This window comes from Sinohyriopsis cumingii, chromosome 6 (genome assembly GCF_028554795.1).
Source record: "Sinohyriopsis cumingii isolate HCF-2022 chromosome 6, ASM2855479v2, whole genome shotgun sequence".
NCBI classification, from domain to species: domain Eukaryota; kingdom Metazoa; phylum Mollusca; class Bivalvia; order Unionida; family Unionidae; genus Sinohyriopsis; species Sinohyriopsis cumingii.
The window spans coordinates 147,415,127-147,476,074 of NC_142966.1; the positions used below are offsets into that span (position 1 = coordinate 147,415,127).

Below are 60,948 nucleotides of genomic sequence, written 5' to 3' on the forward strand. Positions count from 1 at the left end.
CCAATCTTTCAGATAATGAAGATATGATGAGACATTACCGATTTTTGGCCACTCGAACAAACATGCTTATAAGAAAAGTTAAGAATTGTTCATTGAATATCAAAATTAGATTATTCAAATCTTATTGCTGCTCTATGTATTGTGCTCCTATGTGGACAAACTTTAGTGAATGTATGAAAAGAAAATTTGTTATTGGTTATAATTATAGTCTTCGTTTTCTATTAGGTCTTCCTAGATGGAACAGCGCTTCCAACGTGTTTGTAAATTATAATGTATTCAGTTTTGATGAAGTAAGGAGAAAGTATGTATTCTCAATGATGACAAGAATATCTATTAGTCAGAACTGTATATTGAAATCTCTTTGGAACAATGACATTCCTTTAAATTCTCAAATTATTAGCAGATGGAACAAATTACTCTTTAAATGTGCCACCTAATTTCATTCTTAACAATGCAGGGTGCTGTTAATTGTGTAGATGTGTCTGTATACTTCTACGTATGATATATATGTTCTTTTATGTTTACAACGTTTTTACTTTATATCTATATTTTAATTTAGATGTATGGACTATAGAGTCTGAAATAAAGAATTCTTTACTTATTTTCTTATCTTATATTCCAAATTCCGGCAAGACAACTACATTTTGTCTTGTGGAAAGGGATAAAAATAAATTTACTCAAAGATAAGGCGCACCCAGCGGTGGCGTTATGGCGGCTCCCGCGTCCTCTTTTTTGGCCTTGTTTGGCCGGGCATGAAAACTAATCAGAATGCGGTGAGCGCATTAAAGCGCTCGAGGGTGAGGCTCCGTTTCCCTCTTCTGCGATAAACTAAAGATGGAAGGAAGTCTGTCTCCCAAAGTTGACTCGCCAACCAGTAACATGCCTTGGAAGATAGCTAAGATCAACGAATCACACGCTGATTTGCATCGTATTATGCAAAACCTGATTTGGAAGCCAGAGGAACTGGAGAATGTCAATATGACATAAATGGCTCAATAACTCATAGAAGAGATCTTCAATGGAGAAGTGAAGCAAGAAGAGATAAATTGAACAGAGAGATACAGACTGTAACAGAGAATAAAGCATGAGGAATAGAAGAGACACCAGCAGCAGCAGGAAAGGGGAATTGATGATTGTCGAGTGAACACAAAGGAGTTTTCTTTCTCCTTTCGAAGAGGCAGACCTTATCCTTTGGAAAGCCTGCAGCGATACGTAGCAATCCTCTTCATGGTGGAGATAGATGGAGGCTACAATGTGTTTGTGGTGCTAGGCCTGGGAGGTGCAGGTTAACAGAGCCAAGAGATATCTAGAAATGAGAGACTGATCAATTTGCCCAAAAACGTTTTGCTTGGATGTGTTTGTTTGTGTATGTATGAGTTTGTATTTATGTATGTACGAGTTTGTCTTTATTCCACAAAAAAACTCATTTTACCTTCTTGGATGTGTGTTTGTATGTGAGTGTTCTGTGGTGTGTCTATAAAAGCTTATTACTTTGTTCGTATGATAGTGTGTCTTTGGTAATGTTGGTAATTATATGTGACTGATTGTGCATGTCTTTCAAAATGTTTTTCCATTTTCCAGGATGTGCTGGTATCGAGTACAGTCTGTTTTCTTTGTAAAAGTGTGTACAAAAGAGGAGATAGTTTCTTTTAGGTCAGCGCTAATATCTTTTTCGGATGGTTTATGAATGTGATATGTGTATTTGTGTGATAGGGTGTTTGCTTTCAATTTTGTGCATATAAAGATACACACTCGCAAGTCGAGTCACTCTCGTTGACTCGTCAACAACATAATGACATCAGTGATTGATTTGCAATAAGCTAGATATTGGATGGTGGATGTGGAATATCTGTCTGGCAAGGCAAGTGTCAGACCTAAAGGAAGGTAGGGAACTTGTCAAGAAAGTGATGGAAGAAGAAGAGATGAAGTTGAAAGAGTTCTTGACATGTGTTTATTGTAGAGTAGGCTGATTGACGGAAACAGCGGATTACATAGAAGAAGTAAATGATTTTTTAAAAGCAGATACAGGTTTTTCTCAAATGGTCTTGCCGATACAAAAACAGTGTAAAAAGAGGTACAGACGCTGTAAAGAGATCTACGTTTTTAGTAAGGAGACTGATGAAAGAGGAAATGGCAAAGATCATGGCTACATGGGCGAAGAAGAGAAAGGAAAAAGAAAGTGAGAAGATAAAATGCAGACTTTAAGAGACTGAATAATAATTGGATGAAAGTTCGTGACAATTTCAGGAGGATGGGGTATCCTGTCTAGATGCCTGAGGATGGCATGAGGAAGATGAACGTACTCCAAAACTTGAAAGCATGGTGGAAGAATTGGAGGAAATAGAAGAAAGTCAACTGCCCTTTTTAGTGCCACTCCCTTGCCTCGAAAAGATATACGCTTTTTCTATTGCCAAAAACATTTTTTGTCTTTGTGTTGTATAAGTATTTCTTTGTTTGTGTGTGTTTTGTTTGTCCTCATAAACTCCTTTTGTAACTATAAAACCCTTTTGTCCCTATAAACCAAATGACGTCACCCATGTTACATTTTCATTGTCCCCCAAGTGCCATTCCTCTGTTAAATTCCCATTGTCCCCCAAGGGGCTCTCGCAGTTTCGACCACTGGAAATCCTATTGTCCCCCAAGTGGCGTACACAACTACTCACGTAGGACACAGCAAATCGTGGCAAAAAAAGACTGTTCAGCACGGCAGCGGCCACCAAATCCATGGGATTTTGCCACGTTATTGCAGTATCCGGAAAATATCCATGAGCTTAATTGCAGCTTTGTGGTTGAAAAGGGTCAGATGGACCCGCAACTTTTTGTAGAAATGTGGGCAGTGTTATTTAAGGCCCCAGTCACACTATCTCGCTGACTTGTAAAAGCACCGTTGATGACGCCATTTTCTGTGTAAATGCTGAAGGCGCTGGTAGGGTCACGCATTGAAAGCTCGCCCTTTGGATGCCGGCCGTGTCGCCGGAGGTGAGTAAGTGTGAATGGGTACCCAGGCTTTCAGACTTCAACTACATACAAAAGAGCTGCAGCCACAAAACGAGCACGAGATTTCAACACGTACTCAAAATTCTAATTTTCTAACAACTTCACCAATAATACAAGAAAAATAAACAAACTTTCTGAATTAGCTTCTTATTTTTTAATCTTCATACCTGCATAAGTCCATCGATGTCAGCAGGCTAAAAATGTGATTTCTAATTTTCTTGTTTATAGTTCGATGTTTGCACCGGCATTTCGTGACAGGATAGTCGAATCACTTGAATGGCCTTGTTAGAGGTTTTTCCCCATCCTACCGTTCTCTGTTTTACTTGGTTAAGTAAATCGATAGCGTCTTTCAAAGTAAATTTATGATATAAACCTCCAAGACTGATCAATAGGACGCATTTAGATCGAAAAATATGTCTGAAAACTAGTTTGAAATCTCCATTTAAGTGCCGAAATGTATACAAAATAAAAGATGTTGACTGTTGTAACAATTTTCCCTGAACTGCACCACACAAACAAAATATCTCTTCTCACAGTTTATATAAATAATTCTCATGCACATAGAAGATCCCTTTTTAGCTAAACTCGATTAGGCTGTCAAAAAGCCACACAATACAAATCAACAATGTGTTTTTTGTTCGACCGTTCTGTGAAACAATTTTGGCCATATTAGGAAGAAACGAAAAATCCGCAGATGCATAGTGCCAGCACAGTATATAATTCTGGCACATGGAGACCAATTACAAGAGTATAGGGACAAGGAGGCGCCAGCAGCACAACGTTCGCAAAGCGTGGGGGCGGAACACACAAAGTATTTACACAGGCGCGTAGTTGCCCTTCCTTTCCGCATGTTCGCGTAACAATTGCACTGCCAGCACCATGGAAATATCCAACGATATGCACCAACATGCCAGACAATAATCTGCGGGGGGGGGGGTGTCTTGGAGGAGAATGGAGAACCTTTCAGGCGGGAAATGCAGAGAGCGCCAACCTGTGTGTGCCTATGAGAACTCAACCTGCGAGCATTGGTGGGCATCTCACTACACATAACGTTCCAAACAGCCCAGATTGTCCAAGATTGTTGTAGTGGAGCAGATCTGAATGTCTGCAACTATCCTTTTCTTCATGTAGGCATACCTTTGAGCTAGCACCAGACAGTTGTCCATCTCTTCGGCAAGGTTTGCCCACTGCTTACGTCGAGGCTGTATGACAAAGTAGGTCACTTCTACCGGATTGTATTTCTACGAGACAGTACATATGACCTACTGCACCACATCGTCGGTTGTGATTCTGTCCAGCTCGATACCAGGAAGGCGTGCAAAGAGCGAGACATCGATGCATATATAGCCGCGGGCTTGGAGGTCGTGATAAATAACGGCTGACGCAGATGCTTGTAGAGACGGTCCGAAGAATCTACGTGATGCCCTCCAAAGCCTTCGCCTACCACAGCAGACTCGAAAATCTACACGACCTTAAGATCTTACAACGAACCATATAGCCCTATGAGGTGGTGCTAATGTTGGTGCAGACATGCTTCCAAACGCTGCCCGTGTTGTCCTGGATGACAAATCTCATTAATCTTGCATTCACTCGGAGGCAAGCAGATGTTCAAGGAGCCATGCTGTCGAGCAGTCCCGAAAAGTTCCAGATGTAGTCGATAGAGTAGATTCCGTATTCGTCGTCGGGCTGGTAAGTTCACTCGAAGGTTGTTCAGTCTGAAACTCCTCCACAGGAATTTCGGAGATGCCTTGTCCACATAAACTTCAAACACTGGAATATTCCCGTCGGGACTGTGCAGTTCGCACCATACAAAAAGCTCCATGGCGTCTGTATCGGAATCGATACGGCTTAGGGTCTCACGAATAACACCTGCGTTCTTTTTATCCACTGTATAATTGTCTAAATGTCGTCATGCCATGCCCTGTTAGACATACGAGCCAGAGTCTTGTAGTCAGGTCAGCACCTGAACAGCGGTTCCTGCGTGCCCAGATTTGAAATGTTTAATTAAAGAAATTTATGAAATAGAGAAAATTTTAGTCTAACATTTACTGTTTCCAACACATCTAATGACCATTATTATTATTATGTACATGAAACGATGTCACACCTCAGCCTTCAACATTAAGTGATCTTCACTATTACTACGACATCAGGACACACAGTAATAATGCTATGGGAAAATGGGATCCAGTCTGGAAATGGATGGAGATCAAATAGAGTATTTATGAGTTTAGCTGGCCTAGATTGGTTGACAATGAAAGTTAGATTTTAGTAAAAAGAATCTTTTAAAAGCTTATACTAATTGTAAATTAAAAAAATAGAGTTTTTGTTTTATTACTGGAATTTCAGTCCTTTAACAGTCTTGAGTTTGGAACACTCATTACTGAAATTAGCACCTGACTCTTTGGTGCGAAATCGAAAGCACATGTTTCAAACACGTGTAGGTCTAGAAAATGCCGCGGCTCATATCCTTTTATCTACACAGAAGCTGTCATCCAGGATGCATCACTGATAAATATAGGTTTGATCAGGAGCACTCATAAGTTTAAAGCTAGTGAATTTTTAAAATAATAGTGTATGCATAGGTTTACCATGGGAACTAAATTAGTACCGTGAGTCCTTCAGTGACACCTTAATGTTGTGTGCAAATTCTGAGTAGTTTAGAAATGCGACCATTTGAAGGACTATATGTTAGCTCCAGTGAAATTATTTTCAGACAAAAATAACTTATCTACTTTCCAAAAGAAAATCCGTCACGGTTGAAAGGTTTCAATGCCATTAGTAATAATTTTCTTTGAAAATATTGTTAATAAAAACCTGTGTAAATACACGCTTTTCTTATTTTGATGATGTATTGCCGTGAAGTATTTTTTAAGACGTTCATTAAGCGTAGGTAAATTCATAACTGTTAATTAATGTCTGGAATATAGTTTCAGACTTAGAAAATCGCCCATTACCCTTCTCAGTGTATTCATTTGTATATTATTTATCCCTAACAACTGAAAAGGTCATCACACGTAATCATGCGTATCTCAGTTTCATAGTCCTGAGACGGTATAATGCGAAAATCAAGCACTATACATTGTGAAATTAGAAAATTAGTTGTTTTTTTTTTTTTACCCTAATTTTGTTTTTGTATAGACCTGTTATTAAATTCACCCATTCTAACACCCAGTGAATACTCTGCCTATTTCCAACCCAGGTTTAAACGTCATTTTATTTATTTCGGTTTTAACTTTTTTCTGCTTCAGTTCTAACCGTTTCTTTATCCCTAGCAAGATCTTGTTTCAAATCATTTAAGTCCTTATCATGGATCTCATCCTTTTGCCTATTTCAATAATACAGTCTTTCACAGCTTCTATGTTGTAACGATTTCACTATGAACATTTTATTTTCTATCTATTTTTATTTATTTTTTAAACCACAGCGTCTAATTGGTTGAAAAATGTATCGTTACAATTTTCTTTTTACACAGATCTGTAATAATGAGTTGTTTTTATAGATTCAACTATACTTTGATTCACATTTTGTATTTGACGTCTTCCATTTTTTTCTCAGCACTTCTGCGAGGATCGGGGATATTCTAGCTGACGCTGTCCGTCCGTCCCTCCGTCATAAATTGTCCTCCCATACCCCTTGGAGGATTTTAATGAAACCGTATAGACTATATATGTCATTGGTGCCGATGTGCAATGCTTCGCTTTTTTTCTTTTGACTCATGTTTGATGAAATTTCTTTAAATTTTGTTTCCAAATATTTAGTCATTACGGCTAGTGGATTTTAATGAAACTTATATAGGCTATATTTGAGAATGGTGTGTATGTGCAATAACATTTTACTTTTTCCCTTGGTTTGGGGGTTAGGGGCCGTCCATTTCTTGATGCAGCCATACATTCAACGTCGGTGGACTATCTGTTTTATTAAACAGGTTAATATTATTAATCCTTGATCGTTTCTGCGTGGATTAAATATAGGCCGTTCAATATAATTGGGGGTGGGGTGCGTCAAGCGTACGTACGCAGGTAGGTGTGTGTGTGTGTGTAAAAAGTACCATGTGTACAGGGAGGGGGAGGGGTCAAGTTTTACAAGATTCTTGCGTACGTACTAAATGGATGGTCCCTTAGGGTGTAGGGAGGTTTTAAAAAAATTCAAACATTGTATTTTTGGAATTTAGTTCGCAATGGCTTCTTCTCATACACTTATTGGATACCTGATTGAAACTTTGAAGGCTACATTACTGGTTTGGTGCAAACGCACGATATCGTTTTAGTTTTTGTCCCCTGGTCCATTTGTGAAGAACTTTATTGACAAATTGTGATAAAGGAAATAATTCGGGAAGTTATTTCGTCATCGGTTATCTTCATACTTTGGTTGGAAAATTTTATTGAAATTTTATTGGCTATATATTTTGTGTGTAGATCCGTAATAAGTTATCTTACTTTTCCTCTGGCCCATCATTTTGAAAATATCTTTGAAAATTCTTAAAGTAAAGGGATAATTTCTAAATTGAGTTCGTCGTCGTTTTTCCTGTCATAATGCTTGGAGGACTATACTGGTACTTTTGTAGGCTGTATCTGTAGCTGATGTAGATGTCCACTGCAATAAAGTTTCTACAGTTTTTGGGAAGTTTCTTGACAAAATTAAGAAAGCATGACATTTTTAGAATTTAAGTTGTCATTACTTCCCTTTTTTAAGAATTTGTTATCCGTGCAGGAAAACTGCCGTTGTCCCTGTAACCCGTTCCGTCTGTTCATTCATTTGACCATCCTTGACAAAAAGTGTCTTTGTTGCTTCTCCACTTCGCTTTGAAGATTTAAATAAAATTATGTAAAAATTGAAGACTCATGATGTGTGTGAATAAAGAGGATTCATAGAGAACGTTTCTTCTTTAGTTCATGTTTTAAGTGATCGTACAGATGAAATATTTTATTTTCGTGAAAGAGTACTAACTTAAATATATGAACGGGCATGGATATGCCATAAATTGTGCACGCACTATGCATACATTGCTTTCCATTTTCATATCTAGAAACAAATCACCTGATTATCTCAAAGATTCCCAGACAGGTTATAGATTTGAATATTCATAAACAGCGGAGAAGAAGAACTGAAGATTCAAACACTACTAAACAGCAACAACAAAATCAGACATCAAGGCAAGTCTTTGCCGATTAAAGTAAGTTACATAATCTCAGTATCCTGTTTTCTGCATTTATTATGTGCTGACAAACTTAATGCATGCATATGTTACTGTAATGTCAGATCTAACGCCGTGATATGGCCTGGCCTTATTTATTCTCCCTCCAGCTACCCGACATAAAAATGTATTCTGTACCTGACAGATTTTATTAAAACAAAAGTAACAGTAAAAAAATTCAACTCTTTATGTTCAGTTATAGTTCAGATTGTGTAATTGGACTTGACTTAGAGTAGCCTTGGGTTGCCGTGTGGTCTAAGACGCTCGCCTAAACCGATAAACTGTCATCTCACCTCTGTTCGCGTCGGTTCAAGTCTCAATTTGGGCCAGTGTGTTTTTGAAGTTTGCAAGTATCTTCCCGTGGGTCGATTGTTATTCGCGAAGTTTTGCCGGGTTCTTCCTCCATCGTACCAAGTACTGTAGAATTGCATTCAACCCACAAAACTACAACATTTTACTTCGAAATTGTACAAATAAAGTATGAGAGACTGCAAACCATACCAAATTCAGAAAATATCCATGTTACATGGCACAATTTCGAAAAATTCACCTAGATATGAAGTTACTGAACACAAATTTTGGACAACACAGGTATACATTTCTTGTGTCAGATTTATATATTTGGATTCAAAAGGCGCATATATATATATATATATATATATATATATATATATATATATATATATATATATATATATATATGCCTTATTTTTTTTATAGTAATAACTTAAAAATTTAAAAACATACGTGCAGCAAAATCCTTGATTTCCCCGGGTGGCCGAGTATTGTAAGGCGCTCATATTTACAATCATCCATACATCTCACTTCTATCCGCATCAGCTGAAGTCCACCTCTGTCCACGTCAGCTCGAGTCTCATGCTCGGCCAATGTGAGTATGTGAGAAAGCCTTCAGGTAGCTTCCCGTGGGTCGGTGGCTCTTTCAGGTGTTTGCCTGGGTTCCTCATCCACCAAATATACTGGCCGCCATGTATAGATCTTTCCCGCGCTGAAAAATGGCGCTAAACCACAAACAAAACTGTAAGCTTTTTTCCGGCAGTCAGGCTATAAAGAAAATAATCACGTAAAACGACGCCTACGCCTAATTCTGCTACTACTACTACTACAACGACGACGACGAAGATGAAGAAGAAGAGAAGAAGAACAGCAATGGCAACAAGAACAATAAACTAAGTAATGAAAGTATGTTATTTAGAACAGGTTTTCGACAGAATCATTCATGTCAAATTGCATTGACAAAACTTATGCATTGACAATGGCTAAGAGCTGTAGAATCAGGCAAACTTACTGGCGCAATCTTCGCTGATTTTAAAAACGCAATCGATTTGGTTGACCGTTCAGTGCTCATGAAAAAGCGTCCAGCCCACACGTTTTCTCCAAACTCAGTTGCCTTGTTAACGTCGTATCTAACAGACACCGGGTTGTTTGCACGGGTAAATATACATCCGAACCAAGTCATATCTTAAGTGGTGTTCCTCAAGGATCTATATTAGGGCCTTTTCTTTTTCTACTATTTATCAGTGACTTAGCTTTGTATCCAGAGTTAGAGTTAACACAGATCTTTACGCTGACGATTCTACATTGCATTTATCTGGTAAATATGTAGACTCCATTGAAAATAAACTTCAAATCGACCCCAACAATATATCATTTTGGTGTCATCAAAACGAAATGCCTATTAATATCTCTAAATGGAAATGTATGACAATCTAAACAAGGCAGCGTCTATCTACTAACATGGATTTACTTCTAACTCAGAATGGCTTAGACGTATCTATTGTCAACAATCAAAAGCTTCTTGGGATCTACATTGATCAACACCTCAGCTGAAATGCAAATATCAATCACCTATGTGCAATGGCAGTCAAAAGAAAAACTGTTAAAAGTGTTTTCGAAATTTCTACCTCCCTAATCACTTAAACTTTATTTTTCTTGTTACATACTACCACTGATAGATTACAGCTGTACCATATGGGGAAACACATCAAATTATAATCTGTTCAGAATTGATAAACTCCAGAAAAGGGCCTCCCGAATAATACTGAAACTACCTGTTATGACTCCCTCGAATGTTTTGTTTTCATGTCTGCAATGGCTACCAATACAAAAACTTATTCTTTATTTTAAACGAATCATGACATATAAGTCTTTAAACGGTCTTTCTCCAGATTATATCTCTACCCTAATTTAGCTAAGATCATCGAATACTGAGCTTAATTCCGATCGACGACTAACAGCTATCTCCAGACTCCGTGGTCGAAAATCCGTCATTACAAAAGCTCATTTACTGTATCAGCACCTATTGTATGGAATTACTTACCACTGAGGATACGTAATTCAAATTCTCTTGCTTCTTTTAAAATATCGTTTAAGAAATTCTTTCTTGAACAGCTGGAATGACATATTAAAGGCTCTAAATAGAAAATATATATATATATATATATATATATATATATATATATATATATATATATATATATATATATATATATATATATATATTACGTAAGAATTATGCTGAAATGTATGTACCTGTGTGTTGAATATTGTTCATATGTGTATATGTTTCCCAGTGTAGTCACGCATAATCAGTCATGTTAAATATGTATGAATGAGTGTGCGACAATACCTGATAATGTGCATGGTCTTGTATTTTTTTTAACATAGCCAATTACAAAAATTGGGACGACATGGCAGATGGGTCAGTCATGACCAAATGTGTTATCCTCGTTAAAGAAAGTTTATTATTATTATTATTATTATTATTATTATTAACACCAAACGTTTTTGCCTCAGTTATGAACAAAAGAAAGGTGTAAGACGTAGTCTTGTATTTAGCTCATTAATAAGTCGATAACGATTTCACAATCTTCCATTAAACACTAAGCTTCTGGTGTGGGTAAGCCGTGAAACATTGCGTTCGTATGTGACCAGACATCATACCTAAATTGGAACAGAGTAGACATTGATACAGTATGCGCCTCCATACAATGATATTCGCTGGTATCTTGAGATCGTGCGTGGAATAAAAGGAGCACTATGGTCCATCGGTGCATTATAGATCCGTCTGGTGGGTTAACTGTGCGTCCTTCAAAGAAAGAATAAAGAAATGCAATAAACTGACAACGAACAGTGCAAAACTAGTATCTAGCCTGAGCGCTTTAGACTCTTAATGAGTCTTTTTAAGAGGCAAATACAAAACATAGACGAGACAAACAAATAAAACACAAAAACCATTGTGTTTGTAAAACTTTACATGGCTGTTTCTACAGGAATTAAACCTTTAAATTTATCATGTTTCAACTAGTTTATTTCAACTTGTTGGGGATGCTGGAAAATAATTTTATTGACCTAGAAATCGATGAGCCATAACGACATATGTTGTTTTATGTAAATTCATGCAAGCGCAAATTATATCCCGGATATTTCATTATTATAGTAGTAATTATATGCTATTAAACAACTTTAGAGAATTCTTTAAAAGAAAATATGTCGGCATCCCACAGAAAGGATATCAGAATATTTGGATCCTTTTATGAAACCACGTGTCCACAAATTACCATCATATCTTCAGGACACAACAGATTACCTCATAAAAAGCAAGGCATGCGAACCATTACTGCCAGATACATTGCTTGTTTCCTTAGACGTCACATTTTTGCATACTAACATACCACACAACGAAGGGATACAGGCGTGTAGAGAAGCATGGGAAACAAGAACTGTAGACAATCCACCCACACACTTCCTAGTCCAACTCCTGGAGCTTGTCCTAAAACTCAATAACTTTGAATTTAATGAAGAAAACTAACTCCAAATCAATGGAACCGCGATGGGTAAAAAAATGGTCATTTCGTATGCTAATATTTTTATGGGAAAACTGGAGAGTCAACTTTTAGCATCGATTGAACTTACACCATACCAGTGGGTACACTTTATCGATGATATAGAATTGAAGTGGCAACATGGAAGATAAAGTCTGGATGATTTCATAACAAAGACAAACAACTTCCATCCTCCAATCAAATTTACGACAGAAGTCTCCAACTCAAACCATGTTTTCCCAGACACAACAACAAAATTGGTAGAAAACAAACTCCACACAGACTCGAAACCAGCCGACAAACACCAGTATCTACTTCCAACCAGCTGTCATCCAAAACACTGCATTAGGAATATCCCATATAGCCAGGCACTGAGGATACGCAGAATTTGCTCCGACAATGAAACTTTTCTTAAAAGGTCTGAAGAGCTATCTAAATATTTAATTTACCGAGGCTACGACAAAGGCCTGATTGCGGAGGCAACGCAAATGGCTAAACAAACAAACCGCGATATGGAAAGAAGGAAAAGGCTGATAGGATACCATTTATTCTGACCTACCATCCAGACAACCCCAAAGTAGGTAAAATCATCGGGAAACACCGGCCCATCGTGGAATCATCGGACGTACTAAAGTTAATCCTCCAGAGAAAACCTGTAGTAGCCTACCGGAGACCAAAAAACCTCAAGGACATCCTAGTCAGGGCGAAGCTAAAGCTAATCACTAACCAAGATCACCCTTGTCCATCTGGCCCATGTGGCGATAAAAGGTGCAAAAGCTGTCAACATATGATAGAGACCAGGGCATTTTCTAGCACAGTGACTAGAGAAAAACTAAACATACATGGTCCAAACAGAACGTGCAAGGACACGAGTTTGGGATTAGGCAGAGTCAGAACAGTTGATCTGTTTACTGATATTGTATTTCGAAATGCATTTGTGTCTATTGCGTATTAACTTTCTATATAAGAATATTAATAATTATAATTAGGTATTGTTTATAGTATTACCGGTCTTCGAAGTTATATTGAGATGAATTGATTGATTTAACATAAGGATTAGTTGGAATTGTAATACTTTAACATATATTTAGATACTATTTGGATATAAAATAATTTGACGGAATTACTGTGCAGCATTGAAAGACATTTGGATTTATATCAGTATTGGATTTACTGTGAATTCATTAATATACATTTTGAGATTATATCATATTGATTTCTTCTGTACTGTTGACACTTCAGGACATTACCGACCATGATTCGAAATACCTTCGAAACTATCGGAATTGATAGAACATGTCGAATTTTAGCATTTCATTCACCATACTGTACGTTACTTTTAATTATTTCGCTTTGTATTTTAGAGAAATGAATCAATATTTTCAACTTTACAAAACTTTTTGAATTTGCTTTTTCTTGTTACTTATTTTAAGATTATAGAGTCTTAACAATATAATTATATGTAAGATATTTATAAACAACTATGCGACCTCCTTTGCTTTTCCAGTTCACATGGGAAACAAAATACCCGTTAATGTAACAATTAAATAACGAGAAAATCAGGCAAAAATTTCACAGCGTAATTTATTTCAATGTCTTTTTATCGTGTAGGGGTAAAAAAATAATTGTTTAAAATGTGATTGCTTATAACAAAAGGGTTGTTTGTTTCACCCGATGAAATGTGTTAGTTCCAGTCTATTGTCAAATAATATTTCCTGAAAGAATAGTTTGTGATCTAGTCTAATCTTGACAACTAGCAAAAAGTTGCTTTGTAATGTGTTGTTCGTACCATTGCGCAGCAATATCTGTCTGACCGTGAAGTAGTTATAGGAATTAACATCAATTTAAAGAGTTTAGTGATTCTCCTTGGACTGATTGCACCACATATATTACGATAGCAAAGGTCGATATTGTATCATTTGTAAGATCGTCACCATGTTGTCTCACGTAAATGAAAGGAGGTCAGAATAAAGTTCGAAATTTCGACGAATTCGGTATCGTGCCAGCCAAGGTTCCAATATGTTAACCATATACATACCTTGGCGGATCGAACATATATTTCTGTGCTTCGAGTCTCTGAATTTCGTTGGATGCGACAGCAAGCCACCGTATCCAATTAAAATTAAGTTATTAAAATTTGAATATTGTTCATACATGATCGAGACAAGGGGAGCACACAACTTGAATGACATCATAAACAAGCAATTTGCCACTACCGGTCCGTGTTTGTACAAATACCTTTCACTCAAATAAACATGTAATGGTTTATCTCTCGTACGTAGTCATATTTTTGATGTTAAACTTACAACGTATCCTTTGAAGTCAGTGGCTTCCACCATTTTCTGCCGATGTACAATGCACCGCTGTTACACGCTATTGGTTAGTTGGCATTACACACTAAAGGAGGCAACTTATGAAATCCAATTGATGTCGCTTAGACAAAGAAATAAGATATATGTTTGATCCGCCAAGGTGTCGATAGTATTAACATACTGAAACCTTGGTTTGCGAAGATGCGAATTAGGGAGCACCCTACAGATGTCTTGAACCTCTGAGAGAGTGACAGGTGTATGGTGAAGTTTTTTACATTTGCAACATGTGCATTGGAGAGAATGTTGGCTTACCTCTATGCGTTTTTAGTGTACTTTGGCTGAATTTTTTTTTGATATTGTGCTTGTGGAAATTGTACATGGTCTAAGCACACAGCTAACCGAAGTGACTGCGGACGTGTTAAAAAAAATCAATCTTAATTAGTATAAAATATATTATCTTTAACAGTTATTACATTAGGCAAAAGGAATTTATCCAGAGTAGACAATACCATCTTCTGAAAGTATATAAAATGTGTAGGAAAAAAAAAAATATTCGCTACTTTTTGTTTTACAATTTAATTGAAGTCTGGGAAGTGAAAATGACCAAACGAAGATAGCAGTTCGAGCGGAGATAGTAGTTTTTTTTGTGTTTTTTTAAATTTTTTTTTATATATACATTCATATTTGAGGTAAGGCCAAGCTGTATACTCCATAACCATTGTACACCCATCAATCATAGACCAAAATAAAGGTGATTACAAGTTTTTCAAAAAAATACCTATAATTTACAACGTCTTTTTTCGAATAGCGAGTATAACCAGTGAGGAAAACCGGGGAAATCCTTTTTTCCTTTTACACAATCTATGCAAAATACGAGACTATATAGCACCACCTTACACGCGAGACTTTCAGATAAACTTAACGGAGAAACGTCCAAGGATATTCCGACTGACAAGGCGTTAAGTTCGCAGTCTGGTTTGTGAGCCTATTCATATCCGCTTTATCAAATTTTGACTGCATAGATACAGTCGCAGTCACAAAGAGAGCAATGTCGACGCTCATGAGATATATTCCTTCTTACAGGGTATTAGGTAAGAAAAACCAAGTTTATTGTACATTGAAAAAGTGATATAGTATATTGAAATATTTAACAGAAAAAACGGTACTATTTATATGAAGTGCTTGAACATCTTTCTTTTCTGATCTTACTTCTTGTATGCATTTGACAGTCAGATGTCATCGGCTGCTTGCAATTTTTGCACCGTGCCCACCCATTTGTTATTCGAAAAAGTAACTTAAACTTAATGTGCAGTAATTTTACTGTTAAAACTGCTTACCGATCAAACCCCGTCCACTATGTTCCTTTTCGTGGTAGTTGAATGAAATGCCACAGGCACAGAACTTTCATTGAAGGTCATAAAGTATAACGTTGACGTTACGTCATCTTTTAAGTGTAGTATGCATCATTAGGGAACCGATGGTCTTTACATGAGCAAAGAAGGCTTTTATTGTTCCTGCATTTCGAAAAAGCATGTGGATATTGACTTAACAGTACGTGTGTACTGTCATTGAGCTCCTCCTAAAGTAAACGTCCGACGGGTCATGAAGGTTAAAGTTGTTTTTAGACGGTCCTGCTAAAAACTGCTTAACCCGACAAAGCCATGCAAAATCAGATTAAAAAGAGTGTTTATATTGTTCATTATATTGATGAATAAATTAACTTAGCCGAAAGACTAGTTTTCAACATATTATGCCGATTTAAATGACTGAAAATTGGGTGACGAAGTTTGAATTTCAAGCAGTCATAAAGTATTAACAAAGTATGATACAATCATGTTGGAAATGTTTGTTATTACTTTATAAATTGTTCTTTCGACTGATTATTGGAAGAAAATTCAATTTTCTAATATAAGTTATAATATGCAAAATACAATTGACTTGAACTTTATCAGTTTTATGTTGATATACTTTATTTCATGTTTTAAAACTGTGCTTGACAAGACTTTGAACAATAATCATTGTACATATTTATAAATTTTTAGTTAGCAGCTAGACATGCCTAGTTTGATAGAAATCTGAAATTGATTATAAAGAAATTATGTGATACTTTCTGTTGTTTGTTGTTTTGTAATGTTGTCTTAATAAATGTATGCTGAGAATTATTATATACCAGTATGTTCTGTTATTTGTGCTTTAAGATCTTGGTAGAATCAATTGTGTTATTTTGTGTCCATTAATTAATCCTAGAATTGTTATTTTTTGTTCTTGTACCTTTATTTTTCATAAACACGTGTGATTTGGACTGATGAATTATGTTGCCAATAATGCTTATTATTGTTATTATTATTATTATTATTAGCTTCAGCAGTGATGATTCATGTTTAGGCATTGTCTTCCAATATAACAGTTATCGTAGGAGTATCAATTGATCTACAATAAGGTGTTGGCCATCTAAATGTCGGGGTGGAGGATGGGAGGGTGTGATCATGAATGTTTTAGCTTAAATATTTTCTTTCTGTCTCACGATTATTAATATATTTTTCCAAGTAATTTAGCAAAGATATAATATGGCTTATTTTGGTATATGAATCATTCCTACTAAACACAGCAAAGACAGAAAAAATATAAGTAGTGTTGATACAAAAATGTATATCATTGAATATATAAGAATTAGAAAATGTTTGCTTTGTCTATTTTTGTTATTTTTCATTATCTATTTAATTCAGTACAAGGATAGAAACATTTTTAAACTTACAATAGTGGAAAATATTTGCTGTTGATATAAAAATTAAGGCATGTGGTAGTGAAGTGCTACTGTAATTCGATTAACACGTGTTAATGTATGTTACAATCATGAGTAGGTGAGTAGACACGTGCTACCTTTAACTGAATTAACACAGAGGCAGTATAAGGGCAGTTTCAAAATGTTGATTATGCAAAATATAAGTTTAGTAATATGTGATTATGATTTTTTTGCTTTCTTTCTATGTATTCCCAAAATTAAGTCAAATTGACAGAACATAATTCTTCAAAATGTTCTTGATACCCTTTTGGTTCTTTTCTTTTCAACCTTATTAAATTTATTCAGTTTTGGACTGTACTTCAAAGAAATAACAACAAACAAACATTACTGAACATTCATTATTACATTGAATTCAATAGGTATGCTATTATAAATTATAAGAGGTTGAATGTAGTGCAGCTGATCATTAATTTTACTCTACTTTATTATTATTTATATAAATTAATGAGTTTGGAATACAGTTACAAGGAAAAGCATGGAAAGGACTGTCAATTATTGGGGGGGGGGGCACCAGACTGATCCCCCCCTCTTAACCAAAATTATAAAGTGTTTTACATGCATTTTTGTATCCCCCAAAAATGTGTGTGCTACATGTCTGCGGCATGATGCTCCAGTGCTAGACATTGCTATAAACTGCCACACTGCAGGCATCGTAGCGATATGACTGAAAAATTGTTAAAGCTACGTTAAAAATCCAAATCACACACACACACACTAATAGGTAGTCAATTTGAAAGTATGTTTGGTATCTTGTCACTAATGAGAATGGCATAGAAATAGTTGCTAAGTATATTTCAGTCTGTAATCTGCATACTGGAAATATAACCAGTATGTCAGCTCATGTCAGAATGCACCAGTTACCACTGACAGACCGTTTAAAGACTGAAAGACCATCAAGTTTATATGTGTATCAATACTGTATCATATCATAGGCTTAGGCTTTGTATCATGTATCGTATCAATACATTGAACAGGTGTATCATTTCACCCCTAATGGGTATGATTATGAAAGTTGTATACACATACAAAATGTGTTTATAATAAACATATAACACAGAATTTTCAACTTTAAAGTAAAGTATTGCTTCAAACCAATGTTAAATGCAAATATGCATACTGAAAAACAGAGGACATAATTAAAATAAGAATTATGGTTTGCTTCCACTAATCCCTGTCAGATTCTTACTTTATCCCTACTCTGTCCACAAAGAAGAAGTCATTTTTTCCTAAAATTCAATTCTTGCTTGATCCCTGAATAAAGATATATAAAAACAATGATTCCAGAAATTTATATTCTAATATACATGTATTAGGCATGTATTTACATCAGCATGTACCACTAGTCAAAATTCCATCTCATGAACAGAGTAGAACTTTAAAATTATTATGTATAGCAGTATACTTCTAAACAAGTAACTCTTTATGATTTTGTTATATATTTTTAATTTACTAAATAGTCAAGCTACTTGAAAATCAAATTGCTATTGACTATCTTGTCTGATTTTTTGTATTTAGCAGTTGCCAAAGTTTGAAATTTATTGCAAAGGAATTGGAAAATGCAGATGAAATTATTCAAAGGAATTGTTTGTTTATAGATTTTATTTTTTTAAAGGGTTTCTTTATTCAGGTTTACATATATATATTTCCTTTTTTTCCACAGTAACACGATCATTGAGGACAGGGAAAGAGATCACTACTAGCCGATCATTTACAGCAGAGTCTTTTCCCAAAATAACAACCCATTACACAGTATACCCTCGTGAAAAAGATGAGAGATGGAAAGGTAACCTTTTAGGCTTGGTATTACAGGGTATTACAGGGTCATCATCACACAAGTGTATCATTGGACGTTTTTTTTGTAACTTGCAGGTTGCCAGTCCTCATCCCCACAAAAGGGACAAACAGCGTACAATTCTAAACATTTTTTATATTGAAGACATTGTTATTTTCTTACATAAGAACATAGATTGAATAAATATAAATTTTCCAGCATCTTTATAAAGATATGACTAATGCATATAAAAAAAAATAATTTTAATTTATCATAGTGCACAACCTTAATAGATCAGAACATTACATATAATATAGATATTTAATGAAACTTTAGCCTTTTGCAGCTCTCTCTCTCTCTCTCTCTTTTTATAATGTGCATTTTTATAGTGTAGTTTTGGATATAATGCTGTACTACTATGGACACCATGACTAAAATCACACAAGTATGTTTCAATATGGGTTGAAAGAAAACAAGATGAAACTTTGTCTTATATCTTCATTTCGATCTCAAAATGCCTTGAGTGCTTGCCAGAACCCTGTAAAAGGCACTTAACTTTCACATTACTGTAAAAGAAAAAATACATATCCAGCTAGGAGAATTTACCAACTTAAAAATAATTTGAATAAATGCATTTAATTAACTTAATAAAATTTACGTGTCAAAGTAATTGCAGAAACTTAATTGTACATATGTTCTTTCTAGGTGTAAGAGGCAGGGTTTTCACTAGGATTTTAAAAATTGTAGTCTAGAAATCCTAGCCTGGAAGTAGTTCAACTTTTGGAGTCCCACTCCTAAAATTTAGATCACTAAATAATTTCTTGTTGTTGTTGTGGGGTTTAATGCCATTTTTCAGCACAAGATAGGCTATACATGACGGCCAGTATTAATGATGGAGGAAGAACCTGGGAAAACCCCGGAAAGAACCACCGACCAATGAGAAGCTACTCACAAGCTTTCTCACATACCCACATAGGCCAAACCCATGACTCGAACCCACGCAGACAGAAGTGAGATGGCAGTGATCTGCCACTCTGGGCCCCCTAAAAAAAATTATGCATTTGTTATATGCTAATGCACAGAAGCAAAGAATGCAGTTTTCTTTTTTTTAAACACAACAGTGTCACAACATTTTGACACACCTCTGCAGTGATTAGATTAAGTGGCAAAGGTTTTGAAACACTTCTGTTTTAAAAAGCTAACAAAATGAATTGTGTGATCAAAGTGCAGCTTGACTTGTCCTTTTAAATTTTAGCCAATACATTTTTGAAAAGTTTGACCATATTATTATTAATAATGACAATTTGTAAACAGATGATAAGAGATTGGTGATATACTCTTATTCCATCCTGAAGATATTCTTTCCTACTCCAGTATAAGGAAGACAAAGTTGCCTGCACATTATTAATTGACCTTAAGATGAACTACATAAATTTGAATTGCACAAGGCATGTATCTTTAGAATTCCTAATAATATAAAATCCTGAATAAAACTAAAAATAAGTCCCAAAGAGTTCCAAAACTGAAGGTGATGTCTGATGTGTCTGTTGTAGCTTATGGAGTGCTGATGTGTCAACAGTCTTTTGTTGAATCACAGCAATATAATTCCTGGTCTGAATATACTATATATTCCAGTGAATGTCTTTATCAAAGAATTTTATCAGAGTACTTTTGCATTTCCAGGGAAAATAATCACTTGAATTCAGTAATTTGAAGAAAATACAATTCAGTCCAAATTGGTCACAACATAATAAACTTAAAGGTGCTAGATGTTAAAGCACGAATGGTAAAATCATCACAGTTACAATATATATAGTTCTCTACTTGACCTCAGGTCACAATTAGCATTTTCTAAAATTGAACATTACCTAATAGAAAAAAACCTTCTGGAATGATCTAATGAGCCTTGTTTACTTACAACAAAATAACCTGTAAATTTCACTTAGGAAATTCCAAAAACCCAACCCAAATCAACATATTTTCTTGTTCTTGTTTACCTGAATAATAATTATGATATTAAGCTCACACACATAGAGAATAATTTAGCTATGTATTAGTTGTTGACATAAAATGAAATTAAAAAAAATTATTTAAAAAAATGAAGTCAAGCAGAATTGAACTTAGTTTTGGACAAGGTCAAGTCCAACATACAGTGTTACATTACAATGGCATGTATTGAAATAAAGAAAAATTAAACTAACAAACAACAATTAAATTAAATACACATAACATGGGGATCCATTGGGTGAATGACTAATAATGTTGTAAATACTACCAGTATTTCTGACTTAAATACCATTTTGTTTATTTGCATGGAATTTACCATCTTAGTTATGACATAAAATAAATAAGTTGCAAGATACTGAAATCTTGACTCATCATTATGCTAGTTACTGTTTGATAGTTTTTGTATAAGATAGTTTTGGTATAAACTTTCAAGCAAAATATTTCACTTATACAGTACATTTTTGTTGAAATAAATGAAGCATATATTTGTTTATAAAGCACAATATTTCTTTTCACATCTGCTGTATAGATACAAATATGGAAAGGTATGGTGATGAAGCAGACGTGGTTATTGTTGGAGGAGGACCTGCTGGGTTGTCTGCTGCCTGTAGACTCAAACAACTTGCAAAAGAGAATGGAAAGGAACTCAGAGTCTGTTTGGTGGAAAAGGCTTCATCAATAGGTGAGTTTTTTTAAAACACTTTTCAATTTTATTCATAAGTTATACCAAATGTATGGTCACAGTGGTTATCTGTACAGGTTTGTGTGTAATTATCTTTTTATCAAGTAGTTCAATGGTGTTAATTGTATCCTTTATTTCATGGAACACATTAGGGAAGCAACAGACATATAATACTGTTGTTTACATGTAATGTCATTAATATAAATTTTGAGATCCTTCAATTATCTGGACACCATATTTTCAAAATTTTCAATAGTACTTAAAATTTCTGGACACTAGATAAACATTTTCAAGGTAATGGAAGAAAATTAAATTCAAATACTGTATAGCTAAGAAATGCTTTATGGATTATAGCCTGCATTCCCCTGTCTCTTGCAGCTTTTTTAATCATTTTAGTGACTGATGGGACCAGAGACCAGCAGATCTGAAAAACTTAATTTCTCCAAAGAATCACCATATTCTTGCACTATTTCACCTTACATAAACATTTCTTGTTTTGTAAGTTTACTTTGAATACAGAACATATACACTTGACTATAAGTTGATTCTCTTCCCACCCCACCCCTTTTAGGTCTGCAGAAAACTCACTTCTCTTGTTCCATCTTATACAGAATTCACACTTTTATGGTACACAATATCATGTAAATGTCACTGACTAATGTCATCTGGCACAAAGTCCAATAATTCAACCTCGTTATCTGAATCACCTAACAAAGTTCTGAAATCTTCATTTTCCGCTGGTCATTGCAAGCATCATCTGACTCCAGTTTTTCATTGTTACTGTCATCAGCATTGCTTATGAGGAGACTGAGCTTCTACTGGTAAGTGACACTTTGAACGTGCAGTCTGTGAAATCTATTAAAGGATGCAACTGAGCAGTTATCAGTTGTCACTTGTGTGGCATGATCATGGGGAGTAAAAATAAGCACCCTCTGTTAACTGAATATAGGACTGTACTTGGCATTAAACAAGTATCAAATTCATTCCTCAATCAGAGGGTTGGCAGCTGGAAAAACAAAGTGAGTGATGCCTTATTGGTCCACATGCACTGACAGATAACTCATGAAAGATCACCTTGGAATTAGATCTGGCTTGTGACAAAAGTAAAATATAAATCAGATCAAAAATTTTACATCAAACACAAAAAGTGTTTATACAGCAAAACACAAAATGTAATCCAAGTACAGGTTGTTCAGATATGCAGTGTAATCAATGCAGTATACTTATTAGTAAGCATCTGTGGCGAAGAACATTAATGGACACTTCACTTTTTGGTGGTTAAATATTTAATTTAATATTTCAAATTATTAAATTCCAGTTAAATATAGATACAAATATTATGTAATGAATACCATAATGAAATAGATAAACACAGTGCATACCACATGCACAGATGGGAATATTTGTATCAAAACCAACAATATTTAAATTGACAGTATTAAAGCTTACAGTATTCCCACTAGATGTATAGATTATTTTATGTTTTGAAAATAAGACACCCTCTACTCAGCATGAATTGAATTTTCATTTAAAAAATGTTGACTTGTAAGTGTCAATATATATATTGTACAGTATTACATTCAAAATCAAACTGTACATCGTTTCCTGTATAGAGGTCATACAGTTTTCAGGACTTAGGCTCATCAATTCTTTTTAATGTAGCCACTGTTTTGTCTCAGTTAGCCCATGCCCAAAAAGTGGATGTCACTCTTGCCAAGAAAGATAACTCAGTTGGAAAAGTGTGTTTAATAAAAATTATATCTTTGTGCACATTTATCCATAAAAGCAGCAATTCTGCATATGCAAAAAGGAAATACAGACACCAGACTTGCAAACAGTTTTTGTTATTTTTAAAGAAAACACCAAAACATATCATGTAAGTGTTCTTTTTTTGCAAGCATGGATATAATGTAGCCTAGTTTACCAAGCACACTTCCAACTGGCATTAAATGTACTTCCACATCACTGTATAATAGAGATATTAATGTTTGGAACAAGATACCCATAGAAAATGATTATTTTCAGTTGCACACAGATTATATGGTGGGTAAAATAATAAAATCTTTTTTAATGTAGGATAAATTGGATAAATGATTGTACATTATATTTTTATCATATTTATGGTTCTGCAAAATGTAGTTGTCTTCGTACATGAATTTACAGATATGTCTCTGGTGCTAAGTCCAAATGTTCCTTATTTATTGGATATTATAATTTGTGGCTTGTAGCAGCTGCAAATTTACAAGAATCAGTACCACATCAACACAAGTGAATTTACACAGATGAAAATTTATGTTTACTTGACCTTTAATTGAGAGAGACTGTCATTTACAAGGGATGGTCAAAGAGTTCACAAAGAAATACAGTATCTACTGAATGGCATAATCAAAGGTAAAGGAATTGTTTTCTGCACATAATTGAAAATCTTAGCACAACATCCATGACACCATCATGATTGTGTGATTCCCTGAAACATTGAGCATCAATGACACCATCACATCATTGTGATTCTCTGAAATGCTGAACATCAATGACACCACTGTCACATTGGTACAATTCTTTGAAACCATTAGTTACAATGGCATCATCTTAACATGATTCTCTGAAACAAATGTCAGTGATACCATCATGATGGTATAATTCTCAGAAACATTGAGCATCTTTAACACCACAGTGACTTGATGAGTCTCTGAAATATTGAGAATCAGTGGCATTGCATAAGGCAGATATGTTGGAAAAAGCTGGGGGGGGTGGGTGTTTAAGGTACAGATTTTTCAGGTATTATTAGAGATACCAGCTGAAAGGAAATGACTTTTCAGAATAGAATTATTACTTTTCTATAACTATAACATTTTCAAATGTTTTCGTCTTACCAGAATGTATATGTGACCCATGGATCACTATTTGGTGATGGGGGTTGGGTGGATACTGGGAGAGGGGAAAGTGTGGAGGTGGGGATTGGAACATGCAGTACAAAGCATGGGAGTTTGCAGTGGCAGGCCATTAGATTTGCTTTATTTTATTTTTATTATATCATGTTTGTTTACTTTTTATAGGTGCCCATACTTTATCTGGTGCTTGCATTGAAACAAAGGCTTTAGATGAATTGTTTCCAGACTGGAAGGAACGAGATGTAGGTATTGTTTACATATCGGAAACTTCATCAGACTTGCATAATATGATGCAGTACAGCTTATGTAATTTAATGTTTGTCCATGCATCACAGTGGTGCAGTTAATTCCCACCATATTGCCTCATGTTGAGCTTCCAGAGTTTAGTGGAAATGCTAGCTACCATGACTCCAAACATACTGCTATGAATCTCTGCAGTGGAGAATTTTTACAGTGATCAGGCCTAAAATTCATGATAATCGGTTGGTAGAACATGTTTTCCATTTTGGCAAGTATCTACTGTATGTACCTGCTTACAGGTTGGGTCCAACTGCAAACATCGTTGACCCTGATCTGCCATCGTATAATATGCCAGGAGATCTGGTTGTATGTTGCTTGTTCTACTGATTGCACCTACAAAATTGCAGAGACCCAAATCTACCAGAACATTATATGATTGGTGGTAGATCTGGGTCAGTGCAGTTTGCAGTTAGAACTGACTTACAAACTTCAGCCTGTATCCCATTTTTTTTGCTCATTTGTTTTCTAAATGTAGCAGAGGTGTTGGTTGGGTGGGAGAGAAACTAAAATGAAAAAGAAAAAATAATTACACATATAAAGATAGACTGATTCTTTATAATTACTTAAAACTAAAATTAAATATGTAATTTTCTTTTCGTTGGAATGTTTGGTAATCATCATCATCATCATCATCATCATAATTATTATTATTATCATCTGTAAATACACAATGAATTTCCAGGTGTGTATGAGTGTGTGTGTGAGAGAGAGAGAGAGAGATGCTTAGAAGAATATTCTTTTTTTCTTCATTATGCATGGTATTCAGTATGAGAACAGGAATATAAAGACAAAAACTTAAACTTCAGTTTCATCTGATGCTCAGTTTTAATGGGTAAGATAGATATAACTTTTGTATTACAGGTGAGTAGCAGTTTATAGCAAATGGACAAAATGATTTATCATCAAGAAATATTCAGATACTTGTATTCAGCAGTTTTAGTTGTTATATTCATATTTTTACGATAGACTGAAAAGAAAAAACAATTTTTAGATATTTGTACAACATTGAAACAGGACTATATTTCATCTTTACATGGCTTGAAAAAAATGGTTTTATATCTATATCCATTTTCACATGTAAAGTTATATGTTTTTCTTAATGGTAGGATGGGAAAACATTTCACTCTGCATTAGATTTGCTTCACATGGATTTCTGTTATATAAAGTAATACTTTTTATCACTTTGACATATATGATTTAATGTTGCATGACCTTTCTGTTATTTTGCATGTATACTGAAGAAAAAATGTGTTAGATGTCTGTTGATTATTACCTATATTGCATATTTGGGATGTATGTTTGTGTTGTGTATGTATTTATTATCATGTTGACATAAATGAGTTAATGATGCATTACTGCTATTTTATGTACATGCTGAATGAAAAAATGTATTGGATGTCTTTGATGATTATAACATATGTCATGAATTTGTGATGTATTTATGTTGAATTATATTGCACATCACATAGATCAAGGGGTGAATGAAGTACTTGAACAAACATTATGTTCAAATGATTTGTTGTTTCATTATTCATCCAACCGCTGCTTTATAGGGAGGCAATTAAAATTTAAGAAATTTACAGTTCTTGTGGTTGCTGCATGAAGATGAAAGCAAACCATATTCAGCTATGTATTGTTTGAGAAATACTAGTTCATTATCTGATAAAACTTCTAGATGTCAAGAAAAAATGTATCCATGAACTAAGCAACATATCTACTTTATATAAATATTGACAGTAAACATTTCTCAGGTATAACAGAGAAAGTATCATCTGTTGGTGCAAATTAACATTGGTTTCTACGAAGATTTAACACGACCAAAAGAATAAATCTTTGCTTCAGTGAAGAAATTATTTCAAGGTTGGGGTACGTTGACAAGATGGGAATTTTTGCTGTAAGGGCACTTTTTTTCAAACACATGGGCATTTTCTTGCAACCAGATGACTTTGTGCTGATAATGAAACTTAGGCTATTCACCTTCTTGGAAGTAAAAACAGCTCCATAAATTAAATAAGCATAAAATATATGGATATAATGCAATTTAGTATTCTTTTTGTGAGGTAGTTTTGTAATCAAGAGAGAGGCATGGGGGGGGAGGAGTATTCACTTGTTTCTTTTTAGCTGGAGCAGTGTGACTATATAGATTTTTTATTTTGTGTCCTTTTCATTGCAGAACTTCTCAAAAATGCCATTCATTGTAATGCCAGCAATAACAATCAATCTTCAATATAGTCCTTTTTATTGCAGGACTTCTCAGTAATGCCATGCACTGTAAGACTAGCAATAGCAATCACTTTTTAGTACAGTCCTTTTTAGTTTCAGGACTTCTCAATAATGCCATCCAGTGTATGACTCGCAATAGCAGTCAGTCTTCAGTACAGTCCTTTTTATTGCGGGACTTCAAAATAATGCCATGCAGTGTAAGACTATCAATAGCAATCAGTTTTCAGTACAGTCCTTTTTATTGCAGGACTTTTCAATAATGCCATGCACTGTAAGGCTAGCAATAGCAATCCATCTTCAATACAGTCCTTTTTATTTTAGGACTTCTCAGTAATGCCATCTAGTGTAAGACTAGCAATAGCAATTAATCATGACAATTGTTTTGCAAATCTTTACTAAAAATTGCATTGCAGACATGTTGAATGTACTTGTAAAACACAGATACAAGTGGCCATACCGGCAGTGATTAAATATAACTTCCAGACCCCTTTCTTAAGTGTGGGACACTATTAATTGCCAAAAGTAGCACTTCAGTATATTTTTGACTTAGCTCTATGCCCACTTCTTTTAAATATTTTTGTATTCCTTTTTATTTTCTTACTAATTTCTAAGATCATCTTTTCTCTTTTTTAGACACCATTAAAGACTCCAGTCAAGAAGGACACATTTGCCATTCTAACAAAAAATGGACGTATTTCTATACCAGTCTTCAAAGGTATGTTAGAGAAATAGTGCTTTTGTCTGACAACCATAATTTATCATCTTTTAAGATGTGAAGAATTTTTTACATGTAATACTTTGTAATTTTTAACTTGTATTTGTTTAAAAACCCAACTACCACCATCAGAAAGATTTACATTGTAAATGTTTTAAGGTTTATTCCTACAGCAATTGAAGAGGAGCTCAGCAGTGGCTTGCCATTATAAATCCATACACTATTTACTGCATATTCCAAACCACATTCCCAAGACAGACCCAGGAGCCATAACACAGAATCCATCACTTATGTTTCAGTGAATGAATGTACTTGGGACACTTAGTCTGAAAATATTAAAAAATGTTAACGTAACTGAAATATTTTTTCATTTGACATTGCCCATCTCAACCAATTCCCCCATCCCCAGCAGTTATGGCAGTGTACAACATTTTGTTGACTTGGCAGTTGAACAAGAGATGTTGTAAAATGTGCAATCTTGTTAATTATGTATATCCGTAAGTGTTGGAACATCAAAGGGATTATTTTTTTATGTGTAACAATTTTTGGTACATGAATAATAATTATTTTTTCCACTCCCAAGATTTAATTCATTACAGTGCATGTCAGTTATGCATGATTCTATCAGTGCATTAGTAATCAGAAGTTTGTAGTGGTTTAGTTTTCTAGTGAAATTAGGGATAATAAAAGGAATTTTGAAAAATTATGTAATTTTAATATCATCAGATTCTTTCCTATTGTTGCTTATATAAATAATTTGATGGACTTTTTATTATTTCAAGGTATGCCAATGAACAATCATGGTAATTATCTAGTCAGACTAGGACACTTTGTGCGCTGGTTGGGCCAGCAAGCTGAAGAATTGGGAGTTGAGATGTACCCAGGGTATGCTGCAAGTGAGGTGAGTCTCGTGCAAGAAGCAAACACTGTGAAACACCTTTCTCAGTCTGATTAGCTAACCTTACTTTTCTTATCCCATTCTGGTTGTTGCAGCCCAGTTGTCTAAGTCATGCTGTCATCACACTAGGAACTACTTTTCTAGGGAAGCAACTTTGAATTGTTTTAAAATCAAGTAACTACTGCTACATTAACAAATTTATAAAAATATTTTTGTGGAGAGAAATGAATAACTTCCATACAAAAAAAAACAACAGAGAAGAAATGAATAACTTCCACACAAAAAAAACAACAGAGAAGAAATGAATAACTTCCACAAAACTAAAAACAACAGCAACAGAGATAAATCAAAATGAATATGGACTACAAGTTAGGAAACATCTGAAACCAGAATGGTAGGAGAGGAAAGGTTGTACATGTTTACCACCTATTGGGTTCCTATTCCATGTAGCCAGTACATTTTTTGATGATGGAACTTTACACAGTTCTCATAAACATGAACTAGTAATTTGCCATAACTCACCAAAGTATGAAACAAGATCTTTATAACTTATTCTTGATGATTAGGACATAAATGAAATTCAGGAGGGGAGAAAAAGACATGGAATGGTGATAGAAAGCAGATTTATGATATTGGACGAAGAATTTCATGCAACATTTTTTCATTGCTTGAAAATATGGATGCCAAACATTAAACATTGGATAGATAAGGCTTTTTGAAGAATATCTGCAGATAAGCAATGAAAGATGCTCTTTACATGATCTGCTAGCACCTGACTGTAACAATATTCCCTCAAGATTTTTCCTTTCTGTTCATCTGAATGATGGTGGAGAATGACCAATAACATTGAGGGGTATAGAAAGGTCTATATATTGAATAAACTTGCAAATAGTGAAGAACACAGTAACATTAATTAATCAACATCAGTTATCTCCACTTTCCACTAGATGGCTACCCATATACTGGGTGTTTACCAGTTTAAGCTTTTGCTGTGGAACAATCAACAATCACACCAAATTGATATCCATCAAGATCATCATTAATTGTACCCATCAATGAACAACTGTGGCACAGTATTGTTAACTGAAGTTTTGTTAACCTTAGTTGATATTTCTAGATGTTTTTTGGGCTGTATGGGGACTTTTTTGTCACAAGGTGCACAAGGTATCATTGATAATTGTGGAACATAAATTGTTATTGCAAAGACTAGTCAAATTTTTCAGTTGTATTTATAATGAGCGTAGTTATTGATTTTGCTGACACTTTAACGTTGTTATTTCCTATCATTTGTCTTCTACTGTCAATTCAGATATAGTGTGGCTGAGTGCAAGAAATTAAAGTCCATGAAGACAATCATGACACATGCCTCAACTTTTAAAAATGCATTAACGTTATCTTGCGGCATTTGAAGTTGATGGACAGCAATATCATGAGTCTCCATCTAAAAGCATCTGTGGCTAATTTAGTGGCGGATAAGTCAAATGGCTGTCCTGCTCATAAGAGTCTTAGAGTCATGACTTCATATCCAGATAGATCGAGACAAAGAGTTGGGTGGCATTAGATGATGCACCTATCCCATGTATTGCTTGAGTTGTAGATGACTAGTCTTGTTTTGTTTTCAGCTTCTTTTGAGTTTTTATCTCAACATTTGTCAGATCCTTCCAATACAGACATGTTTTATCAGCTGTGGTTGCCACCTGCTGCCATTCCAGTTGCCTACCAGCCAGCCCAGCCATCTACTCTGCTATGCATACAGAGGAGTAAATTTCATTTCTGTATAGGCCATGCTGCAGTTGAATGTTCCATTTTATGCTGAATCATATGGTGACTGGTATAACCAGTCTGTCTGTTGTGCTTTTGAGCTGTCCATTAAGTTGTATGTTTCGGTGACACATACCTCATCATTTGTTCAATAATTAGTACAGCTGGTGGTCCAAATGAAAATTACAGTGTTGTGCCCAGTGATTATGGCATTAATTCCACAACATAGGGTATGCTATACGCCAAGATGAAAATGATGCTCAATGATGCTCATGATGATAATCACCACATTAAATATGTAGAAAACCTCGATATGTTGCCTCATTCCAATGCAGCAATACAGTTGAGTTTGGTTTCAAGTTGCAGCCAGTGAAATTTGCTGGATCTTGATCTCTGTAGAGATTGAAGATGGGCTGAACACCCCTCCTTCTTTCTTTTCAGTCACTGAAAATGAATGCAGATGTTCTGAGCATTTTGGCAGTAATCATGTCAACCCAAAAATTCATTAAGGTTGATCACCACATCTTTGATGTGACTTCCAAGTTGGTGCGGATAATGGCAGCCACATAATCAGTGCTTGACTTTACATCATTAATAATATTTTACTTGGCCAGAAAACTGTAGTGAGCATAGATAGGGGTCTTTGGATCTCATTGCCAAAATCAATAATTTGGCAATGTATCACTCTGTTGCCAACCACCTTATAAATTTGCAATCTTTAGTGCATTGAGACTCCTTTCTTTGCATGTCATCAGTGAAGCTGCATCACTTTTTTTCCACAATGATCATTGCTCTTTGATTTGTCATTGCTGTTTGGTGCTTGTATAGAGGCTGTGTGGAAGCAGGCAATCACAGGAGCTGCCCCATCAACTCTCCTTACCACCTGCCTTGGTTTCTTGTTTGCCACATCATACTCTGCCAGAAAAGAGAAGATGGCTGAATCCTGCTTAACAGCAGCAGTCTCAAGCACAACCTAATTCTAGAATGCAACTGACCCCTCTACATGCTTACTGAAAAGAGGTGAAGGAAAGCGAGTTTCTCCTTTCCCATGCCTCCATCAAAAACTTTCATCCAGACCCACTGAAAGTCTACCTCCAGTGATCACTCTTGTATACTTTGGGCAACCATGGATTAATCTTTTTCAACAAAATGAATGGGTGATCCAAGTTGTATTTGAGAGGCCTTAGATATAATTTATCCACCCACCCACCTGTGTTTCTTTTCCATGACAGAGACCCCAGCCAGTCCCATGAAGGTGGAAATTGTACTATGCTAGATCAATAATTTACTGTCCATGTGTGTAGTAGATAGAACTTGCAAACTGAACTCTGGGTTTTCTTCAAGGTTTCTATTTGGTGTCAGAAGCCAGCAGCAAACTAAGAACTCAGTTCTCAAAAACTACATAAGTGTGCCAGAATTCAAGATGGAAGTGATGTGGTTGATAAGATTTTCAATCAAAAGAGTGAGTTTGTGATCAGTGTTGATCTACTTGATGCATACTTCCATATCCCTATCAACCTGAATTTGTTCCTTCTGTCTGCCTTCCAACAAAATTCCGGTTAGGCCCCATTTTCTCAATTACAGTTGGCCATGACAAGGACCTATCAGTCTTGTTGACCTTCATAGGACCAGATTGCTTACATTGCCTCTGAAGTGGAATTGTTCAGCAGTTTTGACATGCTTCAACTCAGATAAGCTTGAGCCTTTAGCCAGAATTACATTACAGCTGCCATCTTAGTAAGCATGTTTTCTGGTAGCCTTAGCCTCAGCATGGTGGGTGAGCAAGTTCCATGCCCTTTCAACTGACCTGAATTATCTCTAGCTCAGTTTGGATGGTTCCAAGATCCTAATGCAATTAGCAAGATTTATAGCTTAAAACCTTCTACCATCTGTGGACAACCAGTCATCTGCTCTTTCATGATTGATATATTGACAGCATCTCGTCTGTTGAAGGCTGGGCAGGAGGATATAACTCCATGAAGCCTTTTTTTTCTTGATTAAAGTGTGTCATATGCTAGGTGTATTCTGATGTCTCACAAAACCAGATACCCAGTACATCTTGTCAGTATTTCAGCTCACAAGATTCTAGTGATTTCTTTGAGCCTTGCATTCAAAAGCAATTCTGCACTCTGAGAAATTATAAATGCTGTTGGCTTGCATGCACTGTCAGCCTTCTTGAGTTTGTATCTTCAAGATATAGCATCACAGATATGAGATTTGAATCAGTTGTGTTAAATGGCAGCAACCCAGACAACTCATTTAATAGTAAAACCCTCCCACACAGACATGGATTTAGCACTGTCACTAGATTCACCCAGATTATTATTAATAAGAAAATGTCATTAATATATCATTACCTGTGTATGGATGTCAAATTATGTGACCATCAGTTGTACTGCCATCTCAAAAGGAGGGTCCTTCATACAGGGAATCCAGCCATATTTCCCTTGAAGGACACTCAAGGTAGAGGTTAGATTCTCAATATTTTCTCTTTTATTACCTATTATAATAATCATAATGTGCATTCTGACATCTCCATGCAATGTGAGCTTTCTCATTGATATTTTGCTCATGCTGAAATTGGTTAACATCTGGTGTAGAGTTAGTTACCTGGTAGTGGAAATGCAAGGTAATTTGGAAGAGTATCTTCCCTTTGTGTTTTGTATGTGGGAAAGATGAACTTTTTATATATATGGGATTGGTGAATTCAAGAGGTAGCAGAGTTTAATTTTACTTACATGAATCTGATATGGTTACAATTATCTGAGAAACATAATTTACTAAAAACTTTGATTTCTAAAAGAAGCAGTTATTGCCTCATTTGCTCTCATGATGAGACTTCAGAAAATCCTGGCAAGCCTACATGATGACCATGACTTTAATATTGATCAGTTTTCTTTCTGTATATATAATGTAATTACATCTAATGAGACTTCTTTGAGAATTTAATTGGAGGAAGGGTCGGGGTGGGTGGGTATTTTTTTGTTCTTCTTCAGTTCACACATTTTACTTGATTTTTCAAAACAAATGTAACATTTCATTGATATAAAATTGAATTGCTTTCTTTCCACAGTGTGCATTTTGTATTTAGATATTTATGGAATCTATGCTTTTGGAATTGTTCTATGCCAGAAAAGAAAGGAACCTCACCAGCACTGTCAGAGCAGTTTTGTCCTTGAATGTGGATTTATCAAGGGCAGATCAAATTTTGTTTTCACTCACTTATCAGTTTCAGAAAATTTCAAATGTCCCACCTTTCTTTTAACTTGTCCTAAACTGTAATCACTTGCCAAGATTTGATGAGATGTATATGCTTTATTCCAGAAAAATAACAAACAAAATAATGTACAACCTAATTTATTTATTTTAAAAATTTACATTTTTCATAAATATTGGTGGATACTACCAATTTAACTGTAACAGGTATATAGGTTTTGGATGCTGGATTTGAAAACATGTCCATATATAACAATGTCTGGGTTGAAGTATTCAAGCTCAGGTCCATTTGCTCAGATATTCATTAGAACATGTAAAGTCTCTTGACTTCATAAATTAATGAAATCTTGATTAACTTCATTGAACTAAATCCTTATTCACACTCATCAGTGGACAGGCTTATAACAAACATGATATCTAATAGTTTGCATAACGATCTGTGAAAAGGTGGATTGTTCACTAAGAGTTTTTCAAGAATTTCTTCAGGTGGATCCTGTGAGTTCTTTGACATCATCTTTACGTTGAACTCTAAATACTGCTGACAAACGGCAGGTGGTCTTCCTTTCTGATAATACATGTAACTTCTAGATGATTGAGATGAACCTGCAAGTCTTCCCTCCTATGTTTCATCAGAGCTGCTCTCTCATGAGGAAAGTGCCTGTAGACACTGAGAAATTTGCTGGTTGAATTTCCAACCCCTGCCATTTTGGGATATTGTTTGCAATAGCTTCAAAACATCTTTCCTTCCAAGTCCATAAATTCATATCAGGGATAACAATCAACACAATGCAGATGAAAATTTCTGTCATTTGGTTATGTCATATTTCATGTTTTGTTGCCACAGATTCAGGTTTATGTCTCTTGGATAAATAGTTACTGCATACTCAATAGCATTCTTATAGCTTATCCTTCCACTTTCACAATCTTCCTTAGTACTGTTGTTATGAAAATAATTGAGTAAAATCACTTTATCCACAGAGTAAATATCAGTTTACTTGACAACTACTTTTAAAGTGATCATATCATACATATTGTTGCTTAAATACAAACAGAGACAGCTCATTAATTAGTGTAATTGTTTTGCAATAATCGCACATGGATGTTGATCCTCTGTATAATCAATTAAAACTTAAAGAATCATTACTGTCATTTACTCAGTTCATAAAAGAAACCAACACTAATGTCAGTAAAGTTCCTTTAATTAATTTTAAGTACAATTTCTTGGTGGATTAAAATCAGAGTGAGTTGTTCATGAGGATCTGGTTTGAGTAAACACAGTACAACAAAGCTGCTTAAAATACTGCTGATTAATCATACTGACATGATTTTGATTTAGACACTTAGCCCAAAAATGCAGTCAAGCTGTAATAGAATGTGCGCGTAAGAACCAGTTATCAGTGACAACCAGTAGGTGTGATTCATGATGTAGACATATACCTTTAAATGGATGGAATCAAGCATTCAGTCAGCCAAGAGGGCATGAATGGTGCGTGAAAATATGAACTTATACAACTTTTTTAAAATGGGAAAAAAGTACTTGTCCCGAACCAAGGACTTTGAAAATTTGACTTGTCTGACTTGGTAAATGAGTAGTCCATGACGTTGGGCTATGGGATTTGATCAGCTCTGGTTTATCCCATTTCAAGTGCCTTCATAGGGACACTGCACTGTCCTGTATTAGATGGTCAAGGACACCTTTGAACATTCTCACTTACTCCATACAGTAATATGTTAATGAAATGTACTCTTTGACTGCTCCTCCTTGTACCATCAAGTCGGGAACAGCTCAAGAAACCATGTGGATTGAGAGAAGTTTTTTTTTTACTCATGATAGTTTCTCAAGACAGATCTGACTGTATGTCTGTGTAAATTGAATTTTAGTTCTGTTTATTTGTGTGTTCTGGGAAAGTGGATTGATAAAATAAGCTTCACAATGATATCCATGAAAAATTCAAATGTAGGCCTTTTCAAGATTGTTAGATGCAAATAATCACATGTGAAAAATGTAAACTACATTATACCAGCATCATCCAGTTAAAAAAAAATTCAAATGCTAATATTGGTGAATTTGTGTTACAAAATTAATGATCATCTTCTAAATGTATACCATCTTGCATCACTGTGTTTACTCAAAAAATATTTTCAGAAATTTGGTTTTCTCACTAAATTCCCCAAAACTTTGTGCTTTCAACAACTTGCTGACTAGCAGTAATCTATTATTACATTCTTTTTGATGAAAGCAACTAAATATCAGTACATTATATTTTTTCCCTTTTATTGTAGCCATCCACAAGAGATTATTTACTTTGAAGAGATTATTGTATCATACAAGATTCAGTATAGAATTTTGTTCTTGGCAATCGATAGCTTACACCTTTTTTGTTTTATCAAAAAAATAATTTTGTGTGATTTTTCTAAACAGCTGTAAAGTAAATGTAAATGATGACCATATTTTAAAAGTGTAACATGGTCTTATGCTTTAGATATTATTAATTCATTTTTCCTCAGGTTTTATTCCATGAAGATGGCAGCGTGAAGGGAATAGCCACAAATGATGTTGGAATTAACAAAGATGGCTCGCCAAAGGTGGGTGACATACGTTTATTAAAGTTCTGTTTTATTGCGACAAATATGTACACTTGTGAAAATTTTGTGACTTAAACAAAATCCTTGGTAGCACAATTTAGCACAAAGCACATGATGTAGTCAAATAAACTTTGGTAGGTATGTTTGTATGTATAAATAAATTACCTGTGTAGATTGTGATGCCATTATAGCAATTTTCTTATTTTGAATTTTGCAAGACTTGGATGTTTTTAGATAACATCTGCAGTCAAATTCATGTCTTCATGGTTGTCAAGACAATTAATGATTGTGTTCTTGTCAATCCAGGAAACATTTGAAAGAGGGATGGAGCTTCATGCCAAAATAACAATCTTTGGAGAAGGTTGTCATGGACATCTATCCAAACAGCTTTTCAAGAGGTTTGATTTAAGGAAGAACTGTGAGCCACAGAGTTATGGGATAGGTCTCAAGGAATTATGGGAAGTTGACCCAAGTAAGCATCAGCCTGGTCTAGTGGAACATACTGTCGGATGGCCATTTGTAAGTTGTAAAAGATTGTATTATCTTTATAAAAAAATGTGTACATTATCACATGTGAACACTAAAATCTGAGAATTTGTAACTGTCCTGTTCTGAATAATAATAATAATAATAATAATGATAATAATAAAAATGACTTTATATAAAGAGGGTAACTCTGTTAGTTAAATACAACTAATCTCCCTTGAGACCCTTGAAAAGTTCATCCCTATTTCTATCTACAGTTAAATTTATTTTGTTCTGTTTCTTTTTATTTCTTTTGCACTAAATACCCAAACCATTGAGATTTAGATTTTAAATTCCTATGACCTATTTGACATTGAAAAGAATTTAACATTTTAGTCCATTCTGAATGTATGCAACAACCTGAAATTCAAGGTAAAAACTTATAAATTCACAATTTATTTTTGATGATTTCTTTGATCTTTCTTTTCAGGACATGCAAACTTATGGCGGGTCTTTTCTGTATCATTTGGATGAGGGTCCTTTGGTATCTGTTGGAGTTGTGGTAAATACTTTCTTGCTTTATATACATTCATTTTTGAGACATAAATGGAAAACATGTCTACCTGATAGACAATAACACACAAACAAAGACATGTCCCTGTGTTTGGAACAGTTTTCATATTTATCACATTGTGTGATGTCCAAGAGACTTTTACCAGATTTCCAAACATTTGGGTTTTTTTACTCTCGGAACAAGTATGCATTGTACTTTGGTAGGTTACACCTGTATTTGGTTTGAATGTTTCAGAAATTAGATGCTGTTATGACTCTAGGTATTAAAATATGTAACAAAGAGAAAGTGAAACCAACAGTACAAGTACATACAAAAAAATTTTGGAGACACTTACAGTGTTGTGAATTAAATTCCAAATAATCCACAATGTCCTGTCACAAGTCAAAAAATATAGAATGTTCTGAATGATTTCCAGTAGTCTTGAATGTTCTGATATAACACAATGATTCAATCCAGAATATCTGTGAATGAGTTCACAAAATACACAGTAATTTTTAATCCAAAAGTCAATGAGCACTTTAATAATTCTAATGAATATTTTAAATAAAGAATTTCTCTCTAATAATATTTGATTTCAACAGTACAGGTGTAAACTTTGATCACAAATGGATTCCTACAGACCGATCTAAAACAGGAATGAGTTATTTGTTCATCATCAAATTCCTTTTTATACATATTTTCACTTGACCAGTATCAAAATAGGATATAAAGCAATCCAATAAAACAGACAGTCTAATTGTAAATAAGACTGGCCTTGAACTCAAATTTTATGTAAACTTTCTGTTTACGAGTGACCATAGTCTGAAGTACAACTTACAATAATGGACAATGACTGCTCCAGTGACTTAGTGGTTAGAGTGTCTGCCTCAGGTTTGGGGAGTTGTGGGTTCAAATCCCGGGCCAAGTCATACTAAAGACTTATAGAAATGGTACTAACAGCTCCCTTGCTAGGCACTCAGCATTAGGAGGTTAGTGTTAGGACTGGTTGGCCTGGTGTCAGGATAATGTGACTGGGTGGGACATCATATCCCATGATGCTCCAGAGCTAGCTAGACATCACTGTAAACTGCCACACTGCAGACATCATAGTGATATGACTGAAAAATTGTTAAAGCTATGCTAAAAGTTCAAATCACACACACACACACACACACGCACGCACACACACACAGAGTCATGGACAAAAGATAAGCACATAATATAAATTAAATATAAATAACAATACAAGCTTTGTTAGAGAATTGCTTTGAACATAATTGGTGAGACTGATAATAAACTTCTACATCAGTTACCCTCGTCTATGTTTTGCCTTGCACGATTGAACTAAATCTGCTTGTAGTGTGTGGAATTAAAACCAAAAAAGCTGATTATTTTTCCTTACTGTTTCAACAAATCTTAGTACAGTATCATGAAAATCTGATGGCAATTCAGTTTCCTTGTTTAAAATATCTTGGCTTATTGCAAGTCAGTTTCCTTGTTAAAAGTCTTATGGCTTTGCAAGTTAGTTTACTTGTTCACTTTGTGAAACTTCCTTTCTGCAAGAATTATTTTGGTTTACAGATTTTTTTCCTGAAGCAGATATGAGATGGTCTTTTTTCACTTCTGATGAATGCTTGCTAAGAGATCTGCACCAGTTGCAGTACAAAATTAGTTGCCTCACACGCCTTATTTTCTTTACTCTGTGCAGTATATTTCGAACTTGATGAGGGAAATATTAACATGTAATGCATAGTGTATTTTTAAGACTGTAATAATACAGTAACTGCTTCCATGTGGCAACATGTATCTACATTTTTTATATTTTTTGCCTTTCTTATTTTCAAATTTTGTAAACACCCACATTAAGATAAAGCATATTATGTTCCACCCAACCAGTCATCTGCTACCAATTTGGTTTCTGCTTGACAGGGCGTATATTCAACTGGATACTGAGCCACTCCGGTGGCCTAGTGGTTAGACTGTCCACCTTGGATGTGGTCGGTTGCAGGTTTGATGGCTGAGTCATACCAAAGACTTTTAAAATTGGTACTAGCAGCTGCTTCACTAGGTGCTCAGCCTTAAGAGGATATTGTTAGGACTTGTTGGCCTGGTGTCAGAATAATGTGACTGGGTGGGACATCATGCTACATGTCTGTGGCATGATGCTTCAGTGCTAGATATCACTATAAACTGCCACACTGCAGACGTCTTAGCGATATGACTGAAAAACTTAAAGCCTTAAAGCTACGTACAAAATCCAAATACTGACTTTTGTTCCACATATTATATACCTCAGAGACAACTGTATTAGGATTGGTTACAAGTCATAGCAAAAAGTGATTGGGTAGCAGATTGGAAAGTCTTGCTTTGGTTATAAAGGTCATTAGTAAGATTGAAACTTGAGTATGGCTTGATTGTGTATGGACCAGATTGTCAATCTGATGCTTGATGTGATACACATTCTGACCGAGTGGTTAGAGCATCCACCTCAGATGCGGGAGGTTGTGGGTTTGAACCCCGACCAAGTTATGTCAAAGACTTATAAAAATGGTACTCACAGCTGCCTCACTAGGTGCTCAGCATTAAGAGGTTAGTGTTAGGACTGGTCAGCCTGGTGTCAGGATAATGTGATTGGGTATGACGTCATGCTACATGTCTGTGACATGATGCCCCAGTGCTAGACATCACTATAAACTGTCACACTGCAGACATTATAGTGATATGACTGAAAAATTGTTAAAGCTATGTTAAAAATCCAAATCACACACACACACACATACTCAGTCTTAGTGCATTTAGAACTTCCACATCAAAAAGCCTCTATGTTTAGGCAAATTAACCATTACTTTATCTCAGACAAATAAAACTGGCTTTTCAGGTTTTTGACAAAACTATCTTTGAATTCCTCTAACACTGCATATGTTGTTAGGCCCAAATATTAAACCTCGTAGGGACCAAGGTGGCCAAGTGGTTTAGGGTGTTTGCCTGTACAGATCACTGAGTTACCACCTCTGTTCATGTGGTTCTAGTCTTGGGCTCAGCCAATATATTTATGTTAGAAAGTTAGCCAGTAGCTTCCCATTGGTCAGTGGTTCTTCCTTGGGTTCTTCCTCAACCCATTATACTGGCTGCCATGTAAAATCTATCATGTGCTGCAAAATGACATTAAACCAGTAACAACAATGACAAAACCTTATTTGTTCAGAAACCAAACTTCATTCCATCTTTTCACATACTAATTCGTCATCAGTTAGAAACAGCAAAAGTCATTGTTGGAAATATTGCAGAATTTTGTATTCTCACATCACCACTGAGGTTAACAAAACCTCCTAAAATAATATTTGACCTTTGTGGTTTCAGATAGTCATCTACAAATCCAATAGCCTATCATATCCATTGGTCCCTGCATATAGATTGTTCAAAAGCTTGTAGCAAAGTCTTTGGCCAATTACAGGATAAAGCTTCAGTTTTTATTGCAGAAAATACAGCCATGCATATAGTTTTAATCTATGTTGAAACCTCTCAAAAAATAAAATTTCATCATCTTTTTGTATTCACTTTCATCATTGAAAGCCTTTCAGAATTTTAAGTCTGACAACTTGTTGATATCCCAGATTTTACTGAGACATGATTTCTTCATACAGTCTGGGCAAAGTATTCTGTACTTTTGGCTACCTAGTCACTTTTATATAAGTGATACTGATAGGGCAGATGAAGCAGCCAAAGCTTGACCATTTCCCAAAGGAAGATTCCATATACTGACTTCTAATATTGTTTAAATCAGTATGCTTTTAGTACTTTGCAGAATATATTGAATGACCACTCCACAAACAAACTTAAAACATCAAACTCATGATTGGTGAGTGACGTTACTTATATACAATGAATTGCAGGGATAAAGTGGTATTGTGCCAATTATGTATCAGACACACATACCTGACTCATGTACCTATGAATGGTGAACCTTGACCAGAAACCATGCTATGCTAGTGACCATGCTATGCTAGTGACCACTGACAGTGGAACATAATCGTGTCAGGTATGTTGACTTCCTTCCTGTGAGACAGAAGTATTTTGATGTCAACTGCATGAAGAAACTGTATAATGATGTACCACCCAAGAAAATCTTGTAGTTTTTTAGGGAGTGTGGTTTGTATAACAAGTCCTGATCATATTTTTTAAGGATTTTAATGTGTTACCTCTATTGGTTATTTTGATATACATTTTACAGACTTTTGTAATTGTAATGATTAATATTATATTTTGTTGTACTTAATGTTTACATTTATTTTGAAGGGTTATCTTTCTTGAGTTTTTGGGCAATTCATTTTTACACTTTTTATGAATATTTACATTTAATAGGCACCATTTAGCCACTATTGCGTAGACTACTGTAAAGTGCTAGTTGATAGTTTGCACTGCAGGTAAAGATGAACCTTGTTAATTTTGGGCTCAAAAGGTCAAAGGTAAAGGTCACTGTGACTGAAAGAAGGAAAATGCTTTTTGCACAAAAGCTAAACTTCTCCACAATGTACAGGTACCAAACTTTTTCGATCACTTACATATTGGGTAATGAACCTTTTCAATTCATGTTAAAAAATTTATAGGTCAAGATCACTGTGACAAAGAGAAGAAAAATGGTGTCTGCACAATAACTTGAGTTCTTGAATGGTTACCTGCCTTTGTGGACTGCTTGTACTTGGTATAAGGAAGACCCCTGCTCATTTGGTAGTCAAAAGTTCAAAGGTTAAGGTTGCTGTTACTGAAAGAAGGAATATGGTTTCCACATAATCAGTCATCTGAAACCTCAACAAACTTGGTGGATGATTTGTACTGTGGGTAAGAAAGAAGGTTGTTGGTTTGGGGGTTAAAAGGTCAAGGTCACTGATTGAAATAAGAAACTTTATGGAAAATAACATTAGTTATGCATAACAGACCTGGCCCATATTTTATGGATGGCTTGCACTTAGGGTAAGGAAGAACATGTGATTTTGAGGTCAAAAGATCAATGTTCAAGGTTACTTTGTAACTTTCAGCCATCTGTGATGTGGACTGTTAAACATGGGACAGACATATATGTGCCATGTGCTTTACTCTTTTTCTGTCATGGTTATCAGGTATTTCATTGTTAACTCCATACATGCAGTATTAACACACTGTATAATATGCACAATCTGCGAACAGGCACAGATATAATGTTGCTTTATGTGCTGGAATGTCAGGGTCTTTGCTGGCTGCGTAAAATCATGTCTAACAGTGTAGATCTATATCCATGAGGGCATTATGCAATAGTAGATTTTAATATATACTGTTTGCAGTTGGTCACTCATTATGCATAATTGTATTTGGTATGTAACTTAGCATGATTTCATGCCTGTGTTTTCTTTCAGGTGGGGTTGGATTACCCAAATCCTTTCTTGAATCCCTTCAAAGAATTTCAGAGGTTCAAGCATCACCCTAGTGTGGAACCAGTGTTTAGGGGTGGCAAAAGGATAGGCTATGGTGCCAGGGCCCTTAATGAAGGGGGCCTCCAGGTAAACCACTATATGATTCATATGACAATCTATTGATAGTTTCAGAAACAAATTTCTCTCTATAGAGAAGAGTGACTGCTCCAGTGGCCTAAGTGATAGAGCATCCACCTCGGATGCAGAAGGTCGCAGGTTCAAATCCCGGCTGAGTCGTACCAAAGACTTATAAAAATGGTACTCGCAGCTGCCTTGCTTGGTGCTCAGCATCAAGAGATTAGTGTTTGGGTTGGTCGGCCTGGTGTCAGGATAATGTGACTGGGTTGGACATGATGGTATGTGTCTGCAGCTTGATGCCCCAGTGCTAGACAATACTATAAACTGTCACGTTGCAGACATCATAGCGATATGATTGAAAAAGTTTTAAAGCTATGTTTAAAGTACAAATCACACATACACACACTCTACAGAGAAGATGGTGTTTTATTGTCTACAGTGTCAGGCACTGTTGTAACACTAATGTCCATAAAGTTGACATTCAGGTTTCTGGAGCACAAGACACTTGACATGATTGCATTCTCCATCAACTCCATCGTGTTTTCCATAATAGTAACTCAGTGGCCTCTGTTATTGATTGGCCCTGCATCTGTCATACTTCCCAAAAACTGATTGGTCATTTTTGATCAGGCAGCTAAACAGTTTTTTATTTCATTTTGATATAAATTGGTGGGAATGTTCTTTTACAGCAGAGAGTATCTTGACATCAAGCAATATGTCAAGGTTTTACAAATGGAACTGATGTGTCATCAAATATGTGACATCAAATATAAATGACATATTAACAAAGGCTTAAACTTCAAAATTGTGTCATGAATTGGACAAGCAACATTTACAAAATTTCATCTTTTGCCAATCTGCCATTCAATATGACTAATATTACTAAAAGAAAAGCAAATTAGCTTCTTCTCATTGATCCATTGTATAAACACTGGTCTGGAACAAACTCCAAAACTTTGATATATCTATGAAATGTGGTATAAATATTATATTTCTGACATAGATGTGCCTTGTGTTATTCACAATTTGTCACTTGTAACATTCTTAACATTTTAGTCTGGTTTGCTGTTCATCATCCATCCATTCACACATTTTGTATCTGGGGCAAAACTGATACATATCACTTTCCTGTATACTTTTGCATTAAATACAAACTTCCTATATATGAAATCATAAGATCATTGTGTTTCTTTGCAGACATTTTGGTGGGGTGGAGGATGTAGTTGATTTATTCCTCTTTTATTTACCATCAGGTACATGCAATATGAGGAAATATGGCTATCACTAATGTCCATCCATATGTGTGTTAGTCTGCAAATGTTTTTGTTTCCAGAGAATATCTCTGACCAGTCAGGATATTTCAACAAAACATGGTACAAAATGTCAAGCTGGATGCATAGAGGTGCCTTAAATTGCATACTTAGAATTTCCACATTCAGTATTTTTTATATTACCATGGAAACAATATGTAGCATAAAAATATATAAATGAAAAATGTTGTTTCATGGAGTAGTATTATAAATACCATTATTGACCTAAATATTGGGGCCTTTTAATTTCCTGGACACTATATTTTCAGAAAAGTTCTGTCTGAAATAAGAAAGGATGGAATGTAAACTCAGGAATGTTTTAATCATAATAAAAAACAGGTGATTGAATAGACAAAAGTCAGACCCTGAAACTGCTTTGATTTACCATGTTATCACAGGAATCAACTGAAGGTGTTGTCAATAGACAGCACTAAAACCAGCCGACACTCCACAACTCATGATTACTCAGTGTGTTATATACCCTTAGACTTGTTGTAGACAATTCATATGGTCACTTAAGTGGATGGCCTTGTGTGATATGAAGTGTTGAAACATTGTATGTAGGGCTATTATTTTTGTTTTCACTTTTCAACTTTAGATAAACTGGGTTGACATTTATTTGTGATAAAGTAGTAAGCATATCTGATATTGAAGTTTTACAAGAATATGTCATCTTATTTTTATTCAGTGGCAGATTTTCCTTTGATAATCATATATGGCTGGTCAATCTTCATACCCATAATAGCATTACAGATAATGGTATTCTGTAATTAAATTCCTGAACCAGTCTAATTGATGAAACTTATTTACATATTTTGGGGCATTGATCACCATATTTTGGAGTTGTATCAAAATTGGTTTAAATGTTCTTCAAGGAAAATATGGATTATCTTTCAGAATTTTAGAGATAAGATAATATGAACAAATGTTTCATTATTTTGCAGTACATTCTGTTGTGAGAAAAAAATGTTTGTAATGAAGGAATTTTGATATTAGAAGTTATTCCTATCAGCTGCTTGCCAACATTATTATGATATGGGTCACAGCAGGTGGAGATAAATTTCTGGCAATGATTTAGACTTGTTGGGCTTTAATAGCTAGAATGGAATACAAAGCTTTTGATGAATCATATATTTCAAAGTATTGATTGCAGTCAACAAAATCAGCTATTTTCTGTTCTAGCCATTCAGGAACTAGGTCAATATGACTTTTTACCAGTTCCAATATCCTTGTTGGATCACATGTTTACTTGAAAATTTAAAAGATTTGTGAAAATTTTATGAAAACATATTATGCACTATATATGACCCTTCTCTAAAAGTAATGTTAGAATATCAGCATTAAAAATATCGTTAATTAAATGACCCTTACTAAAATCATTATTATGAAAATGATATACATAAAATAGATATACTTAACACGGCCCATTGAAAGAAAATGATAATGTCAATGAAATGTGCACAAGACCTTGGGAAACCCTTAGCTATTTATGACCTAACATAAATCAGATGCTCATGCTTTATGTTACCAAAATCTGATGTTATTTCAATACTTTTATCATCCTAAAACACTTCAATTTCCAGTGTACACTTTTTCTCGTTTAATTAGATTTGTGATTTTAAGTTCTTGAAAATTTAGTGAATTTTTAAAAATACACATAAACTTGTCCTGACAGTCACATTTACATAATTGAAAAGATGGGATGTAACAGCATTTCTTTGGAGATCAAGATGTGCAGGATCAATTAGCTCGGGCACATAATAAGGATGCCCCAAGAATGGATACCCAAGGTAGCCCTCAGATGGACAACAGCTGGTAAGCACAAATGTGGACGGCCAAAGATAACCTGGCAAAGGACAGTGATGACTGAACTTTAAGAGATGGTACTTTCCTGGGGTGAGGCACAAGTCATTGCTCAAGACCGACCTAGATGGTAGAAAATAGTTGCAGCCTTATGTACCAGCCCTGTTTACAATGTCCATTCAGATTTCCTATATAAATGTCCTGTATATGATGATCACTTGCTTTCCATGGCCAGTGGCCAAATGTTTCCTTCCAGATGTTGGTTTCTCTCCACTTTAAGCAGTCAGTGACCTCTCAGTCTGTGCAAATGTAATTTTGTTTTGCAAGGAAGGCATTGTTTAGATTGAGGAATATCATGTGAATCAGTGTGCAAATATTTCTTATCTTGCTTGTACTTGTAAACCAGTCACGTTGACAATGTAATTTGAAGGTGTCAATATGTCTAATTCAAACATGAGGCAGTTTTTATCATTGGAATCGAGGGTGAAGTTTATTTGCTGGATGGAAATGGAAGTTGTCTTTTATGCCAATATGTGCCATTTATAGTGTATTTTACTCATCTGTTTGCCTGGGAATTAGAGTTATCTCTGAAAAAACTTTGAGAAGAGATACAAGTTACATCCCATTTCATTTGGGACAGAGTCAGTCAATACTTAGAACTTTTTCATAAAGGCAGGCATGATAATGATTACCTTATACAGCAACCTTGTTATAATTAATTACCTTATTGTGAGAGTGCTGTTTTTGATTTCATTATGAACATTTTTCTCTGGTTCCCTTGTAGTCTATACCCAAGCTGACCTTTCCAGGAGGTTGCTTAATTGGCTGCAGTCCAGGATTTCTTAATGTTCCCAAAATAAAGGGGACTCACAATGCCATGAAGAGTGGGATGTTGGCAGCCGAGTCTGTATTTGAGACGATAACAAGTGAAAAATCATCAAAAACTAAAGGTATATATTTGCTTAATATTTCTTACCCTCATTTTCACTGGGTGGCCCTAGCACTGGCATTCTCTGTTCCTTTTGTGCTTAACAGACTTTCCATACAAACTCAGCCCCATGTTGTGTACACTATGGGCAAGTTGATTTCCTCAGACAACATTGTCACATAGTTCATCCTATTTGGTAACTGCAGGATAATTCCATAAATTACCATAATGTTGAGAGTTTAGAGTTATATCCTTTGCACACATGAACATAGAAATTACATTGCTTGTTAAATCCACATGAAAGGCAAATTTATAATTGTCATTCTTTTCCTTTGCTTGATTCTCCATACATACATGTGTAGTCGTGCATACACCCTTTTGCTTAAAATGGACATGTCCAGGAACTGGAAATGACAAGTAAATGAAGGTCATCTTTTACACTGAAAACTTCTATTTGGAATGAAACGCGCAGACAATAATGGTGTTAGGGTACCACCTTGACATAATCAGGTTTGAAATTATAAATCAATAAATGGACTGACTAAATTCTGTGCATCTTTTATATCATTTGTGCTTTTCATCTTTTAAATTGGGGGGGGGGGGGGTACAAGCAGAGGTGGAGGTATAGCTTAGGTTAAGTTTTTGTGTTGGCTCCTGGCCAAATAGTTTGTGTGTGTGTGTGTGTGTGTGTGTGTTTATACCTAGATCAAGGAGATGCATATTAATGAGTACTATACCCTCATCACATAAACAGGTCATTTTGATCCTTATTTCATGCTTCACTGACTTTGTTTAAATGTTGTGTTTTAAGTTTATTTCTCCAGTTCTCTTGATGCTATAATTGTCAAACTAGATGATTCTATGCATATCTATTAGTATCACACCCTGACAGCAAAAGAAGGTCATGGTGACCTGCTTTTACGATTTTACTGGCTTAGGTTTCATGTATAACCAAATAGATTTTTGCAGCTTGTATATGTATTGTTTCTGGTGTAGGAATGCATCTTGATGAGTACTACATCTTCACAGAAGTATGTCACTGTGACCTATCTTTCACACTTCACTGACTTTGGTCAAAATTAAAGTTTCAAGTTTATTTCCCAAGTTCTTTTCGTGCAAGAATCCTGAAACTTGATTATTATATGCATCTCTGTAACACAGACATACAACAACAGATATCACTGTGACCTATAATTCACATTTTGCTGACTTGTGTTAAGTATTTGTATTTAGCTCGTGACTGCATAGGGTTGTTAAAACTTGTATAATACTGTTATACCTGGATTCATGAAACTTTGTGAGAGGATGAATCTTGTTAAGTACTGCACACTTTTAAAAGTAGGGCACTATGATCCATAATTCATGTTTAACTTTGGTTGAATCATTAAACTAGATGATGTACATATCTGTCTGTGCTACTCCATACAAAAAGTCCATGTGACCTATATTTCACATTTTATTGGGTAGGTGAATTTTTTAATTTTTTTGTTTTAATATTCCTCGTACATAGGTAGCCATGGGTTGGGTAGCCATTCCATGGACTACCTTACAATTCTATTTTTCTACATATGTCTTGTCTTTTGTATAAAGGTTTCAATCAGCAAAATTTTAAACTATTGAAATGGGGAAAAAGTACAAGAGGAAAAGAGCCTGAAGAATGTGTGTGATTTGGATTTTTAACATAGCTTTAACACTTTTTCAGTCATATCGCTACGATGTCTGCAGTGTGGCAGTTTATAGTGATGTCTAGCACTGGGGCATCATGCTGCAGACATGTAGCATGATGTCCCACCCAGTCACATTATCCTGACACCAGGCCGACCAGTCATAACACTAACCTCGTATTGCTGACCACATTATGATGCAGCTGTTAGTACCATTTTTATAGGTCTTTTGTATGACTCAGCCAGGGTTTGAATCCATGACCTTCCACATCAGAGGTGAATGCTCTAACCACTGGAGTGGTGTAGCCTGAAGAAAGAAGACACCATGATTATATATATATATATATATATATATATATATATATATATATATATATATATATATATATATATATATATATATATATACACAGTAGAACCTGTCTTGAAAGACCACCCTGTATGCCCAAAAATATGGTCTGTCAAGACAGGTGGTCTCCAATGATAAGTTTGGCCGAATTGTATTTCGAGTTGGGCCGAAATTGTGTTTGGGGCAAATCCCTATAATCCGGCATAAATGATACAACTTTCCCATCCCTCCCCTATTCAATTCCACAGATTAAATACACTTTTTTTCTGGTAAACATGGTTTTTCGGAAAGAAAAAAAAAACGCTTTTTCCCATCATCACTCTTTTGGTTACATCCATATGCAACACAGTGCACCATATTTGCCATACAAAAGCACGATTGTACGCTATATCACATAGACATTTATGTGGGGAAATTAAGCACTTGAATGGCTAGATTGAATAGAAGGGATAAATGTACGTCATATCCGGTTTTGGCACGTGGAAACTACCGATTGTTTATGGAGATTGCCGAATACTTTTTTCATTTTATAAAGCGGAGTTTTAAGTCTAATTAAACATTTTTATGGTGTGCATACATAACGAACGCGTTTTCTTTATAACTATAATAATATCACTCGTTGTAGAATATAGGTGGCCGGTGACCTTTAAGTATGGTAATATATTTTAGCAATACATGCTGAGGCCACTTTATTGGTAATATAAAGGAGAAATATTGATCTCAAATTCTTTAAATAATTTTTATATATAGGAATACAAGTAACAATGCCTTCCTTCTGAATTCCTGAGAAATTATATATTTCATAACCATAGTTAATTGACCAAACTTGAGCATATCCTAAATCATTCTAAAAAGACAAACAATTCAGCAGAAAATCCATCAGAACCTGGGCACTTACAATTTTTTTTCATGTTTTTTTAGGGCAGCTAAAGCTTCAGAAGAAGATATTTTGTCCTCTAATTTTTGGCTTTGCTTGTATTTAGTTTTTATATTTGAGTCATCAAGTATTAAGGAATTAGATGGGTGGACAGCATGCTGCATGCTTTTAATGTGAGGCCTTATCTGTTCTGGGTAATCAAAATAAGTACTGATCCATGAACTTTACTTTCAAGCCTGAGACATTCACCCAGTAAAATCTGGTTTCTAGAGATGGACAATGATAATAGCTTCTAAAGCAGATTTAAAGAACTTTGTTCATAATAATAGTGACTTTGACATTATAGAAAAGAATGCTTTTTTTTATTGTTTTATGACTTTATACCCTGTCATACTTGGCATTTAGGTAGGTCGGTTGGTTTTTCAGTTTATTTAATGGTATGTTAGCACAAAGCTGGCTATATAATGCCAGTTATAGGTTGAAATGTTAAATTTTCAAAAGATCAACATTTCAAATGTTAAGGAAAATAAATTGAAGCAAGATTAAATTCTTTAGAAAAGGAGCCAAAATTTTGTTGTCAAGATCACATTAGTCTGAATAATTTATTTTCTTCACAATAATTAATGTTTACAGTGGCTACTAGATACATCTAAAAACTTTGCAGAGGTGATCTCTATGTTGATTACACTCTGGTCACATTGTACCTGATCTTATTGATTCCAGCAGTTTGTAAAGGCTCTAAAAAAAACCATATATCTATGGTCTATGCTAGCATGCTCTAGAATTCAAAACTCATGCCTTTGTATAAAATAGTCTAACAGTAATCATGTGAATGACATATGCAACAGTATGTTTAAAATGTGACTGAAATTACAGTATTTTCAATCAATACTCACTTCCAGTAGCCTGGAATGCTGTATTATTGCGGTACTTAATTTTTTCTATCAGTACATATTAAAACTGTTATGATCTTGCTGCGTGGTTACAATTTGTAAAGTTTCCACATCTTTCCCTCTATCGATTCTAATAAAAATTCTTTGTCAATTGAAGCTCGTTAGTGTAAATAAAACCGCATATGGTGGCCGACCCAGATTAATGTATCATGGGGTGATCAACTCTATATTATCATGGTATTGGTCAAACTTTGGTATGGTAGCATGTACATATTATAATAAACATAAATTGGAACTTACCTATAAGAAGGAATGTCCATGCTTGCACTGGCTAAATATTTCCACAAAAATGAAAGAATCCAATTATTAAATGGAACACACAAATGTAATTTGAGTTGAAATCCATGAATAAAACAGTATAAATTTTAACAAAACCCAACATATTATTTAACTTTCAATGAAAATTTACATGCAATGTGCCAAAGAAATTAGCTATGTTACCTCACAATTGATGTTTCACAACGAAATAAAAGATGTGTCCAGTGTTGGCAATTGTCACATTTTGCCTCACTTGGTTTAGCTTTCATAATAACATCTTTAGGGTAATCTTGAGTTGTTGGTTGAGAGATTTCTGGAATATTTTCTTTTCCTTGACGGGCATCATCCTTTGCATGGTAAATGGTTATGATGCTAACTGTAAATCCCAAAATCAAAAAACATTGTAAGTGTGCTCACAAATGGTAAGAACTTATTTTGTCTTAGTAATTTTATTGGATCCTTATCTCTTCTTTGACAGGACTTAACCCAGAAATCTATGAAGATAAAATACGACAGAGCTGGATATGGAAAGAATTGAAGGCATGTAGAAATGTACGTCCATCATTCCATACCAGACTAGGATTGTATGGAGGACTGGTTTACACAGGAATATTCTATGTAGGTTTGAGGGGGAAGGAGCCATGGACTTTGTCTCATGGAGGTAATGGAACCAACTGACTATTTATTCATCTGTCAAATGATATATATCAATGTTCAGTTTTCCAGAAACAATATTTCACTGGGCTAATACTTGTGTATATTTTTAGGTGTCCATTGAAAAGTCACCTTAATTTATGTACAAGTTTATTTGGGCATTTTTGTCACCACTGGGTGGCCAATATGCAGCAACATGGCATATTTAGTGTAAAGATGTGCACATTTCCCTACATGTCTGTAAATCATATGAATTGTTGCGCAAAGTATAGCATAGTATGATATGCATTTGTATCATATGGTATACAATAAGCAATTCACATACAAAAACTGTTGTATGTGTCTGTTCCTTGAGATGTACATGTTAAAGTCGGAGGGTTCATATATCAGGTAAGCTCTATACATACATTTAAAGTGTATGTAAAAGAAGGGTTTTTGTCACACATGTGTGTAAAGTTCACATACAGAAGTTTAAATTTTCATGCAATCAAAATGGTTTAAAAATATTAAAAAAATGAAATTCATTTTCTAATCTAAATAGTATAGATAAATATAGATCCTTGTATTTAATTTTAAAAAAATAAATTTTCGTAGTTTTTATGAACAACATAGTACCTACATATGTACTAATGTTTTTTTTTTATCCCATTGTTTTGTATGGATGAGATGTAAAAATATTATAAAAGTTTCTAAGAAAATAAATTCCAGGATCTGTACTAGCTTTGTTGTTTCTTATGGACATAACAGCAGATCATTTTGTCTAAAAGCTAAAATATTAATGCTGAATTTGAGCTTTAGAGGTATAATAGAAATTAGTCTTATAATAAGCAAATGATGGCTTCAGTTTCAATATTTTTGCATCTACAATTTGAATACAGTACATTGATCACTATATCTCCAAACTCCCAGAAGTATTTTAGAAATCCATTTTTAATCACTGCACAAGGGTCTTAAATCATACTTGTCAAGTCATAGACTGGACCCCATCCAAACATCAGATTAGCCAGTGAGGCATCTAATATTATAACCATCAGGTGGCCAGTCTATCTAAACCCATACCTCCAAACTGAGTTTCAACTGTTATTCCTCTCTCACTTTTAGATTTGAAAATTTACTTGTGTCTTGTGATGGACTATTTGTTACTGATATATTTTGACAAGAGATGAATCAATCTGTGTCCTTTTTATAATAATTCAATTTCTTTTAACAGCTTATATTTAAGGATTGTGGTATGCACTTTTGAGAAATAATGTCTTAATTTCTGACAAATTTATTCTATCACTTGGTTACTGTTAAAAACTATTTATCTTTCTGAATGGCTAAAACTTTATTATATTTTGAATTATTTTTGTTAACAAATTGCATCATCCATGGTGTGAACATGTGGAAAAAAAATCAAAAGTGTATTAGAATAAATGTTTGATCAGGAATCTGATGTCATTTGAAGTACATGCACAGTCATCTCGAGGAACACACACACACACACACAGATTAAAGATTAGGTTTAGTAGTTCTGGATTGCAGTCCAATATGTTTACCAAAGGTCATAGAGATAACTTTAACAGTTTTAGAATTGTGCTCTGGAAATGAAGCTGGATAATTGATGGATGAACAGATACAGATATAAAAATATTGAAACTTGAGAACTGTAAATAGCAAAAGTTACACCTGGATAACTAGTGTGATATGTGTAGCAACTTTCATATAGATACCTTGATTGATATGACTTGTGCAATGTATATAAATTTGTGGATAATGTCTTGATTTATAGATAGAAAAGTATCAAATATTTAAACTGAAGAGTCATGAAAAGCAAAAGAAACAGCTGGAACACTAGTCTTTATTGACCAAGTGTGATACAACCAGGAAATGTGTAAAGCATCACATTACTGGCCTTCTGTTCTAGAATTCAAAGTCCAAAGTTTCATAGAGATACCTTAAACAGATTGAGATGCTCCAGAAAGGAATGTGTGGATAATAAATGGATGACTAGATAGAAAAATTACAAAAACAAAAATAATTTTGAAACCTAAGAATTGTAGAGAATCAGCTAAAGGCACATCTGTCTATTGGTCCAGTATGTGTACCAGGTTGAATGGTTTGAAGATGTATGCTCCAAAGGGTATAATGTTTATACATTGTGATAACTCCTTTCATATTACATACTTGGGGGGGTTAATCTATAATTAGACATATTGAGATGTAACAAATGAAATTGTTTTCCCTGTTATTTTGATGAAAAGCAGGTTACATGGTATTGGTTTCTGTCCATTTGTTTGTTCATATGTTTGTCCATTTGTATCTTTTAATATCATTTCCTCTCGGCAACTTTTATGCAACTTGAAATAAATTGATGAAACTTGGTAATTTTAAGTATGTTTACTCAAGTATGCATTGTACACTAAATATAGGGTCTTTAAGTTCATTATCAGGTCAGCATTAACAGTACTTCATTTGTTTTATAACTAATAATCTCTTTGAGGGATGAAAAGGTTTCATAATCATGGTTGTACTTTTGAGAGCAAGGTCACAGATCATAGAATTTCCATTTTTTGTCAGCTTTGTAATTCTGATGTTTTTTTAGAGTTATAAAACTTTATACCATTTTGACCACATGTATTACAAACAGGAAATGGGTCAAGGTCCAAAGTCAGCATTATTTGTCTTATTTTTAATTTCTGCTCAGTAAGTCTACCAACCTTTTAGACAGAAGGCAAATAGTTGATATGTTATTGTATTGATGAACATTTAAGATTTAGTATTTTGAAGGTTCATGCCAAAAGTAAACTTTACATGACTAGAGGATGTGTACAATAATGCAGAAAAGGACACAATGCAGTCTCACTCATTCAGATTTAATACTAGTAGTAGCATTAAAACAAAACAGTCCATTGTTGTCTGCTGAGGTCCAATATTTTCAGCATTGCTCTTGTAATAAAAACTATTTCAAAAAATATTTTGCACTTAAGATTTATTCCCTTTTTTAATGTAGAAAATTAATTATTTTTGATGTGATATCACACTACAATAATGCAATCACTCCTGTTCATCTTTAGGTGCTGATTACACCAAATTAAAGCCAGCTGAAAAATGTAAGTCAGTAGACTATCCCAAGCCAGATGGGCAGATCAGCTTTGACCTTTTATCCTCTGTGGCTTTGACTGGTACCAATCATGATCACAACCAGCCAGCCCACCTTACACTAATGGATGACACAGTACCAGTCAAACAAAACCTGGCTAAATATGATGGACCAGAACAAAGATTTTGCCCTGCAGGTTTGTTATTGTTAAACATATTTGTCTGTATTTTCAACTAAGTGATAGGTGCCCCCGTATTAAACTTTGACTCACCTTTTGGAGTAAATGTTACTCCATATTTGGAAACATTACTAAAAATTGACAAATTTAGCTTTTCAATTTGTTTGAATATTTTTTTTAGTAAGATCTGGAGTCGGGTAATATGTTATGATGGTAGGGCTAGATTTTTGTTTTCAAACTTATTGATCAAGCAAGAAATTTTACCTCAGTAAATGTAACATCTTGATACAAGGACTCACAAGTATTCCAATTAATATTATTGTACAAATATAACCATACAATAATGCATTCATGTTTAATATCTTCAACAAACAATAAATATTATAGTAATTGCTGTAAAAGTTAATAATACCCCTTCATTATAACACTTTACGGTGATCAGACATGATATAGAATGTGTATGACCTTAACATAGTTACATGGAAAGAACATACAAATTAGTTCCCTTGTTTGGCAAAAGCTAACGACATTTCTTTTGAGTGGTTGGCTAATTCTTTCCATGCTTTCAACAATAAGTATCTGATGTAATGTTTTTCACAGAAAATATGAAATATTTGTTTTTCTGTTGCAGGGGTGTATGAGTTTATTGATACAGAAGATGGCAAAGGAAAAAGGTTACAGATTAATGCTCAGAACTGTATTCACTGCAAAACCTGTGATATTAAAGACCCTAGTCAGAACATCAACTGGGTGTGTCCTCAAGGAGGCGAGGGGCCTGCATACAATGGCATGTGATATATTCTAAAACTGTGTGTAATAGGACTATTCGCTTAAACACTATTTTATGAAAGCTTTGGACATTGGGTCCACATCCAGTCTGTTATTGGGATTTTGTATAACAAAATGGCTACTACACAGTACCACTTTTTTCACTTGTACAAGAAACAAGGGTGTTAAAGTGACATATGGTTTATAAAGTCCATACTTATAATGTATAACATATAAATAAATTTAGCTTTGACTAAACAATTTTTTTATAAATTTTTGGCATAAATAGTGTTAAAGCTAAAATTAAGTAAGGGTTATGAAACACACACAGTAGCGATATCCTATCTAGTTTATTGACCCAATTGCATGAATAAAAAATACTTAAAAACAGAGCAAAACCCGATAGATTTTTTTTTGTTTTTGACTATTACATTGATCATAACCACACTTGTATTTTCTCATTATACTGTTGTCTGAGCTAATCATATATATTGCAACTGATTATCTTTATTGTGCTGTCAGAATCTCTTGTATGTGCAGACATGTCTGATGGCAATGATTAGGGTGAAACGATACACCTGTGCTGTCTAATGATATGATTCATGATACATAGCCTACGATATAATATATTAGCAATGCACGCATCAAATTTGATAGTCTTTTCTTCTTTAGAAGGTCTGTCAGTGGTTCATTTATGCCATTTTATATGTTGACATATTGGATGTATTTCTAGTAAGCAGGTTACAAACATAGACTTGTCATTTGTTTTCATGCCATCAGTCTAATCAGTGACAAGACATAATAAGTTCTTCCAAACAGACTACCTGTTAGGTGTCTGCGACTTTTGTTCAACTTTTTTAGGCCTCTCCATTTGATCAGGTGCAGGACTCATCTTGATCACCATGCCATTTATTTTGCACTGCGTGAATGTTTTTAAAATGTCTTATTACCAGTTTTATATCTTCACTTAAACCTAGAAGTCAGTACTGTTCTATGTTAAACAAAGAATGAATGCAATCTCTTCATGGAAAAGAAATCTTATCTAGGAGAAGTCCAAATGTGGAAGTAGAGATGACTTACAACCAAATCCATCACATTTTACTTCCTGCATATGCAACACAATTGCTGTGCACAGACACTCATTTCTGCCAATGAATAAAAGAAATTGTTGACAACACCTACTACTCTAATACAATTTAACTAGGCAGTGAGTGTGCAGTTTGAAATCTGTTCCCTTGTTATTTCTATGGGAATTGTTTTTTTTTACCCCATCAGCACACTCGGTTCCTGATTATATATATCATTGAAAAAGGAGATATTACAACCTTGTTCTCCTCATATGATTTAAGTACTTTACAGACCATTGCCACTTTTGTGTGAAGTTTCTAGGTTGAGTTTTTATCTAAATTGACTTTGTTTGGATCCTTTCCTTCCAGTATGTCATGCAGTGAATATGCCACAGTTCTGATTGGTGGCTATTGTTTTACTCTAAATTTGAACAAGCAATATCATTAATCCAAATTAGATTTGACATATTTCTCTGCATGATGCACCTGAAGTATAGCCCACAAATTGATGCAAGTAGACAAGATGCGAAGCAACAGAAAAACTTGGCATAATGTGGTTAGTAAATGATCAGAAAAGTACATCAGTCCTATATGGAAAAAAAATCTAGAATGTCTTATTTGATGATGTATTTTATCACTGACTGAGCATGTTGACTGGATAAAATAATCAGCATGGAATTGGCAGGATTGGGACATGGGGGTATATTTCAAACGACAAGTTGGTCACTTGTGTTTGTTAATTTGTAGATGAGTAGGTGTTGTCAATAGTTTTTCTTTCTTACCAAAAGAAACGAGTGCATGTTCCTGCTTCCACTCTCTGAAATAAATAATCAATTTAAGAAGGAAAAGGCAAACTACTAATGATTATTCTCGACTGCCGAAGATTAAATTTCTATTGGGTATCGTTTTTTATTGATTCTTCACTTCTTGCAACAGTATAGAAAAAGCATTGACATACTGAGTAATCATTTCACTCCTAGTAATGATATTTTGACCAATTTCAAAATACTTTGTGGGACATTCATAGCTTTGATCATAAATTTGAATCTTTTTATTTAAGCTGATGGCTGTAAAATCAAATAACTTTAAAACCCTTATCTGAATGAACAAGCTAATGATAGCATATCTTCATATGTGTCAAACTGTCTTGAGCATTTGTCACAGTTGCTTCCTAAATCAGTATCTTCACTTTACAACAACAAAGCAGATAACGGTATCCACTGCTGCACTCAAGTAACAGCATTTATAATGCTGTGCATGCTTTCAGACTTGAAACAGAATTTATGCTAGACATTGTTAGCATTGCTATAATAACAAATCAGTGATTTTATGCACCTGTTTTAGCTTTTATTCCATCTGTGAACTGTGCCTCTAAAGAATCTGTTGTAACATTTATATTAAGGCACTTTTGTACCAGTTGTTATTGGCCATGTGATATTGGTTGTTAACCATCAAATTAAGTGTGGACAGTAAATGCGGTGAAGTCATATCTTGTCCCACCTCAACATTTTGTTCATATAGATATGGAGTTTATAACTAATACTAACCTGGTTTATTTTCCTCCTAAATGCATATACAGTGCCATTCAGGAACTGGAGAAGGCATCTGCCAGGGTGTTTATGTCGGCAAGGTAATTCAACTCCTAGGCCTACTCAGTGACCTGTTATTTCTTGCACACCTTTATATACACTCTCTGCACATGGCCCTTCTTGGATCACTTAGATAACCAGATTACAATTTTGACCAATTCAGACACTTCCTACCTCAAATGGCAAGGCAGTCTGTCAAGCAGTTTGAATACCTTTGGAAATACCACAGCCAAAAATCATAATCTATACAGACACCAGCTTGTCGGGTTTGGGGGCATACATGCTACTGGACTTTGTGACAAGCAGCAGCAAAAGGACACTGCAAGAGAAAGCCCTTCAGATAAGTGTCTGGCTCTGGTTATATGAGGAGAAACAGAATCAATTGTGAGTAAAGGGTATCACTCCATGATTTCCAATATATGTAGACATCATAGGAGAGTTGATATAAGCCATGATGATCTCACTGATCTAAACCACGACATGGATTTCTTTGAGTTGTTTGCCAGATATACTCTGAACTGACCGAAGTCATTGATTGTTCACCAAATGGAGTCTCATGTTGGTTCTTACACAGCTCAGCTCCTCTCAATTTGAGCCTTTGGAATATTGTTGAAGCTGCTATCACACAAGACATGCTTTCTGGTAGCCTATGCTTTAACTTGCAGCACCAGTGAATTGCATGCCCTTCTGGTTAACCTGAACTATCTTCATCTCCACTTATGTGGTTCTAATGATGTAACCAGGATTCATGAAATTGGTAACTCTCCACAGGTAATCAGAAAGTGATCATTTAATCCCTGTTCTTGCTAGAATCAGAATCCAGTTCACACTGTCAAGTGCCACATGAAACACAATGACAGCATTCTTTTTGGCAGGCAAAGACTTTTTATTTTAATGAACAAGAAAAAACAAAAACTACTTTCTTAGCTTATTTAATGGGGAGGTAATTCTAATAGTATCTTGGAAGATTTGCTTCCCACTTTTGCTATTTTCAGTCTGTGTTGTACATTTATATAGATGAAACAGGCAACCCACATTCACTCTTGGCATATATATCCTATTTATAGGTGCTTTGAACAACTGCTTTCTTGAGGATAAAAAAGTTACTTCCCATTACAAGTGAAATCAGTTAACAGAATGAAGATCTGATTAGATGATTTTAATAAACTTAGAATACTGTTTCTTGGGTTAATTATAAGTGTCAAAATTGTAATTTTCCAGTCCTAAGTTTTTACTGTTTTAATTTTGTTCTGCTGTTTGCTGGACATTATTCTTGACTTTTAATTTAACTATTTATTGAACCTTTTATGATTTTTATCACAGTCATTTTATTTTCATGGCTGATTGATTGCCACAATGCACAAACAAGACCTCTGTAAATATAACCCACTATATGCTAGTCAAAATATTTGGCTTAAGCAATATTCAAATACTTAAGAAATGTTACATTTGCGAGCATGTACAGAAGAAACATATTTTCATTGTTAAAATTCTTATATTGTTTCTACAGATGTTTGGCATAGGCAATTCAAATTATTTTTAATCAAGGTGTAAATATTATATGTCTGTAAATTTGATGTGTGTATACTGAAATGTTTACATGTTGCTTTTTATACACATGAAGATATCTCCATAAAAAATAAAGGAGTTACATGTTCAAATAGTTGATCATGTTTGTGGTGATAGTGTCATTTTAAAGCAAAATACAAGATTCATGTAACCAATCGTACTGAAGGGTATTTTGTTCTCACATTTTTTAGCCTCATTCCTATCTGTCTTCAATTCATAACACCTTGACTTATAACTTTATTATTATTCCTCTTAAAAGCCACTGAATTTAGAGAGTTCATGCTACAAGATTTTGAAGAAAAAAATTCAGCACGATTCCTGCCCATGTAACTTTAACTATTTTCCTTGTATGACAAACTGTTGCTGTCACCTTTTATGAATCATATTGGATATCTAACTCATTTTAATGCACATCAAAAATGTCAGTTCTACTGCAGTAATGTGACAGTATTGGCAAAATTGTCATATCTTATTTTTCTTCATTATTTATATCAATATTTATATGATGCATTTGGTATGTTAAATTACTATAACTATACTCTAGTAACTGGACTAGTGGACAACAAATATATTGGCCTTCCTGTGCCTGACTGTAGAACTGGATGTTACGACTAATGCCCTCTGTATTAGACCCTAGTAGCTAAATCCACTTCTAGTCAATAAATATTGCTAGTACCCTTCTCTGTAGAAACTATATACATAACAGAATATCACTAAGCCTACAAAATGAGAAATGGTTACTGGAAATAATGTTGTTAGAAAAGCTCAGCATAAAATGTAAAAAAACTGAAAGACCTTGATGCCAGAAAATCATATCACTACGCTTCCTGAATGGATGGTCACATTGATATGGGGAGAAGCCAAGGCAGCTGATTAGTTAGCATATTGGTCTCATGCCAAAAAATGTGCATGTTTCAGTCTAGTTCAGCTATAGTTACCTTGACACTAAATAACCAACTTTTCTTATGCCATAGAACACAAAACCAAACTGACATGGGGACAGTATACCTTAAAAATCTCATCACTGTTCTTCCTGTATGTATGGTCACGTCTACATGGGATTTTCACTATAAGACTAAATTTGACATCTGTTATTCTCAATAAAAATGGTGCATATCTGACCTCTCCAACACACGTCCTGAATGAACGGTTTGT

At 34.7% G+C, this 60,948-nt stretch overlaps 1 protein-coding gene across 1 annotated transcript; it reads left to right on the forward strand.

The window, feature by feature from the left end:
• Nucleotides 1–15,311: 15,311 nt before the first annotated feature.
• On the forward strand, nucleotides 15,312–59,885 carry LOC149798223 (electron transfer flavoprotein-ubiquinone oxidoreductase, mitochondrial-like). The gene is made up of 14 exons (XM_089963329.1): nucleotides 15,312–15,439; nucleotides 18,812–18,934; nucleotides 21,459–21,611; nucleotides 24,668–24,744; nucleotides 27,659–27,740; nucleotides 28,523–28,641; nucleotides 36,124–36,201; nucleotides 36,508–36,720; nucleotides 37,157–37,228; nucleotides 42,610–42,753; nucleotides 46,642–46,807; nucleotides 51,365–51,547; nucleotides 54,597–54,818; nucleotides 55,432–59,885. Exons 1-14 carry the CDS (start codon nucleotides 15,397–15,399, stop codon nucleotides 55,593–55,595), a joined length of 1,839 nt encoding a protein of 612 aa, XP_089819455.1. The 5' UTR covers nucleotides 15,312–15,396; the 3' UTR covers nucleotides 55,596–59,885.
• The last annotated feature ends 1,063 nt before the right edge of the window (nucleotides 59,886–60,948 follow it).

Bases quoted from the DNA above. Each gene is read 5' to 3' on its own strand.
- LOC149798223 (XM_089963329.1), top strand. From the start codon at position 15,397: ATGTCGACGCTCATGAGATATATTCCTTCTTACAGGGTATTAG. The intron at 18,935-21,458 runs GTAACCTTTTAG...TCTGCTGTATAG, and splicing joins AAAAGATGAGAGATGGAAAG to ATACAAATATGGAAAGGTAT. The intron at 42,754-46,641 runs GTAAACCACTAT...GTTCCCTTGTAG, and splicing joins TTAATGAAGGGGGCCTCCAG to TCTATACCCAAGCTGACCTT.